At 38.3% G+C, this 72,089-nt stretch overlaps 1 pseudogene; it reads right to left on the reverse strand.

Annotated features, from left to right (window-relative positions):
* Positions 1-7,166: 7,166 nt before the first annotated feature.
* Positions 7,167-48,296, reverse strand: LOC127678090 (vomeronasal type-2 receptor 26-like; annotated as a pseudogene).
* Positions 48,297-72,089: the final 23,793 nt, after the last annotated feature.

Consider the following 72,089-nt stretch of genomic DNA (forward strand, 5'->3'; position numbering starts at 1 on the left):
CTTCGTCCTCCCAACTACAATGGGGAGCTATCCTGGGTTGACGAGGATGCTCCTTGTTTAGAAAATTGGGCGATAGAAATGCGCCATTGATCCAAATTGCCTCTTGTCAGAAGGCCCGTTTTGTAACTGTTTTATCTGGGTCAGAGGTATCCTGGGTCCGATTCAGCCAGCCTCCTCTCTGCTTGTCAAACATTCCCAAAGCTCGGCCTGTGAGCTTGATGCATTCTCCTACCCCATCAAATTCAAAACAGAGAGAACCTCGCTCTAGTAGAGAATGACTCTCCCCTAATGGTGCCCGGGTGGGATCAAACGGCAAGTATGGCAATTCTAAGGTTTTGTTAGTTGTAAAAAACTTTGGGAAAACAACTGCATCATGACGGACAGGCACTGGCTTTGGGAAGGCCGACAAGATAGCCCATCTGTATTCTCCCAATATACTAGGAACCCAAATCCAAAGAGGCAGCACAAGGGCCAGGAGTAGTTTCTGTGGGATCCGTCCAGGTGTCATAGTTCTTCGAGTCAATTGCTCTGGCAGCCAGAATGGGTTATCTTCCCCCTGTGGAAAAACACAAACAGCTCCCCTGGATCTTATTAAAATAGGATCCGGGCCTTTCCATTGACCAGACAACACATCTTTCCATTTGACCATTTCTTTTGGCCTGTCAGGTTCTGAACAGTGTCGATCAGCCGCAGTATGGCCTTGGTCATCAAGATTTAGAAAATTAAGAGTAAAGAGTGCCATGGAAACAGGTACTCTTGGTACCAGGGGTAGAGCCTCCTCGATTCACCCTTTTTGTTTAATTATGTAAGATTTAAGAGTGTGGTGGGTGCGTTCCACAATACCTTGCCCTTGGGGATTATATGGGAGGCCAGTTAAATGAGTCACATCCATTTGACTGCAAAACTGTCGAAATTTTTGAGAAGTATATGCTGGTCCATTGTCTGTCTTGAGGAGTCTGGGTTTGCCCCAAGCACTCCATGCCTCGAGGCAATGTTGAATTACATGTGAGGCCTTTTCTCCTGTTAGAGGTATAGCATACATAATGCCAGAGTATGTATCAATAGAAACATGCAAATATTGAAGTCTTCTAAAGGAAGGGATGTGAGTGACATCCATCTGCCATACTTGTAGTGGTCAAATTCCCCGTGGGTTAAATCCCATGTGAGGCACAGGCAAAAATTGACAACAATTTTGACATTGGGTAACTATTTCTCTAGCTTCTTTTCTAATCAATGAAAAACGGCGATGTAAGGTTTCAGCCGTCACATGAAAGCTCTTATGAAATTCTTTTGCAGCTTCTGTCTGGCAAAACAGTGCAACAGCCACGATCTTGGTGGCTTTATCCGCCAATTCATTTCCTAGCGACATAGGACCAGGGAGGTCCGAGTGTACTCTGACATGAGTAATATAAACATGGAATCTTTTATTCACTAATACAAATTGTATTTGTTGAAAACTGTTAGCAACTTTGCTGGAGGACTTTATTACCCCAGATTTCTCAAGAAGGTTAACTGCATTAACTACATAAGAAGAGTCAGGCACAATATTACGTGGTTCTGGGAAGGTCTCAAGAACCTCTAGTACTACTAAACATTCCACAATTTGAGGTGAGGTTTCATTATATTGTTTAGATACTACCTCGCCATTAACTACATAAGCACCTATACCAGTTTTTGATCCATCAGTATATACCACGATTCCATCTGGGAGTGAATTTCTGGCTGTCACTCGTGGAAATACTACAGCCTGACTCAGGGCAAATTGCAAAATTGGATGCTTTGGATAATAATTGTCAATCTGTCCAGCAAAGGAGGTAACTAAAATCGCCCAATCATTGGATGTAGCTGCCAAAATTTGAACTTGTGCTGCAGTATACGGCACAATGAAAGAATTAGGATCTTGTATACCTAACATAACAGCATTCACCACATAAGATGAATCTGAAAGTAAATTAAATTGAAAGGAGCATTATTTGAAAACTTTTAACATAATTTGTAATTTAACCACCTGTGAGGAGCCAGGCTGATATTGGCACAAAAAGGGCTCATTGTGCTCGATCATATAAGCTCTACAACCTGTTTTTGATCCATCTGTAAATATATTGGGGGCACCTGGCAAGGGTGCTTGTGCAGTTACTTTTGGAAACACCACAGGATGTTCCTTAAAAAATGAAATCAAAGGATGTCTGGGATAATGATTATTATTAATCCATCAAAACAGCAATGCAATATGACCCAATCATTAATTGTTCCACACAAAATCTGCACCTGAGAAGCAGTATAGGGAATAATCAGTGATGTAAGATTCTTCTCAAAAAACTGTAGGCATTGTTGTATCTCTAGAAGGGCCAATTTAGCAATTGCAGTAGAGTAATGATCAATAGATTTTGCTGGTAAGGCTCTAGGATGTACCCACAACAAGGGACCTTCTTGCCATAGAAGGCCTGTAGGCTGCAAAAAGGTAGACAAAAATGCATAAAGCAATTTTCTCTTTTTTCTTTGTAGCGAAACAACACTGTGTCTTGTAAGCCTTGTTTTACTCTGTTGAGAGCTACTCTAGCCTCTTGTGTTAATATTTGGTGTGAATCCAAGGCCGAATTTTAATGCCTTTATAATTTCTATATAGCCTTATTAATGTTTTATAGATCTAAGTTTGAAACTTTATTTTGAACCACATCTGTGTGAATCTGTTAAAAATATTCTTTTGGCCAGAACTCTCTATGTGAAGCCTGTAAGATAAGGCCAGACCTACACCCATCAATCTTGCAAGGAATAGCCTGTAACCAGACCCCATTGTATGAAGGTCAAATAACAAAAGGAGCTTGTAATATTAAAGCATAACTACAATTTTTGAAAGCAAAACCCAGTTTTAAACAATCTTTTCTCTTTAAAATAATAGTAAACACATTATTTTCATATTGCAAAGTTTGTCCATCAGCTTGTGTGTTTGATTGTATGACAGTGTAACTTATTGAAGAGACATTATTTTAAATCTTATTTTTATAAGTCTGACTTCTAGGATAAGAATCATATAAAACATTATATCAATTTAGAAATATCTTAGAAACCTGTATTTCTTGGCTTCTGTCATGCCACATGTTGCTTAAGATAGCTTTAACCCTAAATTATCAGTTTTAAACTTACCTTTTGTTACCATTGTATTTTCTTTTAAATCATGTCCAATAACTTATGAGTCAATACTCTATAATCAAGGCATGTAAAACATTTATACCTTTAAGACCAATTAGAAATAAAAATAAAGCGATTATACAAATCTCATTAATTTAAACCACATACATATATATTTTTCTAGCTGTAATTTCAGGGGAATAAAACACCTTGAACCCAACCATCACCACAGTAGAAATTTTTCCAGGAGAATTAACCATTAAGTTTGAGGCTGTTGGTCTCTTAAAAAGTAGCTTTTTTCTCCAGCTGTGTTTAACTCATAGTTAAGAATGTGAAGCTCCTTTAATCATCTTCTTCTGTGTAAATTGCAGACTGGCAGGACTGCCAGTAAATAACGCCCCCTTTTTACCATTTTATGTTTTCTTTTTAACACATAACATAAACACAACAATCATTCAGCCACTCAAACAATAGACATAAATTGACACACATATAGACAAGTTTGGTGCACCAAAGATAGGCAACAGACAGAAATGGAACTTAATGTCCCCAAAAGATCCAAATACTTTAACCAGAACTAAGAATATCTCCATTAGGATTCAGAGAGAAAATAGGACGTCTCCCATTTTCTTCTGTTTCCTGGAGAGTTTTAAAATTAGCTTTTAACCATTATTATTATTATTATTATTATTATTATTATTATTATTATTATACTTTTTAATACCATGTCCTATACATGGAAAAACTGCTTTTCAGAAACCTGCTTTTTCTCTTGTTTAAGAGTTAACTTCTTATCTTCTTTTTCTTCTTGGAGTTCTGCCAGAGAAGGGAAGAAAAACACAGTGACCTTGTAGAGGTAGGAGGGGAGGAGAGCCCAGGATTTTCTTTGTCCGGCCGTTTTAACTGTCTCTGACTTTTAAAGAATAATTTTTCTCTAGAGAATTTAGCTCGAGTAGGCTGCATAAATTCCTCAGGTGTGATCTAGCTCTCCGTGGAGCTCCTTTAAGAGGGCTATGCTTAATGCAAGCTCCTGCTCTCCCAAATAACCACGCAGGCTATCAAAAGGCTGCTTTAAAAGTAGGGTTGTGAACTTTCTTGTAGTTCTCACTTAACTGTGAAGTTTGTTTTTAGTTTATTACTATGTAAATCCTCTTTCCTTTTGCGAACTTCCCCACCCCTGGTCTGCCTTAATCTGCAGGGCAAGGCTAACTAGCCACACTCTCCTTTGTATAAGGCAGGGGACAGTGGCTATCCACCCAGGCCCATATCATTTTTCCTATTTAGCTGCTTCCTCTTTTAACTCTTCCTCCTCCCAACTCTGACAACTCCTGCTCAGAGTCACTGCTAGCCAGATCTAAGGCTATTTATTTTCTTTAAACGTATATAAAGTATTCTCTCCGGGTCACTTGTACTTCATCCCCCCGGCCACGACTGCTTTTAATGGATATAAAGTATCCTCTCCGGGTGACTTGTACTTCGTCTCCCGGGGCACAACTGCTTTTTCTTCTGTCGACATATCTTCCCCTTTTTGTATCTCTTTTACTTTTACTTTAACAACTTGTTTCTTTTTGCGCGCTTCCCTTTTTGTGTTTTTTCTTTCTCCATCATTTTCTCTCCCCCGGGGCGTCCTTTCCCTGTTCTATCACTTCCTCAGATCCAGAGTCCTTGGAAGGGCCTTTTTTCTTAGGTGCACCTCTTTTTTTTCTGACCACACCGGTCATTTTACACCGCTCTATTTCTGACAGACTGTCCTGAATCTCTTCCAAAACCTCCTGCCCTGCTTTTATGGACAAATGGCATTTCTCATCCTCAAGACGTGACTTCACAAGCTTCCACAGTGGCATCGTCCCTGCTTTTAGTTTCCCAGCCTGTTGTTCTCTAATTAGGTCCCTCTCCAGTTTCTCCCATGAAGCAAGCATTAGTGATCCAGAACATGCATACCAGGAAGCCACACGATCCACCTCTTTGACAAAACAATTTAGAGTTCTTGTTGAGACCTTCAGATTACGCTGTCTCAGAAGGGACTGCAATGCTGTGACCACCAAATGTGAAGCCCCCATACTGCTCCTTTATCTACAGGAGAGACTTATGTATTGGGGAGGCACTGCGGCTTATCTACATCCGTCTAACTGTGCCTAATGATGATGATTTAACACCACTGCCGATGGAAGCAATATGAAACCAAAAGAAAAAGGATGAGTGCCACAAAAACAATCGGGAAGGCTTCAATCGCCCCCGTTAATTGAGGAGAGAGGTGGGAGAGATCAAGGCCAAAGACAGACATGCCTCTTAGAGCCGTACCGTATCACTGCAGTTCTGAATCCACCCCGTGACCTTAACGGGGGTCTCCTCCGTGCCGGAGATGATAAGGCGTATCCCGGGTTTTGGGCACCATATGTCCCGCGCTTTCGTCTCGCCAGCAAGAACACACGCAGGACACTAGGATCCTTCTGCAGCCAAGCTTTTATTGAAGCTTTTCGTGGAGGAAGACCCTGAGCCCAAAAATGGACATCGTTATATACCCCTTGGTGTGGCGTGTACATACTTAATTGGCTGTTCACTCATTACCCCATATCTATGTCACGGGATGGGCAGAGACTAGGCATGATTTATACTCTTGCACATGCGTACCTAACTTGTTTACCAAGAATGCTGAGCTGGCACAACTGAAGCCAGCGCCATCTTGTAATGGCAAATACTGTCACAGCTTTCCACACCTATATCAAAAGAGATTCCAATGGGATCTTCTGTGCTGCTATTATGGCCAAATAAAAGCAACTCAGCCAAATATGACAAAAAATTATAGGAGTGAAAGATATTCAATAACTGAGAGACAAGGCAGATTTGAAATATGCTAAATGTTTATTGATCTTAAGATGGTATCATATCCAACATTACAGTGTGCAATCACACTCTTGATTTAAAAACTAAGGAAGACATAAATAAGTCTTGTTCTAAAACATAATGAATACTACTTTGGTCAAGTAGCCATTTCTGTGCAGGTTTTTGTCAATGGTTGAGCAATAATTCCTCCCAATGTTGCAAGATCCAACTTTATTTCGACTTGGGCCCGATCTGTCAATCATGTTTAAAACAAGTCCTTATCTAGATAAAAGAAAATACCTGAAAACTTCAAAGTCTAGGATATAAAATTCTATGATTTCTCATGTCCTGTTGAATCCCTGGCCTTATACCTCTTCACCATGCCCACATCTACCATCAGATACAGTCTTTCCTTGGGAGTACATTCCAATGGTTGTAAATGATATCAGCTTTCACTTTGTGAAGACAATGTGAAACTCCTAACTCTAGTACTGAAAGGCTCTTCCCATGGAGGCTGTTTGCTCTCTCAGGAGACTCTAGCCACTGATCTTTTGAATATCCTCAGGGTAAACCTATCTTTGTTTCCCCTGTGTCTCTTCTTAATCTTGCATCCATGTTCTTTCACATTAGCATAGAGACAAGAACAAAAGCTTCCCAAGACTGTGAAACTTACACAATAAATCTTCTGTTTTTCAGGCCCTTCAGAAGTGAGAAACAGCAACCTAGAAAGTACTGTTACAGAACTCATGATTACATTGAAATTACTTTGTATTTTATGTAAAGTCCCTGCATCTGACTAACAGAGAAGAAACACATTTTAAAACATCTGTTACTTTTGTTTCCACACAAATGATATGCTGTCAATTTTAAACTTAATCTTTACCTGTCCTGGTAATTGTTCAAAAAATGAAAAAAAAAACAAAAACAAAAACAAAACAACAACAACAACAACAAAAAAACAAAAACAAAAAAAACAAAAACAAACAAACAGTGATTTAAAGAAACATCTAGTAGATACACCTAAAGTCACTTCTAGTAGGCAACTATTTAACATTTGATGGCTGGGTTCATTGTGTCTAGTTGGCTCCAAGAATCGCAGGGACAGGTGATTAAACTGCAGATGCCATTCTTTGTTGAAATGCCTTGGCTTCACACCACCATTTTGAATATTCTGACATGATTCATTTTACACAAATCACAAAAAATACATTCTCTTAAAGAAGTAATTTAAGTAACTTCTTTCTAGAATGGTCGCCAGACCTCAGTAGGATCACATAGCATTTGGGAAGAAACATACATACCAGTAAACCAGCACTGGAGGCCAGAATTGAAAAGATTTCCACAGCCACCATGGTTTTGCCTGTGGAGCTCAGGTAAGTGGGTATAAAAGAAATCCACACACTACAGAAGACCATCATGCTGAATGTGATTGTTTTAGCCTCATTGAAGGTGTCAGGTAGCCTTCTAGCCAAAAAAGCAATAATCAAGCTGAGACTGGCCAGAAAGCCCAAGTAACCCAGAACACAATAGAAAGGGAGGGTGGACCCCTCATTACACAAGAGGATGATTTGCCCATACTCAGACTGCATGTCAATGTCAGGGAAGGGAGGATATGTTCCCAGCCAGATTGCACAGATGCACACTTGAATGATGGAACCACAGCAGACTATAGCATTTGAGAGTCGGGTCACCATCCACATGTGTAAGGTGCTTCCTGGTTTGATGGCTTTGAAGGCCACAACCACAATGAAGGTCTTTGCCAAGATAGCAGAAACAGCAACAGAAAATACAACCCCAAAAATCATTTGTCTCAAGACACAAGTGATTGTTCTAGGTTGGCCAATGAATATCAATGATCAAAAGAAACAGAGCATTAAAGAAACAAGGAGGACAAAATTGAGATTTCTGTTATTTGCTCTGACAATGGGTGTGTTCCGATAGTGGATAAATAACCCTAAAATCATAGCTGACAGTGCAGATAAACTAATGGCCACGGATATCAAAGCAGCTCCCAGAGTATCTTCATGGGACAAAAATGCCATAATTTTAGGGAGACACCGATTCCTCTGCTCATTTGGATACTGATCTTCAGGACACTTGAAACATTTATCCATACCTGAAATGAGGCAGATTTTTTTTATTACATTCAACCCATAAATCTCCAGATATACCTATGAGACCTACATCTTGCACAGAGAAACTATTTAATTCTCAAGTAAATGTCAGTGGACATATTCACTGAACCATGATACTGAAAAGCAATAAATGAATAAGTTATTTTTTCTGGGAGAAAAATATGGATACACTGTATTCATATATATTTAGAAATTGAGTAGACTTGAACAATATGAGAGAATGAGAAATGTGAAAATGATGGTGAGGGCAAATAAGACAATATGAAAATTAAACAAGACTACTTATGAAAGAAAGAGAAAGTTAATTTTGAAATTTTTACTCTTTATCATTTTGTTCCATTTGTTTATTAAATATTGTTATATGAGAACATCATATGTGAATATCATGTATTTTAATAAAGTATATCACCAATTTCTTCACCCTGTAACTCCTTTTCTCTGTCCCTCCAACAATTTTTCTCTCAACTTTATTTATTTTGTTGTGTTTTTCCCACTGAGTTCACTTCATGCTACCTGTATGCATATCAATATAAGGCAATCTACCATAACATGGGTAGAACTATATATCTGAAACAAACAAACAAACAAAAAAACAAGCAGACAGACAGACCTCACTCTTTCACTCCAGCAGCCATCCACTAGCAATAGCTTCTAGCTAGAAGTGAGAGTTTATGATCCTGTCCCCCTGACATGGTGGTATTTATCTAGCTTCATCTGACTTGATCTGGTACATGATCTTGAGTTTATGTACTCTAGGACCTTGTCATTTTTGACAAATAATGCTTCCCTACAGATCTCTTCTCTGTGGCTCTTATGACCACTCTACCTTCTCTATCATGGCACTCTAATCCCTAAGACCTATTGGTTCTTATTATGGAAGGTGCCAGAAACATCTAGGAGAAGCTACGAACTAGTAGGTGACCTTCAGAGATGTTTTCACTGTGGACTGTAAAGTCAACATGGATTTGCCCTTCTAGGCAAGGCTGAAGGAATTACATAAGAGGAAATGTCTCTGCTATAAATATGTTCTTCCTGTTATTATGCATACACACAACCACAGAGACTCAGAGACATATATTCATACATACACACAAAATCACAGAGACACAGAGATATAAACAGAAAAACACATATACACACACACACACTTCACCATAAATTAGCCCATTGGTGGAGAGTTACACAGACTAATGAAGATTTACTATCTTGCAGTGATTCTACATAGAGAAATAGATGATTTCTTAATGTATAATGATGATCTGGTAAGAATCCCTAAAATTTTACTAATTATTATGCTCCATAATATAGGACTACTATTAAGTACTCTCTGATATTAAAACTACAATGATAATTCTGCCAGTCTTCAACTGTCACCAATAGATTGATTCTGAGTTAGAAAGCAGACAGCTACAACTTAGAACACATTTTATGAAGTTGTAAAACAATTAAACAAAGTCATGAAAAGGGAACTAATAATATAATGTAGGTGCAAGGACAGGAAAGGATATTGACTGGGTTTATCTATCCAAAACTTAAATAAAAACAGTCAAAAATTATGGATTTTAGGCAGAACAGACAGTCAGCACAGGTGAGACCTGCCCTGAAGCTCAGAGGATCCTGTCCTGAACACTCCGGCAGAGCCTTCCAGTACTGTCTCTGGCTTGAGATCATCCTCTGCCACAGTGCACCATCTCCAAGTGGCACAAGAAGGTAGCTACCCACACAGTGGTGCAGAGAAGACAGTCAACACAGGTGAGACCTGCTTTGCAGCTTAGAGGATCCCATCCAGGATCCTCTGACAGAAGCCTTCAAGTTTCTGTTTCTTGCTTGGAACCATCCTCTGCCAAAGCTCACCATCACCAGGTAGCACAGGAATCTAGCTATCCACCCAGTAGTGCAGAAGGGTCTTCCTGCACAAGAAGAACCACCCTCACTAGAGGATCACACCCAAAACTCTCTGGTTACCTTCTATGAGTTGGGACCACCCTCTGTCACCATGTACCCTATCCAAGTGACACATGGAGGTAGCTAACCACTCAAGAGTGCAGAGAGACCAAGCAGCACAGGTAGGATCACCCGTGCATCTCAGAGGAAACAGCCTGAAGCCCTGAGGACACAAGAGCCTAGGGACAGCCTAGGACAGGAGTCTTCTGAGTACCACCTACACCCAGAGTTGATTGGGGCCACAGAGTTCTATACCTAAATACAACCACAATAGAGTGGGTCTCACAGGAATACTTACATACTGATGTACACAGGGAGAATGGGTCACCCAGGAACACAGATAAGCCACATTCAGAGATAGCAAGCCCAGCTACCACAAGAGATAAATAGATGACAAAACACAAATGCAAGAACATCACCAACAGAAACCAAGGCAACATGGCATCATCTAAGCCAAGTTCTACAACAACAGAAAGTCCTGAATACCCCAATACACCAGAAAAGCAAGACCTGGATTTAAAATCACATCTCATGATGCTGATAGTGTATTTTAAGAAGGACATAAAGAACTCCCTTAAAGAAGTACAGGAGAAATTGAGTCAACAGATAGAAGCCCTTAAAAAAACACAAAAATCACTTAAATAAATACAGGAAAACATGGGCCAACAGATAGAAGTCTATAAAGAGGAAGCACAAAAAATCACTTAAATAATACAGGAGAACAAGGGTAAACAGGAAGAAGTCCTGAAAGAGAAAACAGAAAAAACCCTTAAAGAATTACAGGAAAACATGGGCCAACAGATAGAAGTCTATAAAGAGGAAGCACAAAAAATCACTTAAATAATACAGGAGAACAAGGGTAAACAGGAAGAAGTCCTGAAAGAGAAAACAGAAAAAACCCTTAAAGAATTACAGGAAAACGCAAACCAACAAGTGAATAAACTGAGCAAAACCATCCAGGATCTAAAATGGGAAGCAGAACTAACTAAGAAATGAGAAAAGGAGACAATTTTGGAGGTACAAAACTTTGGAAAGAAATCAGGTGTCATAGATGCAAACGTCAACAACAGAATACAAGAGATAGAGGAAAGAATCTCAGATGCTGAAGATCACATAGAAAACATTGACTCAAGTGGCCACAGGTATGTGGGTTCATTTCTGGATCTTCAATCCTGTTCCATTAGTCCGACTGCCTGTCACTGTACCAATACCATGCAGTTCTTCGATATAATTTATTTACATTTCAAATGATTTCCCCTCTTCTAGCCCCCCCCACTCCCCGAAAGTCCCGAAAGCCCTCTTCTCTTCCCCTGTCCTCCCACCCACCCCTTCCCACTTCCCCGTTCTGGTTTTGCTGAATACTGTTTCACTGAGTCTTTCCAGAACCAGGGGCCACTCCTCCTTTCTTCTTGTACCTCATTTGATGTGTGGATTATGTTTTGGGTATTCCAGTTTTCTAGGTTAATATCCACTTATTAGTGAGTGCATACCATGATTCACCTTTTGAGTCTGGGTTACCTCACTTAGTATGATATTCTTAAACCTCCCATGCTCATGGATCGGTAGAATCAATATAGTTAAAATGGCCATTTTGCCTAAAGCACTATACAGATTCAATGCAATACCCATCAAAATCCCAACTCAATTCTTCACAGAGTTAGAAAGAGCAATTATCAAATTCATCTGGAACAACAAAAAACCCAGGATAGCTAAAACTATTCTCAGCAACAAAAGGAAATCTGGGGGAATCAGTATCCCTGACCTCAAGCAATACTACAGAGCAATAGTGCTAAAAACTGCATGGTATTGGTACAGTGACAGGCAGGAGGATCAATGGAACAGGATTGAAGATCCAGAAATGAACCCACACACCTATGGCCACTTGATCCTCGACAAAGAGGCTGAAAACATCCAATGGAAAAAAGATAGCCTTTTCAACAAATGGTGCTGGTTCAACTGGAGGTCAGCATGCAGAAGAATGCGAATTGATCCATCCTTGTCTCCTTGTACTAAGCTCAAATCCAAATGGATCAAAGACCTCCACATAAAGCCAGACACTCTGAAGCTAATAGAAAAAAAACTGGGGAAGACCCTTGAGGACATCGGTACAGGGAGAAAGTTTCTGAACAGAACACCAATAGCGTATGCTCTAAGAGCAAGAATTGACAAATGGGACCTCATAAAATTACAAAGTTTCTGTAAGGCAAAGGACACCATCAAGAGGACAAATCGGCAACCAACAAATTGGGAAAAGATCTTCACCAATCCTACATCAGACAGAGTGCTAATATCCAATATATATAAAGAACTCAAGAAGTTAGACTCCAGAAAACCAAACAACCCTACCATGCAGTTCTTAACACTATTGCTCTGTAGTATTGCTTGAGGTCAGGGATACTGATACCCCCAGAATTTCTTTTATTGTTGAGAATAGTTTTAGCTATTGGGTTTTTTGTTATTCCAGATGAATTTGAGGATTGTTCTTTCTAACTCTGTGAAGAATTGAGTTGGGATTTTGATTGGTATTGAGATGAATCTGTATATTGCTTTTGGCAAAATGGCCATTTTAACTATATTAATCCTGTCGATCCATGAGCATGGGAAGTTTTTCCATTTTTTGAGGTCGAACGCACACACCTATGGCCACTTGATCCTCAACAAAGGTGCTGAAATCCTACAATGGTAAAAAGATAGTCTTTTCAACAAATGGTGCTTTTTCAACTGGAGTTTTTCAGGTGAAAATTCTTTGTTTAACTCTGTACTCCATTTTTTAATAGGGTTATTTGGTTTTCTGGAGTCTAACTTCTTGAGTTCTTTATATATATATATTGGATATTAACCCTCTATCTGATGTAGGGTTGGTGAAGATCTTTTCCCAATTTGTTGGTTGCCGATTTGCCCTTTTGATGGTGTCCTTTGCCTTACAGAAACTTTGTAATTTTATGAGGTCCCATTTGTCAATTCTTGATCATAGAGCATAAGCTATTGGTGTTCTGTTCAGGAACTTTCCCCCTGTACTGATGTCCTCAAGGGTCTTCCCCAGTTTCTTTGCTATTAGCTTCAGAGTGTCTGGCTTTATGTGGAAGTCCTTGATCCATTTGGAGTTGAGCTTAGTACAAGGAGACAAGGATGGATCATTTCCCATTCTTCTGCATGCTGACCTCCAGTTGAACCAGCACCATTTTTTGAAAAGGCTATCTTTCTTCCACTGGATGTTTTCAGCCTCTTTGTTGAGGATCAAGAGGCCATAGGTGTGCGGGTTCATTTCTGGATCTTCAATCCTGTTCCATTGATCCGTCTGCCTGTCACTGTACAAATACCATGCAGTTTTTTTTAACACTATTTCTCTGTAGTATTGCTTGAGGTCAGGGATACTGATGCCCTCAGAATTTTTTTTTATTGTTGAAAATAGTTTTAGCTATCCTGGGTTTTTTTGTTATTCCAGATGAATTAGAGGATTGCTCTTTCTAACTCTGTGAAGAATTGAGTTGGGATTTTAATGGGTACTGCGTTGAATCTATATATTGCTTTTGGCAAAATGGCCATTTTAACGCTATTAATCCTGCAATCCATGAGCATGGGATGTTTTTCCATTTTTTGAGGTCTTCTTCCATTTCTTTCTTCAGAGTCTTGAAGTTCTTGTCATAGAGATCTTTCACATGTATGGTAAGAGTCACCCCAAGGTACTTTATACTGTTTGTGACTATTGTGAAGGGGGTCCTTTCCCTAATTTCTTTCTCAGCCTGCTTATTCTTTGAGTATAGGAAGGCTCCTGGTTTGCTTGAGTTGATTTTACAACCTGCCACTTTGCTGTAGTTGTTTATCAGCTGTAGGAATTCTCTAGTGGAGTTTTTTTTTTATATCATCTGCAAACAATGATAGTTTGATTTCTTCCTTTCCAATTTGTATCCCTTTGACCTCCTTATGTTGTCTAATTGCCCGAGCTAGTACCACAAGTACAATATTGAAAAGATAAGGAAAAAGGGGGCAGTCCTGTCAGGTCCCTGATTTTATTGGGATTGCTTCAAGTTTCTCTCCATTTAGTTCGATGCTGGTTACCGGCTTGCTGTATATTGCTTTTACTATATTTAGGTATGGGCCTTGAATTCCTGTTCTTCCCAAGACTTTAAGCATGAAAGGATGCTGAATTTTTTCATATGCTTTTTCTGCATCCAATGAAATGACCATGTGTTTTTTTTTCTTTGAGTTTGTTTATGTAGTGGATTGCATTGATGGATTTCCGTATACTGAACCAACCCTGCATCCCTGGGATAAAGCCTACTTGATCATGGTGGATGATCGTTTTGATGTGTTCTTGGATTTGGTTGGCAAGAATTTTATTGAGTATTTTTACACTGATGTACATAAGGGAAACCGGTCTGAAGTTATCTTTCTTTGTTGGATCTTTGTGTGGTTTTGGTATCAGCGTAATTGTGGCTTCGTAGAAGGAATTGGGTAGTGTTTCTTCTGTTTCTATTTTGTGGAATAGTTTGAAGAGTATTGGTGTTAAGTCTTCTTTGAAGGTTTGATAGAATTCTGCACTGAAACCATCTGGTCCTGTGGGTTTTTTGGTTGGAAGACTTTGTATGACCCCTTCTATTTCTTTAGGGGTTATAGGACTGTTTAGATGATCTATTTGGTCCTGATTTAATTTTGGTATTTGGTATCCGTCAAGGAAATTATCCATTTCCTACAGATTCTCCAGTTGTGTTGAGTATAGGATTTTGTAATAGAATGTAATGATTTTTTGGATTTCCTCAGTTTCTGTTGTTGTAACCCCCTTTTCTTTTCTAATTGTGTTAATTCGGATACTTTCTCTGTGCCCTTTGGTCAGTCTGGCTAAGGGTTTATCTAGCTTGTTGATTTTCTCAAAGAACCAGTTTCTTGATTCGTTGATTCTTTGTATGGTTCTCTTTGTTTCCACTTGATTGATTTCAGTCCTGAGTTTGATGATTTCCTGTCTTCTACTCCTCCTGGGGGAACTGGCTTCTTTTTCTTCCAGGGCTTTCAGGTGTGTTGTTAAGCTGCTAGTGTATGCTCTCTCCATTTTCTTTTTGAAGACACTCAGGGCTATGAGTTTTCCTCTTAGCACTGCTTTCATTGTGTTCCAAAGATTTGGGTATGTTGTGTCTTCATTTTCATTAAATTCTAAAAAGTCTCTGATTTCTTTATTTATTTATTCTTTGGCCAAGTTGTCATTGAGTAGAGTATTGTTCAGCCTCCAACAATAATCCAACAGGAAGAACTCTGAATTCTGAACATCTATGCTCCAACTACAAGGGCACCCTCATTCATAAAAGAAACTTTACTAAAGCTTGAAGCACACATTGCACCTAACACAATAATTGTGGGTAACTTCTACACCCCACTCTCATCAATGGACCATCAGGAAAACAGAAACTAAGCAGGGAGACAGTGAAACTAATTGATGCTTTGGACCAATTGGTTTTAACAGATATATATAGAACTTTTCATCCCAAAGTAAAAGAATATACCTTTTTCTCAGCACATCATGGTACCTTCTCAAAAATCGATCATATAGTGGGTCACAAGACAGACCTCAACAAATGTAAGCAGATTGAAATAATCCCATGCCTCCTATCAGATCACTATTGAGTAAAAGTGGTATTTAATAACAATAAAAACAACAGAAAGCCCACATACACATGGAAACTGAGCAATACTCTACTCAATGATACCTTGTTCAAGGAATAAATAAAGAAAGAAATCAAAGATTTTTTTTTAGAATTTAAAAAAAAAATGAAGGCACAACATATATAAATCTATGGAACACAATGAAAGCAGTGCTAAAAGGAAAATTCATAGCTTTGAGTGCCTCCAAAAAGAAATTTGAGAGAGCATACACTAGAAGATTAACAGAACAACTGGAAGCCATGGAACAAAAAGAAGCTAACTCCTACAACTGATTAAGTGCTTCAGCAAAGTGGCTGGCTACAAAATCAACTCAAGCATATCAGTAACCTTTATATACTCAAAGGATAAGTAGACTGAGAAAGAAACTAGGGAAATGACACCTTTCACAATAGCCACAAACAGCATAAAGTATCTTGGTGTGACTCTAACCAAACAAGTGAAAGACCTATTAGACAAGATCTTCAGATCTCTGAAGAAGGAAATCGAAGAAGATCTCAGAAAATGGAAAAATCTTCAGTGTTCATGGATTGGCAGCATTGATATAGTTAAAATGGCCATCTTGCCAAAGGCAATGTGCAGATTCAATGCAATCCACATCAAAATCCCAACCCAGTTCTTCATAGAGCTAGAAAGAGCTCAAATTCATCTGAAATAACAAAAAACCCAGGATAGCTAAAACTATTCTCAACAGTAAAAGAACTTCTGGGGGAATCACTATCCCAGACCTCAAAATTTACTACAGAGCAATAGTAATAAAAAACTGCATGGTATTGGTACATGTCAGGCAAGCAGATCAATGGAATAGGATTGAAGACCCAGAAATGAACCCTCACCTATGGTCACTTGATTTTTGACAAAGGAGTTGAAAGCATCCAGTGGAAAAAAAGATAGTCTTTTCAGAAAATGGTGCTAGTTCAATTGGAGGTCAGCATGCAGAAGAATGCATATTGATCCATTCTTATCTCCATGTACTAAACTCCACTGCAAGTGAATCAAGGACCTCCACGTAAAACCAGACACACTGAAACTAATAGAAAAGAAACTGGGGAAAACCCTTGAGGACATGGGCACAGGGGAAAAGTTCCTGAATAGAAAACCAATAGCTCATGCTCTAAGATCAAGAATTGAGAAATGGCACCTCATAAAATTACAAAGTTTCTGAGAGGCAAAGGACACTGTTAAAAGGACAAAAAGGCAACCAACAAATTGGTAAAGGATATTCACGAACCCTATATATGATAGAGGGTTAATATCCAATATATACAAGGAACTCAAGAAGTTAGACCCCAGGGAACCAAATAACCCTATTAAAAATGGGGTACAGATCTAAACAAAGAATTTTCAGCTGAAGAAATTCGGATGTCCAAGAGGCACCTTAAGAAGTGCCAAACATCATTAGTCATTCGGGAAATGCAAATCAAAACAACGCTGAGATTTCACCTTACACACCAGTCAGAATGGCTAAGGTCAAAAACTTTGGAGAGAGCAGGTGTTGGTGAGGATGTGGAGAAAGAGGAACACTCCTCCACTGCTGGTAGGGCTGTAAGATGGTACAACCACTTTGGTAATCAGTCTGGCAGTTCCTTAGAAAACTGGAAATGACACTTCTGGAGGACCCTGCTGTACCTCTCTTGGGCATATACCCAAATGACTCCCCGGCATACAATAAGGACACATGCTACATTATGTTCATAGCAGCCTTATTTATAATAGCCAGAAGCTGGAAAGAAACTAGATGTGCCTCAAAGGAGAAATGGATACAGAAAATGTGGTATATTTACACAATGGAATACTACTCAGCAATTAGAAACAATTAATTCACAAAATTTTTAGGCAAATGTTTTGATCTGGAAAATATCATCCTAAGAGAGGTAACCCAATCACAAAAGAATACACATGGAATGCAGTCTCTGATAAGTGGATATTCATTACCCCAGAAGCTCTGAATACTGAAGGCACAAATCGCATAGCAAATGACTCCCATTAAGAAGTAAGGAGAGGGTGATGATCCTGGAAAGGATTGATCCAGCATTGGAAGGGAATATAAGGACAGAGGAAAAGGATGGAGGTGATTGGAGAATGGGTGGAGAGAAGAAGGTTTATGGGACATATGGGGAGGGAATCTGGGAAAGGGGAAATCATTTGGAATGTAAATAAACAATATAGAAAATAAAAATATTAAAATGACCAAAAAAAAAAAAAAGAAACTGGGGAAGACCCTTGAGGACATGGGCACAGGGGAAAAGTTCCTGAATAGAATACCAATAGCTTATGCTATAAGATCAAGAATTGACAAATGGGACCTCATAAAACTACAAAGTTTCTGTAAGGCAAAGGACATTGTCAAAAGGACAAAATGTCAACCAAAAGATTGGGAAAGGATCTTTACCAACCCTAAATCTGAAAGAGGACTAATATCTAATATATACAAAGAACTCAAGAAGGTAGAACCGAGAGAACCCCATTAAAAAGTGGGGTACTAGCTAAACAAAGTATTTTCACATGAAGAACTTCGAAGGGCTGAGAAACAACTTAAGAAATGTTCAACATCATTAATCATTAGGGAAATGTAAATCAAAAGAACACTGAGATTTCACCTCACACCAGTCAGAATGGCTAAGGTCAAAAACTCAGGAGACAGCAGGTGCTGGCAAGGATGTGGAGAAATAGGAACACTCATCCACTGCTGGTGGGATTGTAAGATGGTGCAACCACTTTGGAAATCAATCTGGAGATTTCTCAGAAAACTGGGCATGGCACTTCTGGAGGACCCTGCTATACCACTCCTGGTCATATTCCTGGAGGATTCCCCAGCATGTAATAAGGACACATGCTCCACTATGTTCATAGCAGCCATATTTGTAGTAGCCAGAAGCTGGAAAGAACCCAGGTATCCCTCAGCAGAGGAATGGATACAAAAAAAGTGGTATATTTACGCAATGGAGTACTATTCCGCCATTAGAAACAATGAATTCATGAAATTCGTAGGCAAATGGATGGAGCTGGAGAACATCATATTAAGTGCGGTAACCCACTCTCAAAAGATCAATAATGGTATGCACTCACTGATAATTGGATATTAACCTAGAAACTTGGAATGCCCAAGAAATAATCCACATATTAAACGATGTCCAATAAGAACAGAGGAGTGGCCCCTGGTTCTGGAAAGACTCAGTGCAACAGTAGAGGAGAATACCAGAACAGGGAAGTGGGAAGGAGCAGATGGAGGAACAGGGGGAGGGAAGAGGGCTTATGGGACTTGCAGGGAGTGGGGACCCAGAAAAGGGGAAATAATTTAAAATGTAAATAAAGAATACATCGAATAAAAAACAAACAAACAAACAAACAAAACAACAACAACAACAAAAAATTTCTCACGAAAACGTATTAAAACCCAGGGGGTATAAGAAACTTCAAACTCTTTGAAGGTTTGCTGTCAACTATAAGTGACTCTGTATTCTAATCAAGAAGATTGATGACATCTCTAAGTTGATACTCTGAATCTATTACATGAGAAACATTGTACCTGATTGATTTTTTCATTTCCTTGTGCCAAATTGTTATGATAATTGTGCCTGCCTCACTGACTACATCTTTGAAAAGGTAATGCCAACTCTTCATGTATAAAAATCCTTACTTTAGAGCTCCTAAATACATTCAGATCCAAACTGCCTCTGTGTGTGGTTGTTTCTGTTTTTCACCACTGAACCTGTTCCTCTCCTGAAATCCAAAGTTCCCTCTCCAATCTGAATCTTCCTAGCTGGGACTATCCATGGCAGATCTAACAGACATTTATAGAATATTTCACCCTAAAAGAAAATAATATAACTTCTTCTCAGCACCTCATGATACCTTCTCCAAAATTGACCATATAATTGGTTACAAAACAAGCCTCCACAGATACAGAATTTTTGAAATTATTCCACGCATCTTATCAGATAACCATGGTCTAAGGCTAGTCTTAAGATCAAACAAAAACAATGGAAAACACATATACATGTGGACTGTGAACAATGCTTTCCTCAGTGATAACTTGATCAAGAATGAAATAAAGAAAGAAATTAAAGACTTTTTAAAATTTAATGAAAATGAAGACATATCATACCGAAACGTAAGGGACACACTGAAAGTAGTGCTAAGAGGAAAGCTCATAAATCTGAGTGCTTCCAAAAAGAGAATGGAGAACCACTAACAGCTTGACAGACCACTTGAGCTCTAGAACACAAAGAAGCAAATACACTCACAAGGAGTAGATTGCAGGAAATAAACCCAGGGCTGAAATCAACCAAATAGAAACAAAAAGAACTATATAAAGAATCAACAAAACCAAGAGCTGCTTCTTTGAGAAAATCAACAAGATAGATAAACTGTTAGCTATACTAACCAGGGGCCCAGAGGCATTATGCATATTAATAAAGTCATTAATGAAAAGGGAGAGATAACAACAGAAACTTTGGAAATTCAAAAAATTATCAGATCCTAATACATGAACTTATATTCAACAGAGTTTGAAAATCTGGATGAAATGGACAACTTACTACATATATATAACCAGATAATCAATCTAAAAAGTCCCCTAAGTCCCAAGGAAGTAGAAGCAGCTGTTAAGAGTCTCCCATCAAAAAAGAACCCAGGACAAGGTAAGTTTAGTAGGGAATTCTATCAGATCTACAAAGAAGAGCTGATACCAATACTTTTCAAAATACTCAACAAAATAGAAATTCAGGGAACACTATACACCTGAAAAAGGATAATATATGAAAAATTCCAATATAAGGAGGGCAACTACACCCTACAAAAGGCAAGATAGTAATCTACTTTTAACACACTCAAAGGAAGATAACCACTCAAACATAAAAATAACATAAAAAACAACAGGAAGCAACAATCACTATTCCTTAATATCTCTTAACACCAATGGGCTCAATTCACCAATTAAAAGAAATAGACTAACAGAATGGATATGTAAATAAGATCCACCATTTTTCTGCATAAAGGAAAAGCACCTCAGTGACAAAGACAAACACTACCTAAGGGTTGAAGGCTGAAAAACAATTTTCCAAGAAAATGGTCCCAAGAAACAAGGTGCAGTAGCCATCCTAATATCAGATAAAATCAACTTTCAACCTAAGGTTATCAAAAATGACACGGAAGGACATTTCCTACTCAACAAAGAAAGAAATCTACCAAGCAGAACTCTCAATTTGGAACATCTATGCTCCAAATGCAGGGGCAACCTCATTCATAAAAGAAACTTTACTGAAGCTCAAAGAACACATTGCACTTCACACAATAATTGTATGTAATTTCAACACTCCACTCTCCTCAATGGACTGATCATGGAAACAGAATCTAAACAGAGACACAGTGAAACTAATTGAAGTTTTTGACAAAATGGATTTAAGAGACAGATATAGAACATTTCATCCTAAATCAAAAGAATATACGTTGTTCTCAGCACCTCATGGTACCTTCTCCAATATCGACAATATAATTGGTCACAAAAAGACCCAAACATATATAAGAGTGAAATAATCCCTTGCCTTTTATCAGATCACTATGGAGTAAGGGTAGTTTTCAAGAGCAACAAAATAGAAAACCCACATACATATGGAAGCTGAACAATGCTCTACTCAATGATACCTTGGCCAAAGAAAACATAAAGACAGAAATCAAAGACTTTTTAGAATTTAATGAAAATTAAGGCACGACATACCCAAACTTATGGCACACAATGAAAGCAGTTCTAAGAGGAAAACTCATAGCCTTGAGTGCCTCCAAAATGAAAATGGAGAGAGCATATACTAACAGCTTAATGGCACATCTGAAAGCTCTGGAACAGAAAGAAGCTAATACACCCAAGGGGAGTAGAAGGCAGAATATCATCAATCTCATGGCTGAAATCAACCAAGTAGAAACAAAAAGAAGCATACAAAGAAACAACACAATGAGGAATTTGTTCTTTGATAAAATCAACAAGATAAATAAACCCTTAGCCATACTAACCAGAGGGCACAGAGACAGTATGCAAATTAACAAAATCAGAAATGAAAAGGGAGATATAACAACAGAAACTGGGGAAACTCAAAAAACCACCAGATCCTACTACAAAAGCCTATATTAAACACAAGTGGTGAATCTGGAGGAAATGGACAATTTCCCATACAAATACCAAATACCAAAATTAAATGAGGATGAAATAGATCATCTAAACAGTACAATAACCCCTAAAGAAATAGAAGTAGTCATTGAAAAATTTCCAACCAAAAAAAAAAAAAAAAAAAAAAAAAAAAAAAAAAAAAAAAGCACACACCCTGATGGTTTTAGAGCAGAATTATTTCAGACCTTGAAAGAATACCTAACACCATTTGTCCTCAAACTATTCCACAAAATAGAAACAGAAGGAACACTAACCAACACATTCTATGAATTCACAATTACGCTGATACCAAAACCACACAAAGATCCAAAAAATAAAGAGAACTTCAGACCAATTTTCCTTATGAATATCAATGCCAAAATACTCAATAAAAATTCTTGCCAACAGAATCCAAGAACACATCAAAATGATCATTCACCATGATCAAATAGTGTTCATCCCGGGGAATTGTTCAATATACAGAAATCCATCAATGTAATTCACTACATAAACAAATTCAAAGAAGAAAACCACATGGTCATTTCAATAAATGCTGGAAAAGTATTTGACAAAATTCAGCATCCTTTCATGCTAAAAGTCTTGGAAAGATCGGGAATCCAAGGCCCATATCTAAACATAGTAAAAACGGTATATTGCAAACCATTAGCCAACATCAACTTAAATGGAGAGATACTTGAAGCTATCCCACTAAAATGAGGGAATAGACAACGCTGCCCTCTTTCTCTATATCTATTCAATATAGTACTGTTCTAATTAGAGAAATTAGACAACAGAAGGGGGTCAAAAGGATACAAATTAGAAAGGAAGAAGTCAAATTATCATTATTTGTAGATATGATAGTGTATTATTAAGTGACTCCACCAGGCTCCAGCAAAAAACTCCACCAGAGAAGTCCTATAGCTGATAAACAATTTCAGCAAAGTGGCCGTACATAAAATTAACTCAAATAAGTCACTAGTCTTCCAATACTCAAAGGATAAACAGGCTGAGAAAGAAATTAGGTAAAGAACACTCTTCAAAATAGTCACAAACAATATAAAATATCTTTGTGTGACTATAACAAAATAAGTGAAGATCTATATGACAAGAACTTCATGTCTCTTAAGAAACAAATCAAAGACCTCAGAAGAAGGAAAGATCTCACATGCTCGGGGATTGGCAGGATTAATATTGTAAAAATGGCCATCTTGCCAAAAGCAATCTACAAATTCAATGCAATCCTCATCAAAATCTCAACTCAATTCTTCATAGAGTTAGAAAGAGCATTTCATGAAGTCATCTGGAATAACAAAAAATCGAGGATACTGAAAACTACTCTCAATAGTAAAGAAACTTCCGAGGAAATTAATATCCCAAACCTCAAACCATAATACAGAGCAATACTGTTAAAAACTGCATGGTATTGGTACAGTGACAAGTATGTAAATTAATAGAATACAATTGAAGACCCAGAAATGAACCCACACACCTATGGTCACTTGACTTTTGACAAAGGAGCTAAATCCATGCAGTGGAAAAAATCTTTATGAACAAATGGTGCTGACTCAACTCGTGATTAACATGCAGAAGAATTCAAATCAATACATTCTTATCTCCTTGTACTAAGGTGAAGTCCAACTGGATCAAGGGTTGCTCCAAGTAAAACCAGATAAGTTAAAACTAATAAAAAAGAAACTTGGGAAGAGCCTTGAACATATAGTCACAGGGGAAATTTTCCTAAACAGAACACCAATACCCTATGCCCTTAGATAAAGAATTGACAGATGGGACCTCATAAAATTACAAAGTTTCTGTAAGGCAAAGGAAATTATCAATAGGACAGAATTGCAAGCAACAAATTGGGGAAAGATCTTTACCAACCCTACATCCAACAGAGGGCTAATATCTAATATATACAAAGAACTCAAGAAGTTTGTCTCCAGAGAACCAAATAACCCTATTTAAAATGGGGTGCAGAACTAAGCAAATATTTCACATGAAGAATATCAAATGGCTGAGAAGCACCTAAAGAGATGTTCAACATCCTGAGTCATCCTGGAAAGGCAAATCAAAACAAACCTGAGATTTCACCTCACACTGGTCAGAATGGCTAAGAAAAAAAGCTCAGGAGACAGCAGGTGCTGGAAGGTTGTGGAGAAAAAGAAACACTCCTCTACTGCTGGTGGGATTTCAAGGTGGTATACTCACTCTGGAAATCAGTTTAACGGTTCCTCAGAAAACTGGGCATAATAGTCCAGGAGGACCCTGCAATGCCACAACTGGGCATATACCCAGAGGATTCTCCAATGGAATAAGGATACATGCTCCACTATGTTCATAGCAGTGCTATTTATAATAGCCAGAATCTGCAAAGAACCAGATGTCCCTCAACAGAGAAATGGATATAGAAAATGTAGTATATATGCACAATGGAGTACTATTCAGCAGTGGAGGAGAGTTCCTGTTTCTCCACATTCTGTCCAGAAACTGCTGTCTCCTGAGTTTTTGATCTTAGCCATTCTGACTGGTGTGAGGTGAAATCTCAGGGTTGTTTTGATTTGCATTTTCCTGATGACTGAGGATGTAGAACATTTCTTTTGGTGGTTCTCAGCCATTCTATACTCCTCAGTTGAAAATTCTTTGTTTAGCTCTGCCCCCCCCCCGTTTTTAAGAGGGTTATTTGGTTCTCTGTAGTCTAACTTCTTGAGTTCTTTGTATATATTAGATATTAGCCCTCTGTCAGATGTAAGGTTGGTAAAGAGCTTTTATCAATTTGTTGGTTGCTATTTTGTCTCATTGGCAGTATCCTTTGTCTTAGAGAAACTTTGTAATTTTATGAGGCCCCATTTATCAATTCTTTATCTTAGAGCCTAAACTATTGCTGTTCTGTTAAGGAAAATTTCCCCTGTGCCCATGTGTTCAAGGTTCGGCTGCAGTTTCTTTTCTGTTAGTTTCAGTGTGTCTGGTTTTATGTGGAGGTCCTTGATCCACTTGGGCTTGAACATTGTACAAGGTGATTAGAATGGATCGATTTGCATTCTTTTGCATGCTAGCCTCCAGCTGAGCTAGCACCATTTGTTGAAAAAGCAATATTTTTCAATTCGATGGTTTTAGCTCATTTTTCAAAGATCAAGAAAACATGTGCATGTGGTATTTTAATTTCTGGGTCTTCAATTCTATTCCATTGATCTACTTGCCTGTCACTGTACCAATACCATGCAGTTTTTATATGCTTGAATACTATTTTTCTGTAGTACTGCTTGAGCTCTGGGATACTGATTCCCCCAGAAGTTCTTTTACTGTTGAGAATGGTTTTTGCTCTCCTGGTTTTTTCTTATTCAAGATGTATTTGAGAATTGCTCTTTCTAACTCTGTGAAGAATTGAGTTGGGATTTTGATGGGGATTGCATTGAATCTGTATATTGCTTTTGGCAAGATGGCCATTTTTACTTATTAAATCTGCCAGTTCACAATCATGAGGGATCTTTGCATTTTCTAAGGTCTTCTTTGATTTCTTTCTTTAGAGACTTGAAGTTCTTGTCATATAGATCTTTCACTTGTTTGGTTAGAGTCACCCCTAGATATTTTATATTGTTTGTGACTATTTTAAAGGGAGTCATTTCCCCAATTTCTTTCTCACCCCATTTATCCTTTAAGTATAGGAAGGCTACTAATTTGCTTGAGTTGATTTTATATCCAGCCACTTTGCTGAAATTGTTATCAGCTGTAGGATTTCTCTGATGGAGTTTTCTGGGTCACTTAAGTATACTATATCAGCTTCAAATAGTGAAAACTTGCTTTTCTCCTTTCCTACTTGTAACCCTTTGACCTCCCTTTGTTGTCTAATTGCTCTAGCTAGACCTTCAAGTACTATATTGAATAGATACGGAAAGAGAGGGCTGCCTTGTCTATTCCCTGATTTTAGTGGGATTGCTTCAAATTTCTCTCCATTTAAGTTGGCTATTGGTTAGCTGAATTTTGTTTTTACTCTGTGTAGATATAGGCTTTGGAATCTGGATCTTTTCAAAACTCTTAGCATGAAAGGATGCTGAATTTTGTCAAATGATTTTTCAGCATCTAATTAAATGACCTTGGTTTTTTTCACTGAATTTGCTTATGTAGTGGATTACATTGATGGATTTCCTTAAATTGAACCATCCCTGCATCCCTGGTATAAAGCCTACTTGATCATGGTGATTGTGATGTGTTCTTGGAATCCATTGGCAAGGATTTTATTGTGTATTTTTGCATTGATATTCATAAGGGAAATTTGACTGAAGTTCTCTTTCTTTGTTGGATCTTTGTGTGGATTTGGTATCATCATAATTCATCTTCTGGGCTCTCTGAGTACTCGGTTATACAGTGACCTGATATTGGCTTACCACACCAGGGAATGCATAATGAGAGCTCCCAGAGGAATCATATTATTTCAAAAGGAAACTTTTAATTCATACAGGAAATACTTATTTAATCATCAACAAATATTTATGGAGTTTCTACAATTTACCATAGGAAGTGGTCCCTGGGTCCCAGTATCCCAGTGTCCCAGGGTTCCAGAAAAGGACTGCTGTATCTGCCATCAATGTCACTCTGATACAATATTTTTGGCAGTTGCTCTCACTTGACAAGTCTGTATTTTGTCTCAGCTGCCTCTAGGTTTTATGACCTGAGCAATTTATATGGTCTGTTGGAAGTCAAATTTCTGTGTAAAAACCATTGCTAATATTAATATTTATTGTAATCATGACATAAGGTTATGCTCTATAATGCATTTCAAAGTTTAGGGTATACAGAGAACAATAAATGTATACAGTATACAGAGAGCACTAACCTTACTCATTAATACTGCTCTAGCTATTATACAATCAATAGTGAAAAGCAGGGATAAAAAGAAAAGAAACTTAAACACAAAGCAGAAGTGCAGAAGACAAAGCTAGACCAGATACAGGAGAACACTCCTGTGGTCATAGTCACCCAGAAGGCTCAGCCTGGAGAATTGCTGGATCCAAGGAGTTTGAGATCAATACACACAGCATAGCAAATAAAACTAACAGATAAACATCAGTAACAAAAATGACTGGGTTGAGATCAAAGTTTTTATTTGTTTTTGGGTTGTTCCAAGACAGGGTTTCTCTGTTTATCCCTGGCTGTCCTGGAACTCACTGTGTGAATCAGGATTGCTTTGAACTCAGAGATCCACATACTGAGAGTTGGCATTAAGAAATTCACAACCACCACCCAGAATTAACTTGTTTTAAAGTACTGAGAGTCAGCAACATAAATATAACTGTGTCTTCAGGTGTTGTGTTATCACCCCTATATTGTGGTGCATCATTTCCACATTCAGAACCATTTTATAAATACCTGTTTCATTTGTAATCTCTCCAGCTGGACATGGGACACAATCATAACAACAGAATTTATTCCAATCACTTTGTATTTTCCTAAATCCAAGTAGACAACTTCGGTTGCAATGACCAAAAGAAGTCTGAATAGGAGACATGAGAGGAGATCAGGCTATCAGCTCATGACATTCAATATTAGCTTCGAGATGGTAAATTTCAGCAGGACATCTGTGTACTGTAATAAAGAAGAACTACCACAATTTTAGAGAATGTGAAGCCAAATTGCTTGTTTATCTATTCCTCTAATTCTCTTTTTGAACTGTTGCTTTATTTTATTTCATTGTTTGATTGATTTTCTTGCTTTCATTTATTTCATTTTATTTAATTGATATATTTTGATCCTTTCCCCATTTCTCTCCAGGTTCTCTCCCTCTCTAAACCTGTCCAAATTTGAGTTCTTTCTCAAAAGAACAGACTGAAGTCCCCAAAACTCAACTAAGCATCAAAATCTTGAAAATAAAATACAACATCACATAAAGCAAAAGAAATAAAAACAAACCTGTAACCAAATAAAAGTATGCATGTATTGTGGATTCCCTTCTTGTGCTGACGAACTACTCCTGGATATGAGACCTGCCTTGGCGTGGTTGATGTACACAGTGTTTTGCATTAGCTAAAACTTATCAGGTCTCTTGATGATCATAATGTTCCACATTACTACATATCACCTATTTTTATCACATCACAGAGATGATCATTGTGAACAGTTACAGCAATAAGGCTATGAGTGTGCCTATAATTTTACATTGAAGTACAGAAATATCTGTCACAGGATATTGATTCACACTGTGAAACCTAAGATCATGATATTTACTGAATAATCTATTTCTAGTTGTGGCATGGCTCAATCCCAGAATATATCCTTAATCCCAACAAAGAAGGGAGAGTTAGTTTGTAGAATAAAGCACCCATGATTAAAATTATCTTCCAGTTGATGGACAGGTACAGTGACAAATCAGAGAAAGATTTGACAGAATGAGTCAGAGATAGGAAACACCAAACTCTCTTTAGAATAGACAGGAAAGAATAGCAATTGACTAGGGTGCTAGCTTCTACAATCAGGTACTGAGGTAGGACACAGTGACAGATGAAGGACAAAGGATGGAGACCTTTGACCATTAACACTCTCTTACTGTTCTGGGGCCCAGAAACTGATGGCTTCTGGATATTTAATTCTCTCTATTCTGGTGGTAGAAGCTGATGGCTTTGGACAATTAACTTGATATTGCTTATTCTGGTACAAAAGCTGATGTCTTCTTGCAATTGACTCCTGCTGCAGCACGATTTGATTATGAAAAGAAACTTAGTTATTTGGACTCATTAGACATTGACTCAGGGACCTCTTGTTAAGCAAGCAAGAGGCTCAAATTTGTATAACTCTTCCATAGCCAAAAGGAAGGAAAGAAGGAAAGAAAGAAAGGAAGAAAGAAAGAAAGAAAGAAAGAAAGAAAGAAAGAAAGAAAGAAAGAAAGAAAGAAAAAAGAAAGAACAGGCAGAGAGGGGAAGAGGGGTGAGGTAAGGAAGAAAGGAATAAGAATGAAGGAAGGAAGGAAGGAAGGAAGGAAAGAAAGAAGCAAGGAAGGAAGTAGGGAGGGAAAAGGAAAATGAAAATGGATGAAGAAAGGAATAAAGAAAGGTAGGAAGAAAAGAAAAGAAAGAAGGAATGGAAGAAAAGAAAAGAGATTAAGAAAGTCAAAGTAAGGGGCACAGACAAACAAACAGTGGACAAAGCGGAAAGAGGCTGCTCCTAGTCTTTATTATTGCTTCCAGTTTTTTATAGCTTTTTTGATACAAAAACCTATGTAAAAAATATTACTTCATACACACAATATTAAAAAGGGGGAATTAAAGCAAAAAGGATATTATAAATTCAAAGCAGTGTTTGATTGTATCAGTTCATTATAAGTTTAAAGCAACAGTTTCATATGGCCTTGCTTTTCCACAGTAAACACTTGTAGGGTACTTCTTAGACTTATCATTGAATAAATATTTTCTCATTGCTCATTACATTTTCCAATCTGTTTTTTCCCTAGCACAATTAATCCAAGAAACATGAAGTTATAAAGAGCTCTATTTGCAACTTTTATTTTATAGGGCCCTTGATAATACTTGTATCAATATAGGAGCTATTTAAAATCATGATCAGCAATTAGAAAATCATCAATTCATCAAAACAGCCTTATTACATGAAAGTATATCTTCATATTGATTCTGAAGTAAATGTACCCAACAGAATGAATAAATACATAGTAATTTAAGTTACACAATACAGAGTGGAAAGAGGAGCAATATCTCAGTCAAAGTCTCTGGGGTCTTTGCCTCTCAGAGTGAGTCCATTACAACTCCTCAAAAATGTGGACTATCTCCAGAAATTTTACTCACTTGTCATAGCATTTCCTAGATGACTTCTGTTAGAAACATAAAGGAATAGTGCATGAGGGTTGGGGGTCAATGAGTTTTACCTGCACAGTTGTACAGAGAGGGGTTGTAGAGAGTACAAGCTAGACACAGATAATGAGAGATCCAGGAGAACTTGAGAAGGAGCCAAAAGATTAGAATATATTGACAAACTTAGTATGAAGCAAAGCAAAGCAAATTCAATCAGAAACTGAGAGAAGTCAGCTTGAAACAATCAGCTTGAAGAAGACATTGAGCCAGAATACCTGAATTGAACCAGCCAGCCAGAACTCAGAAAGAGGTAGAGATGAGGAGCTTCTTCAGCATTAAGTCTCAAAAACTGTAAATATTCTAGAACTAGAATAGACTATAGGAGTCTAGAAGCATCCTGAAGTAGGATTAGGATAGCAGTAAGCCTCAGAGATGATAATTAACTTCATAAAAATCAAAGTTACATTTGTAAATCCTTATTTGGGGAGACTTCTTTCATCCATATGTGTTTATTTTATTTGTTTAGTGAAGGCAGTTACTTCCACTAAAGTCTTGACCACTATGATCCATCCAAATAGCTGTCCAAGATGTTTCTTTTTTCTTTTTTCTTTTTATTTTCTAGGTAAGCCATGGATGTATCTGATCATTGCAAGAATGAAACCATCAGAAGAATTAATCCAAAATGAATCAGTAATTCTTACAGTGATTCTTGGGCAGGAAGTTCTGGTATTCAGCATTAGAAAGGACAAAATAAGGGAACTCTCAGACTGATGGCACTCAACATTCCCTTAACCCTGTTCTCTGAGGACTTCCACAATGAGCACTGTACATAGTGCTTGTGGGACCGTGGTGTGTGTGGCTTGGTTCAGCAAGGCCACTCTGGGGACTCAACTCCATAATCCTGTGGCCATCCATCACATGTGGCATGCCCCATTCCCGTGTGCTGGACTCCACCTCTGCAGTTACCTGGCTACAGCCAGGATTTCCCTGCCCCTCGGTTACCTAGCAAATTCCAGGTTAACTCAGTTTATTATAAGTGCATACTTCCTGCCTCTCCTAGTTGTCTTTTATAGTGCTCCCTTCTAACTCTGTCTTTGTCTCTGTCTCTCTGTCTCTCTCTCGTCTCTTTCACTCTTATTTTCTCTTTCATATGGTCATGGAGATCAATCATCTCTCTATCTTCTCTTTCTTCTTTTCTCCTTTTATTATTTTTTAATAGTAAAACAAAAAACTATGAACTTTCTCTTTTATTAAACCTGCCTTGTAAAAGCACAGAGCAAGCCTCAGCATTCCCAGCTGCCATGGGAAAGGATCAAAGCCAGCCTCCTCTCAGTCTGCCTAGCCACCTCACAGCTAAGCAGCTTCACCCATAACAGGTACTCAGAGCAGTGTGAAAAGCCATGAGCACTAGCCCTGCAGCTCCTGTCCTGGGGGCCTTCAGTGTGTTTGGTCCTGCTGGTTTTCCTATCCACTCAGGATCTGAATGGCAGAGCTCTCCTATGAAAGACCTGCTATGACCATCTACTGCACACTCCACTCTTTTTTTTTCCCCACAAGTGCTGGCTTTAATGATACTCACCTGTACATCATAATTTATAAGTTTCTCATTTATGTAAAAATGCTGAACACTGTGAGATTCAAACACAAACTCACCAACTTTCACTTGAGCTTTTGTACCACTCTGCAGAGACTGGTAATTAAAGATGTCAAGCTTGGTTGCTGAAACTTCCTGGTTCACATTGTCCTCCTCATTGACGCTTCTCCAAAGGTGGCCTTTTTGTAAAAATGGATGGAGCTAAAAGAGAAAATAACTGTAAGAAATTCCAGTATAACTCACTAGGTTGCAAATAAACCTGGGTACTATAACTGCCCTCTCTTTTACTCACTGTATGTTCCAGTTGCTTTGGTTTTTGTTTCATTTATCACTCATTTATCATAACGCTAGTATATATAGGGCTATACGAACACATTACTATTGTTATATGCTTTTCACTAGCTCTATCACCACTATTCAGACATGAAAAACTATGAAAAATAAAAACAGTTTGAATGAGGTGCCTTAAACGTTTGCATAAGGGTTTTCAGAAAAACCACATTTTTTCACCACTCTACATAACTCAAGAAAGTTCAAATAAAATACCATTTTCAGATTTTAAAATATGAAATTTGTAAATAAGGAATGAAGCAAAAGAAGAACATCTGTGGTACAGAAATGTATAGGAACATGTGATGGAGTGTTGCAACGGTGGATGGGAGTCATAGCGAATAGTGTAGGGTAAGTTAACAAAACTTGAAGATTATGAAAAAGTCATATATAGCTACAACTTAAACTAGTTACAAAGAAAAGGGCAATTTAAAAAGAACTTAGAGAGGTATTATAGTTTATTATATATAAAATATCCTTGTGGCAGTTAAGAAGCACCCAAAAGATACCAAGGCAATGCAGGTTATGATCATTTCCTTTGGTTTCATATAAGAACCAGATGGTAAGATCCTACTGCTAAAGACACCACAAACCTTTGCTGCAGGACACAGCAGTGAGGCTAGAATTAATGTGAAAAAATTCTCCCTGTTGTCTATTCTGCTTCTCTGTCTTTTTGGCACGTTTCACTCTGGCAGAAGCAAATCAAAACAAACCTGAGATTTCACCTCACACCAGTTAGAATAACTAAGATCAAAAACTCAGGAGAAAACAGTTGCTGGTGAGGATGTGGAGAAAGAGAGACAGTCCTCCACTGCTAGTGGGGTTGCAAGCTGGTACTACCACACTGGAAATCAGTCTGGCGGCTCCTCAGAAAACTGGGAATGATACTTCAGAAGGACCATGGTATACCACTTCTGGGTATATACCCAGAGGATTCCTTAGCGTATAATAAGAATACATGCTCCACTATGTTCATAGCAGTCTTATTTATAATAGCCAGAAGCTGGAAAGAACCAAGATGTCCCTCAACAGAGGAATAAATACAGAAAATGTGTGTGTGTGTGTGTGTGTGTGTGTGTGTGAGTGTGTGTGTGTGTGTGTGTGTGTGTGTGTGTGTGTGTGTGTGTGTATTACTGGGTTACTGAGGTAACCCAGTCTCAAAAGAACACTCATGGTATGCTCTCACTGATAAACAGATATTAACCTAGAAGCTTGGAGTACCCAAGACACAATTCACATATCAAACGATGAGCAAGAAAAAGAAAGGACTGGCCCCCTGTCCTGGAAAGGCTCAGTGCAGTAGTATAGGGGAATATCAGGACAGGGAAGGGGTGGATTGAGGAACAGGGGGAGGGAAGAGGGCCTATTGGTCTTTTGTAGAAGGGGGATCCAGGAAAGGGAAAATCACTTGAAATATAAATAAATATATCCAATTTAAAAAAAAGAAAAAGAAAATTCTGACATGATACACATTATTAAAAAGATTAATAGTGAATTTAAGGTGAGTTCACTAAATTCATGAATTTAAAACAGAAACAAATTAGCATAAAACACTACCCTCAACCAGACAAATAAAAATCTGTCCCGACTTGACTGTGTGCTAGTTGACATGAAATCCACAGGGAGAGTCAGTGTCCCTGACACAAAACATGCAGGAAATATGGGACACTGAGAAAGAACAAATATAAAAGAAATACAAATCAATATAATGGGTATAGAACAAGCAGAATATCCTAGTTCAAAGGACCATATTTAACACACTCTAAAATGGAAAAATTACCTAAGTCCTTTAAAAATGCCTATAAAGGTACAAGATGTATTTAGAGCACAAAATAGATTGGATCAGAAAATAAACTCACTTTGCTATACAACAATCAGAACACTGAACCTATAGAACATAGAAAGAAAAATAAATGCTTCAAGGAGAAAAGGCCGAGTAACATATACAGGTAGACGTATTCAAATTACACAATTATCTCAGTGGAGACACTAAAGGCCAGAAAGGTCTAGACAATTACATAGTAGTCTCTAAGATACCACAGCAAAACTTTCAATCACCATTGATGGAGAAAACAAGATATTCTGTGATAATTACAAATTTAAACAATATCTGTCCACAAATTGATTTCTACAGATTGTGCTAAAATGAAAACTCCAACCCTAGGATGTAAAATACACCAATGAAAACATAAGAAATACATAACCTCACAGCAGAAAAACCAAAAGAGGGAAGAATGCAGAAAAGCAAACACACATACACTCATATTCACACATTCCACCACTTCTGGCCAGATAAACACAAAAAGCTTCATTGATATTTCTCAATATCAACGGACTCAATTCCTCAATAGAAAGACACACGCTAACAGAATGGATCTGAAAACAAGATCCAATCTTTCAAAGCACATATGAAACACATCTCAAAATCAAGATAGTTGTTACCTGTGAGTAAAGGGTTGGGGAAAAGTTTTCTAAGCAAATAGACCTAAAAGTCAAGGTAGAATAGATATTATAACACCCGACAAAATAGACTTGAAATTAAAATTACTCAAAAGTGATGGGATAGAACATTCATACTCATGAAATGACAAATCCACCAATATGACATCCCAATTCTCAACAACTATACCACAAACATCTTAACCCATATCTGTTAAAAAAAAAAAAACACCAGGAAATCTCAAATCACAATGAATTCATGAAATTTTTAGGCAAATGGTTGGATCTGGAAAATATCATCCTATGTGAGGTAAGCCAACCACAAAAGAACACACATAGAACACAGTCACTGATAAGTGGATATTAGTTCAGAAACTCAGAATACCCAAGACACAATTCACACATCAAATGACTCCCAAGAAAAAGGAAGGAGATGTCTTAGATCCTGAAAATGCTCATTCCAGCATTGTAGGGGAGTACCAGTACAGAGAAGTAGGAGGGGGTTTATAGGAGAATGGGCAGAGGGAATAGGGCTTAAGGAACTTATGGGGTTGGGGAAAATGGAAAAGGGAAAATCATTTGGAAAGTAAACAGAGAATACAGAAAATTAAAATTAAAATAGTAAAAAAATCTCACATCACACATTGATCTCACATATTGATAGTGGGAGACTATAATATACCACTATCATTAATGCATGAGTCAGTGAGACAAAAGCTCAATAAATACTGGAGCTAAGAGATGTTATTAATAAATTGGACCTTACACAGTAAATTAGCCTAAGGAGATCAAAGGATGCAAACAAGAACATAAAAACTCGAAATGATACCCTTCAAAATAGCCACAAACTATTTAAAGTATCTTGGTGTGAGTCTAACCAAACAAGTGAAAGATCTGTATGACAAGAACTTCCTGTCTCTGAAGAAGGAAATTAAAGAAGACCTCAGAAAATGGAAAAAATCTCCCATGGTCATGGATTGGCAGGATTAATATAGTTAAAATGGCCATCTTGCCAAAAGCAAAATACAGACTCAATGCAATCCCCATCAAAATCCTAACTCAGTTCTTCATAGAGTTAGAAAGAGTAATTCTCAAACTCATCTGGAATAATAAAAACCCAGGATGGCTAAAACTGTTCTCAACAGTAAAAGAACTTCTGGGGGAAATCAGTATCCTGGACTTCAAACAATACTACAGAACAGTAGTGTTAAAAAACTGCATGGTATTGGTACAATGAAAGGCACCTGTCTCAATTGAAAGGATTGGAGACCCAGAAATGAACCCACACACCTATGGTCACTTGATCTTCAACAAAGGAGCTGAAAATGTCCAGTGGAAAAAAGATAGCCTTTTTACAATTGGCTGTTTCAATTGGAGGTCGGCATGCCAAAGAATGCGAATTGATCCATCCTTATCTCCTTGTACTAAGCTCAACTCCAAGTCGATCAAGGACCTACACATAAATCCAGACACACTGAAACTAATAGAAAAGAAACAGTGGAAGACCCTTGAGGACATGGTCACAGGGGAAATTTTCCTCAACAGAACACCAATAGCTTGTGCCCTAAGATCATGAATTGACAAATGGGACTTCATAAAACTACACAGTTTCTGTAAGGTAAAGGATACTGTCAAAAGGATAAAACAGCAAAAACAAATTGGCATAAGATCTTTACCAACACTACATCTGACAGAGGGCTGATATCCAAGATATACAAAGAACTGAAGAAGGTAGACTCTAGAGAGCCAAATATCCCCCTTTAAAAATGGGGTACAGAGCTAAACAAAGAATTTTCACCAAAGAAATATCGAGTGGCTAAGCACCTAAAGAAATGTTCAATATCTTTAATCATCAGGAAAATGCAAATCAAAACAACCCTTAGATTTCATGTCACACCTGTCAGAAGGGCTAAGATCAAAAACTCAGGAGAAACAGGTGCTAGAGAGGATGTGGAGAAAGAGGAACACTCATCCACTACTGGTGGGATTGCAAGATGGTACAACCATTCTCGAAATCAGTCAGCCGGCTCCTCAGAAAACTGGGCATGACAATTCCTGAGGACCCTGCAATACCACTCCTAGTCATACACTCATAGGATTCCCCAGCATGCAATAAGGACACATGCTCCAATATGTTCATAGCAGCCTTAATTATAATAGCCAGAAGCAGCAAAGAACCCAGATGTCCCTCAATGGAGCAATGGATACAGAAAATATGGTATATTTATACAAGGGAATACTACTCAGCAATCAAAAACAATGAATTCATGAAATTCTTAGGCAAATGGTTGAACTGGAAAATACCATACTAAGTGAGGTAACTCATTCACAAAAGAACACACATGGAATGCAGTCACTGATAAGTGGATATTAGTCCAGAAGCTCTGAACACCCAATACAATACTCGCATATCAAAACATTCCCAAGAAGAAGGAAGGAGATGGCCTGTTCCTAGAAAGACTTGATGCAGCATTGTAGAGGATTGCCAAGACAGAGAAGGGAAAGGGGATTGATTGTTCAACTGGTAGAGAGAAGATGGCTTTGAAACTTAGTGGGAGGGGGAAACAAGAAAAGGGAGAATCATTTGGAAAGTAAACAAAGAATATAAAAAGAAAGAATGAAAGAAAGAAAGAATTAACGATAGAAAGAAAGAGGGAGAGAGAGAAAGAAAAGAAAGGAAAAGAAAAGAAAAGAAAAGAAAGGAAAAGAAAAGAAAAGAAAAAACAATTCAGGACCAAAAAAATAGTAAATATTTCAAGAAATCATTATTACAGATAATGTGATAGTATACATAAGCAACCCCCACAATTCTACCAGGAAACTTGTATGGCTGAGATCACTTTCAGCAGTGTGCCTGGATAAAAGAGTAACTCAAAGAAATAATTAGTAGCCTTCCTACATACAAATGACAGACTGAGAAAAAAATCAGGGAAACAACACTCTTCACCATAACCACAAAATATAAAGTACTTTGGAGTAGCCAAATCAAGGAAGCAAAATACTAATATGAAAAAAGTTCAAGTCTTTGAAAGAAATCGAGGAATATATCAGAAGACAGAAATATATCACATGCTCATGGATCAGTAGAATAATATAATAAATGGTAAAAGAAATTCCAGAAGTAACACCATCCCTAATTTTAAAGTGTACCACAGCGCTATAGTAATGAATACCACAAAGTATTCTCTAAGAAACAGACATGGTGAGCAATGGAATCAAATTTTAAACCCAGACATAAATCCATACATGAATGGACACCTTATTTTTTATAAAGAATCCATAAACACACAAATGAAAAAGGATAGCATATTCAAAAATGGTGCTGATCTAACTGGCTATCTAAATGTTGAAGGATAGTACTAGATCCATATTAGCCCTTTTCAAAAATTAAGGCTAGATGATGATCACAACATTAAAACACACTTGGTGGAACACTGAATTTTATGGAAGATAAATAAGGATTAGCATTGAAAATATTTATATATTCTTATAATATGAATGGTAATTGTGTTCCCGAAAAAAAACTCTTTAAATGAGAAAATTTACATGCATTTAGCTGCTGGAAACCAATCCTTGATGGAAGAAAAAGTAGTGAACATAATAACTCTGGATTATCAGAAGGAGGTATATTAGCCAAATGGAAGTTAGGAAGTGGCCCAAAGATTGAGATGTTTTAAGCATATTAAATTATAAAGGCTTTGTGTGTGTCTTTCATTTGAGAACCTAGAGCTTTAGGGAAAGTAGTGTGGAATGTGCTGTGAAAAATTACTTAATTATTTAATTACACACATCCTAGCACAGGAGAAACTTTCTAAATCAAACACAGATAAGACCTCATGACAGCAAAAAGCTTCTGAGAGGCAAAGGACAACATCAATAGGACAAAATGGCAGTCAACAGAATGGAAAAGCATTTTTTTTTAACAACTCTAAATCTGACAGAGATATAATACACAAAATATATAAAGAATTGAAAACCCAAGGCCTCAACAAAGCACCAACCTAATTTTTAAGATTAGGTATGGAGTTAAACAGAGAATTCTCAATAGAGAAATCTCAATGGGGTAAGAAACATATAAAATAATATTAAGCATCCTTATTCATTAGGGAAATGCAGATCAAAACTACTTTGAGCTTCTCTTGTACACATGTTAATATGTCTAAAATCAATGACAAAAATTAAAGCTCATGATGGCAAAAATTTGGAGAAAGTGGAACACAATTACATTGATGCCGGGAGTCCAAATTTGTACAGCATCTATAGAGATAATTTTGACGGATCCTCAGAAAATTGGGAATCTATCTACCTCATGTCCCATCTATACTGCTCTTGAGCATATACAAAAATGACACTACATCTTACCACAAGGACACTTGCTCAATTAGTTCTTAGTGTCTTGTTTAAAATATCAGGAAACTAGAAGCAAAGTAGATGTTTCTCAATGGAAGAATGGATAAAGAGAATGTGGTATATTTACGTAATGGAATACTAACTTGAAGAGGGTAAGAAACAAGGTGGGTTCTTGGGGATGGGGCTAGACCGGTCAAATGAATATACCTGGGAATACAAAAGATTTGTTGGGCAGATGAGAGGGTATATGGAGATGGGAGCAAGAAGGAAAAATTTGGGAAGGGCGGTACACAGGGAAAAGGTATGGACAGAGAGATACAGAGAGAGATGAAATACTGGGGCATTTACAGTCAATGTCAAACCTAGTGAAATGGAGCTTCCTGAAACCTATGAGGGTCACCTTAGTGAGAACTTAGTAATGGAGGATATGGAACCTGAACTGGCCATCTTCTGTAACCAAGCAATGTTTCCACTGGTGCATGTGGGACAGCAAACCGTTCAACAAACCTTAAACTCACAATCTGTCCTGAGAAGATGTACTGTGGCAATTGTGGCTCAGAATGTGTGGGAATGGCCAACCAACGACTGGTTTAACTTGAGGCTCAGGACATGAGAGGCAACCCATGAAGGACACAGCCTAGATTCTCAGGAATCTGAGGCTGTGTGGCTCAGAGACCTAAGGTAGAACAAAGTACAATAGACCACAACAGCAACAAGTCAAAGAACAGAATTCTCTCAATATTCAGCTATAGTCAAAGAGCAGTGCCTATTCGAGTTTCCATCAGATAGACTTCATCTTACCACCAAGGGGTGCCTGTACAGCCCAGACTGGCTTCAAACTCATGATCCTTCTGGCTCAGCCTCCTTTAGGCTGGAGAACAGTCATGTATGATATTGTCTAGTCTCATAAAAGCTATGTCTTTTTCTAGGGTCTGTTTATCAAAACAAAACAAACTTTAGGCATCAAATGTTCCTAAAATCCTTAAAATATGCCACAATTATATTTGTACAAATCTCCTCTGTTGTGTATTATCATTAATTCACAGAATATTAAAAGCAGTAATAAAGGATATTGTTTGTATTTGCTTAAACTATGAATATCATTTTCTCAACAGCATGCACATATTGTTTTCTGATAGAAATATTAGCTCAACTTTAAACCCTATGACATGTTTTGTCAAACTAATTCTTTATGCTACCTTATGCTACTGAATAAACATGAAAACTCTGAGAAGGAGATAGTAGCATAAAGAAGCATGCTAGCATAAGAAATGTTTTTTTCTAACACTAACTATGTCAGATCATGAATTAAAATGCAGAAATTAAAAGCCAGGGCCTAATACTCGAGGAAAGCATAAACATAGCTATTTTACCTTCCATGGGAGAGGAGCCTGGAGTCCACCTTTATTGAATGAGTCTCCATTCACACTGAGTGACAGCTCCTCATGAAGTGCCTGGGCAATGGCATGCACAGCTGCATGGATTTTGTAGCTCAAGGGTGAGGTATCCATATCCCAAACATTAAGAGATCGTGTGCTCAGGCTGCTATTTTGCTCACATTGACTTAGTTTCCTGACTCCATGCTCATAGAAATGTGGACATTCAAATAAACTTGACCACACATGCTGGATAAAGATATCATGAGGATATTTTCTAGGATGAACACTTCTTTGAAAATCCTTGAATCCCAGAATTTCATCCTTGTGAACAGAAAATGATAAAGCTCCACCAAAGTATGAATAAATTAGGTTTTGTTTAAAGGATAATATGGTAGTATACCAATCATAAGTTGTGATCCAGATATTACCAAAAAAAGCACCATAAATGATGAGAGACACAAGTGTCAGAAAATCATGAGTGTCACCAAATGCAACAACAACACATGTCAATGTGAGACTTACTATTAATTGGTACCAGCCTATTTCACCAGCAGAAGGAAATACTGGAGCCTTTTTTGCAAATGCAACACAAATTCCATGGTTGATCATCTCCTCTGTGATTTCCTTAATGAAGTGTTCCCCCCTCATATCATCCGGAACCACCAAAGCAACCCAGACCCAAGTGAAGTATAGCAGCAGTTGAATAATTCCCTGGTACAGAGCTGCAGTGTGAACAGGAAACTGGTAAGGAGACTGGAGCCGCACTCTGGTCCCAAGACTATCATCAAAAGGAGCATAGCTGATCTGAACAAAAAGAAAATTACCTCAGGAGTCAGGACAATTAGATTTATTCTCAAATGATTTTGTTTACCTTTTCTACTTATGCACCCTAGGAGAAATTGAACAGTTAAATAACTTTACTAAGTAATAACAATTTGTTACCTATGCCATTTTCTCTGCACTGCATGTACAAAATATACTTTTTCCTTTGTCCTTTTATAGAACATATGAAAAAAGGCCACCGATTGTCCATCTCCTGATCTCCACTCAACTAATACCAGTCAAACACAACCATTTACAAATCTGTCACTTCAAAACTTTCATCTTCCTGATAATAGAAGTGGAGAAACATTAACACTAAAGGCCTGTTTACTTGATGTCACAAATCCAAAAAAAAAAATTTCAAAAAACAAAAACAAACAAACAAACAAACAAACAAACGGAATCCGTGGAGCATTGTAAAATCCATTATTGAAATTTCTAAGTCTTTTGTCTCTTTAATCCATAGTCAACTATCTTAAAATAAGCTTGCTTAGGTTAGGAAGATGGCTTTCTACCCCAGTGATTGTTATAAAATTTCTTCTAAAAGGACGTCTGGTCACCCAATCATGTTGCTATCCTTCTTACCAGAAAATGTCAGTTGAGTTGTCTATACTGTCATTCCTATGGACTATCACCTTTGGGATAGGGAGCAGGCTAGAGCATTAATTACCTAATCTGCTATATGAAATTACTCACTTGCCTTAATCTAATGATGGAAAAAAATACAAAACAAAACAAAACAGAACAAAAAACACACAAAAAAACAGTCCTTTCCTAAATAAGTGCTCTTTTATGAGTTCCAGGATTCTTTCTTTGGTCTGGGAATATATTTCCAAGGATTGGCCAATTCTATCACTCAAACTTACTGAATCTTCTATCTCTCTCTCCACTGGTATCATTGTAGAGAGAGATCCTGGTATCTATGGCTCAGACTGGAACTTGGTCTCCTTTCCACACAAATTTCCTAAGATATAATCTCCTAAAATCAGATGCCCACTAGGTCATGCCCTAAAACCACAGTTCATGACCTCGTCCTACGAACTGATTTCTCCCCAGGCATCTGAGTTTAGATGTTTAGTAAACATTTCACTTATGGGCTCCATCATGATAATTAATTACAGACTCTCAATAGATATGTTAATTAACTGGGAGAAAGGGGTGGATGGGGAGAAGAAAAAGTAATACTGTATCCTTATCACATGCTGGGAAATCCTCTAGGTATTTGCCTAGGAGTGGTATAGCAGGGTACTCTGGAAATGACATGCCCAGTTTTCTGAGGAACAGCCAGACTGACTTCCAGAGTGGTTGTACCAATTTGCAACACCACCAGCAGTGGAAGAGTGTTCCTCTTTCTCTGCATCCTGGCCAACACCTGCTGTCTCCTGAATTTTTAATCATAACCATTCTGATTGGTATAAGGTGAAATCTCAGGGTTGTTTTGTTTTGCATTTCCCTAATGACTAATGAAGTTGAGCATTTTTTAAGATACTTCTCAACCATCCGAAGTTCTTCAGGTGAAAATTCTTTGTTTAAATCTGTACTCCATTTTTATAGGGTTATTTGGTTTTCTGGGGTCTAACTTCTTGAGTTCTTTGTATATATTGGATATTAGCCCTGTATCTGCTGTAGGGTTGGTGAAGATTTTTTCCCAATTTGTTGGTTGCCGATTTGTCCTTTTGATGGTGTTCTTTGCCTTACATAAACTTTGTAATTTTATGAGGTCCCATTTGTCAATTCTCAATCTTAGAGCATACACTATTGGTGTTCTGTTCAGTAACTTTCCCCCCATACCGATGTTATCAAGGGTCTTCCCCAGTATCTTTTCTATTAGCTTCAGAGTGTCTGGCTTTATGTGGAGGTCCTTGATCCATTTGGAGTTGAGCTTAGTACAAGGAGATAAGGATGGATCAATTCACATTCTTCTGCATGCTGACTTCCAGTTGAACCAGCACCATTTGTTGAAAAGGCTATCTTTTTTCCATTGGATGTTTTCAGCGCCTTTGTTGAGGTTCAAGTGGCCATAGGTGTGTGGGTTCATTTCTGGATCTTCAATTCTGTTCCATTCATCTGCCAGCCTGTCACTGTATCAATACTATGCAGTTTTTGACACTATTGCTTTGTAGTATTACATGAGGTCAAGGATAATGATTCCCCCAGAATTTCTTTTGTTGTTGAGAATAGTTTTAGCTATTCTGGGTTTTTTGTTATTCCAGAAGAATTTGAGAATTGCTCTTTCTAACTCTATGAAGAACTGAGTTGGGATTTTGAAGGGTATTGCATTGAATCTGTATATTGCTCTTGGCAAAATGGCCATTTTAACTATATTAATCTTGCCAATCCATGAGCATGGGAGATTTTCCCATTTTTTAGGTCTTCTTCGATTTCCTTTTTCAAAGTCTTGAAGTTATTCTCATACAGATCTTTCACATGTTTGTTAAGAGTCACCCCAAAGTACTTTATACTATTTGTGGCTATTGTGAAGGGTGTCATTTCCCTAATTTCTTTATCAGTCTGCTTATCCTTTGAGTATACAGAGGCTACTGATTTGCTTGAGTTGTTTTATAACCTGCCACTTTGCTGAAGCTGTTTATCAGCTGTAGGAATTCTCTAGTGGAGTTTTTTTGATCACTTAGGTAGACTATCATATCATCTACAAATAATATTATCTTGACTTCTTCCTTTCCAATTTCTATCCCTTTGACCTCCTATGTTGTCTAATTGCCTGAGCTAGCACCTCGAGTACAATATTGAAAAGATAAAAAGAAAGGGGGCAGCCCTATCTAGTCCCTGATTTTAGTGAGATTGCTTCAACTTTCTCTCCATTTAGTTTGATGCTTGCTACAGGTTTGCTGTATATTGCTTTAACTATGTTTATGTATGGGCCTTGCATTCCTGTTCTTCCCAAGACTTTAAGCATGAAAGGATGCTGAATTTTTATTGAATGCTTTTTCAGCATCCAAAGAAATGACCATGTGGATTTTTTCTTTGAGTTTTTTTTTTTTATGTAGTGGATTGCATTGATGGATTTCTGTATATTGAACCATCCCTGAATCCCTGGAATAAAGCCTACTTGATCATGGTGGATCATCATTTTTATGTGTTCTTCGTTTCAGTTGGCAAGAATTTTCTTGAGTATTTTTGCACCGATGTTCAAAGGGGAAATTTTGTTATTTATTTTATGGAGGGAAGGTTTAGTTCACTGTTTTGGTGTCTAGGAGCTAACCTCAACATCAAATTATAACTATAGAATCCAGTAGGCCAAATCAGAGCTGAGGAGACTAAAGAACTATGTATAAAGCTATACATGCATGAAGAGCTTATGAAAAATCCATTATATTGTATGTATTGTATGATATATATATATATATATATATATATATATATACTCATGATGCTGAAAGGTGGCTCCCTGGGTTTGAAGTGCTTGCTCTCCAAGCAGAAGGGCCTGCAGTAGAAATTTCAACATCCCCATAAAAAGTCAGAGATGGCTGTGTGTGCTTATATACTAACATAACAGGATGGAGACAGGTTAATCCTTAGAGCTTTCTGATTAACCATCTCAATATCAAGCTTCTGATTCAGTACTCTGATTTAAAACAACAGTGGATAAAATGATGAAGGAAGAATGTCAGGTGTCCTGACATGCCTACCTACACAGTCCTGACATACATCACATGTTCCACACATACCAGATAAACACACATACACTCGTGCACACTCACATGAGCATGCACACACAAACACACACACACACACACACACACACACACACACACACACACGGTCAATCACAAGCACACACTAATGCACACGTACAAAAACACACTGAAAAGGAGAGACAGGGACAGAGACTGAGATAGAGACAGAAAGGGGGAGAAGGAGACTCAGGGAGACAAAACAAACAACTATGGAACCTCCTTGAGGCCATGATTCCTCAGTATTAGTAATTAAAAAGAGGAAGAAAATGGTATGAGTTACATATGTTGTATAGAGTAACCAATATTCACAATAAATCATAAACAAGGCTCACATAAGCAGATACACACAATAAAAGAATCAATTCTGAATCTAAATAGAACTTAACCGACAGGCAGTTGATGGAGAAATTCTAAAATATGGAGAAAAAAATGAAAGAAAAAACCGATAACTAATTAAACTTGCTGAAAATTACTATACAAATAAGTTTAAAGAAAACCCACCACAGACCAAAATTTGTAAATTATCTTCAACCCAAGAATGTGCTCTGAAACTGTAAAAATTAATCAAAAGAGAAAGATGTAAGCCTCAACATACAGAGGACTTAACACAGAGAACTAGTTGAGATCAGACATACAGCACTTAGGCTGCAGAAGACAAGAAATTGAAAGAAAGGATTATCTGTCACAGGTAAAGTTGGAATGATTTGCATATACTTGGTATTAATTACAATACACTAGAGATGGTGCACTTATTTTACACAGAAAACATCTAACAAAAATGTCAACCTGATAAAAGAATAGAAGCATGAATAGAATCTGTTCTACAATACAGCACTGCCAGACCCACAGTTCATACTTAAGAAGCATGTGGGGGATTACTAAAAGAAATGATAAAAATGTATCATGACATTGTGAGTATATTGAAGTTTGTTAGGTTCTGTGCATAAATTTCAGTAGCCACAGGCAGCCAGCTAGCCATAGGTGAAAGAGAACATTTTGAATCTCAACTATTAAAAAGGAGGATATCATGAATTTTACAAGAAGATGGATAGAACTGGAAAACAGCACCCTGATTAAGGTAACCCAGACCCAAGAGGACAGACTCAAAAGGTATATACTCAGTGATAAGTAGATATTTGCCAAAAAGTGCAGAATTACTTTGAATTAGAATCAGCCAAAGAGACGGGAGCCCCAAGTAGATGGATGGCATCACTGAAAAAGCTTCAAAATTTTTGACTAAGAATTGCTCTTGCCTAAAACAAAGGCAGGGACAAAAATGCAGCAGAGAGTGAAGGAAAGGTCATTCAGGGATTGGATAACTTGGGATCCATCCCATGTTTGGCCACCAAACCATAACACTATTAGCGATGTTTTTTGTACTTGCAGATTTGAATATAGCATGGCTGTCCACTGAGAGGTTCTATCAGTAGCTAACTGAGGCAGACTCAGATACTTACAGCCACCCATTGTACTGAGGTTGGGTAACCCTATTGAGGACATAGGGATAGGACTAAAAGAGCTGAAGGGACTGACAATTCTATAGCAACAATGTAAAGTAACACAGATCCCTGGGACCTCCCAGAGACTAGTCTGCCAACCCGAGAGCACACATGGTTGGTCTGAGGACCCACATCCAACATGTAGCAGAAAACGGCTTACTCTGGCCTCAGGGGGGCAGGATGTGCCTAGTCCTGTAGAGACTGGATGCTGGAGGGAAGGGAGATGAAGAGGCACATATTGTGGGTGGTAGGAATCGAGAAGTACAATCGCAGAGGCCAAAGGTGGGGGAATGGGGTTAAAAACTCTGGGAGGGATACAAGTACAGTCATAAACACATCTCTTATAAATAATTGCATACATTAGAAATGTTATAATAAGAATATGTGCAAAATAACATATTTAAAAGAAAATATAAAATTCATGAAGAAACAGCTATAGTGCTATTAGGAAGGACAATCTCCATTATGTTCATAGTAGCCATATATATAATAGCCATGAATCATGAATATGTTCATAGTAGTTACTGAGTACATATGTGCATAGAATTATTATAGCTCATGCTTTGTGATGCTCTAAAACTACATACAAAATAAAGACAGTATTAAAAAAATGGTAAATAGCAAAAGACATTTTCTTGGAGTGGTAAGAATAGAGGTTGTCAATATTTTGACTTATACTTTTTTAATTTTAAAGGCTTTAAATTAAATTATTTTACAAACATCATTTCATGTTAAGAATAAACTATTTTTCAGAGTTAAATGATAATAAAATAGTGAATTATTAAGCAGTCCCATACCTTATCAACAATCAATAACTGGATTAATTAGCATTTATTACTCTCTTACTATCTTTAATGTAAGAAGCAGCATGCTTTGTGTACCTGTGGTATGTTGTAGAGACTTAGAACTCGGGAGATCTGAGTTGATATTCTTGTTGAAATGCCTCCTATGACTGCAACCAGCTTATCAGTCTTCCAAGGCCTGCAGCTGTAGTTAGGAAGTGGAGGGCTTGCTCCTGAGAGCAAAGCCATAGAACTTTCCATGGCCTTTGTTTCAAAAAAGTCAACATTGAAGAGATAGAATCCCAGGGACATATTGAACAGAATATTTGGGTTCTTATTGATTTCTTCTATAGCAAAAACTATTGCCAAAATGTGCTGATAATGTTTGGTGAGATTCCTGGAAGGAAAAATTGGAAAGAACATTTTTTGTGTTCTTTTTATATTAATTAATTAATTATATTAATTCTTTCTCTTAATTATTTTGTGTTTTTATATTAATGTATATAATATAATTATTTATATCAATTTATATAATTTAATATTATAATCAAAATGCAATTACATTCTTTACCTCCCTCTCTTTTCTCTATGTAGCTCCTCCCATTCTACCATTCAAATTGTCCATTTTTATTCATAACAACCTAATTCATAGAAAAATTGACATGATATTTGAAGAAACAGGCAGTCTATTCAATATTGAAAATATGGAGAAAATTGTGCTAAAAAAAGATTCATAGTACAACCTGTTATTAAATCCATTATTTTTGTTTTTGAATTTTGTGAGGCATTGTCTTGCTTATTCAACCAAGATTTAACTTAAACTCCTTATGTAATCTAGGTTAAACTCAGGCTCACAATGATCCACCTGCCTCTGCTTCTCCAGCTTTGGGATTAAAGTTTTGTTCCACCATATACTATCAAATATACATTTTTCAATATTTTCTGTATGATTTGTGTCTGAGAAATAAAATGGAAGAGTAAAGCATGTGGGAAATAGCAAACATTAAATCTTAGTTTTTCATGCAGTCTTCAAAGAATAAGATAAACCTCAGGAAAATACAAAGTGCTTGATCACCAATAGCAACTGAAAAAAATAGTGTCAACTATACATTTAAACAGGAAAACTAAAATCTTATCAATACAATATATTAAATAACTAAAAAGAAAAATTGTTTTTGACAGCAAAATGCTTTTTAAAATTTCTTACATATTTAAGAGAATTCAGCATGTGTAGGGGAGAGGCACACAGTCATGGCTGAGTAGCTATTGGCATTTGGTGGCTACCATGGAAGGGACAGCCAGTTTCATGAGGAGGTTTGTTTTAGTAGCTTGCCTAGACTCTAGATAATGCCCTATACTCATGCAGTGCTGGCATGCCTAAATGAACTCAGTACATTAAAATTTGAGAGAGACTGAGAGAAAGACACACAGACAGAGAGCCACCATTAAGTTGAAGGCAGGAGACATTGCAAGGGAACCAGTAGAGTAGGGTGAGATCAACATATATTGTTTACATGTATGAAATCTTGAAAGAATATATTTTTAAAGCGAGAAGCCAAACACTTATATAATTACAGCTTCTGGTATATTCATTGTATCATTAAAGCCAAATTTAATTCTACTGTCTTTAGCAGTCACTCTGAGGGAAAAGATTCCTCCAATAACAAAATGCCCATCTTGATAGTAGCCAGGAGAAGCAGGTATACTTAAGGAGAAACAAGAAATTTCTTCCTGGAATACAATGACAAAAATCAGGAGAGAGAAGGCATTGAGTAATTCCATAACATTGATGAATAATTGATAAAACCCAGATATCTGTTCAGTTGAGAATCTTGGACTAATCATCCGTTAGAGTACATCAACAAACTAGTAAAAGATGTCTGGTTGAACCATGTGGATCAAGGTTATAAAGTACTGTTTTGTCCTGGTTCAGGCCCAGCAGTATCTAAACACTCCCTCAGTTCCCTGGAGTCCAATCTGCTTTATACCTTCTTAGCCCTATATTATGTCCCCTTCACAGAGTCACTGTGAGTCTCCAAGGACTCATGAATCTCTCACTTGGCACCTGGGATACCTTATTCTCAGCAGGAAAACACACAATTAAGAAAAAGTGTGAAGTCCACTAAAACACCTGTGGGGTGTGTTCACTCACTGAGCTGAGACTTGTCCAATTCTCAAGATAAAGAGAGACTAACCAGTGGAAACAAAATTAAGTCATGAAGAGTCATCTGAAGGAGGCATCACAGGGCTCAGTGTTTGTTAGGCAACAACTAGACTCCTAATTATTTAACATCAGTATCATTTTAGAGTATTTCTGTAAGGAAAACAAATAGTGTTACATTATAAACATTCTTTCTGATTTCTATATTGGGTCAAATATCAACTTGTACTTTTTATTGGATATTTTATGTATTTACATTTCAAATGTTATGCCCTTTCCTAGATTCCTCTCCAGATCTTTCCTATCACATTCCCTCACTCCATAGTTCTATTATAAGTGTGCTTACCTACCCATTCCCACCTCACTGACCTCTCATTCTCCTACCTTGGGGAACCAAGCCTTCAGTGGACCAAGGGCCTTTTCTCCCATTAGTGCCAGACAATGTTATCATCTGCTACATATGCAACTGGAACAATTGGTCCCTCCATGTGTACTCTTTTCTGGATAGTGAGAGGTCTGGGGAGTCTGCTTGGTTTTTATTGTTGTTCGTCCTAAGCAGTTGCAAACCGCTTGAGCTCCATCAGTCCTTCCTCTAACTCCTTCATTAAAGACCCCCTGATCAGTTCAATGGATGGCTCTGAGTATCCATTTCTGTACATGCCAGGCTCTGGGAGAGACTATCAGGAAACAGCTATATCAGGATCCTGTCAGCATGAAATTAATGGCGTCCACAATAGTGTCTGCAGTTGGTGAGTGATTGTTAATACTTGTTTTCATGTATGTGGTGATAGGGTGTGGGTTTGTATATAGGGGTGTGTTTGTGATATGTGTGTGTGTGTGTGTGTGTGTTTCTGTGTGTGTGTGTGTGTGTGCACTTTCATAATTTTTTTGGCTTTGCTAGCATGCAATTATTTATTTCCTGCATTTTCATGCCTGTATTTAATGCCCTTGGATTAGAGTTTTTGTTCTTGTATACTGGGTTTGGATGGATTTTTGGATGGATGTTTAGTTTTAGATTTCTCATGAAACATTTTCTTTTCTCCATCTATGGTGATTGAAACTTTTGCGTGGTATAGGAGCCTAGACTACCATCTGTGGTCTCTTAGACATTTGTCTCAATGACATTTGTGCAGGCCATTCTATCTTTTAGAGACTCTGTAACGATGAAACATATAATTCTAATAGGTTGGATATTTATGTTACATGACGATTTTTATTTGCAGCTTTTAATATTCTTTGGTTCTGTATATTTACTATATTGATAATTAAATGATAGAGAGATTTTAATTTCTCGCTCAAAATATTTGGTGTTCTGTGAACTTCTTTTACCTTTTTAGACAGCTGTTTCTTTAGGTGTGGGGAATTTTCTTTCACGATTTTATTGTAAATATTTTCTGGGAATTTTATCTCAGAATCTTTCCATCTTCTTTTCGTAATATGCTTAGGTTTTGTCTTTTCATTCAGTCCCAGATTTCCTGGAAATCTGAATATAAAGTAGAAACTGAGGGAATGGCCAACCATTAACTGACACAACTTGATGTCCATCTCATGGACAAGAACAAATCAATGACAATATTAATGACAGTCTTATGTTTGCAGATAGGGTCCAGCATGGGTGATCTATGAGAGGACCTGCCCACCACCTGACTCAGATAGAGGCAGACACCCACAACCAAACAATAGATGGAGCTCTGGGACTCTCATGGAAGAATAGAATGAAAAATTGCCCACCCACCTAAAGGGATAGGAACTCCACAGGAAGACAATCAGAATCACCTGACCTTGACCTTTGGTTGCTCTCAGAGTCTGAATCACAATCAAAGAACATACAGTGTCTAGTCCTAGGCTTCCCCATACATATTTAACAGATGTGCTGATTTGGCTTTGTGTAGGTCCCAAACAAATGGAGTGGGACCTATCCCAAAGCTCTTGCCTGTCTCCTGAATATGATCTTCTAGGTGGGCTGCCTCATTTGGCCTCAGTGGAAGAGGATATGCCTAGCTACTCAGGGACTTGAAGTACCATGAGGGCCTACTCTTTCCAAAAAGAAGGGGAGATGGAATAGAGGAAGGATTGTGGGTTGACGTGACCACGATGAGGTCAATGAACAGGATATAAAGTGAATAAGCAAAGATGAAAATTAAAAATTACAAATGTAGCACATTGGAAAATCAGAAAGTAGCAAAAGCAGGGTCGTCATGCCTGCCTTCTACTTGCCTTTCTTCCCTAAAGAAATCCATAACCCTAAGGCCTGCCCCCCTTATTCCATCAAGACTCCCAGGTTTCAAGTGCTCATGAAGGAAAATTACACAGACCTTATAAGTTCCCCCTTACTTTCTTAGCAGTAGGTTGCACTTTATTTCCTAAATTGCACATTTTTGATCTGTTCCCCCAATCTACCTCTTTTTCAACTTAGAAAAACATAGATTATCATTTCTTTATTTCTGAATAAACTTGTGTCTTACGAAACTAAATGTATTTGTGTATGTCTTTCTCTTGCATCTATCCCCCTTTTTATATACGTATTCAACTTGTCCTCAGATAACCAATCACTTCCTACATGGAAGTAATTAAATGAAAATTAGTACATCAATGAGAAAAACACCAAACTAAGGCATTTTAAATGCATTAGTAGGAAAACCATGTAACCTGTTACAGCAAAGCAGGGAAAATCCTGGGACAGGTTTCAGGTGTTATCTGATGAAACTCCCAGCTTCACAAGACAGCAGTCTGTCCTCAAGGATACATGGGATTTACATCTAGTGGTGAAAATTCAGTTTCCCTTACCGAAAACTTGAAGCATTAAATACAAATGATTGAAAACAACAACTCTAAGGAGTTTGCCTAGGTCCAGATGTGTGAACACAAACCTAGAACAGAGCCTATATCTGGAAATTCTACATAGTTTTGCCTGTAGCCCTTTGTAAGTTTCAAGTGTTAAGATGAGGTCTGTGATCCATTTGGAACTAATTTTACAGATTGAAAGCTTTGTATATAGCTTAAATTTTTTACACATGGGTATTCACTTTTCTTTTTTTTTTTATTTTCTATATTCTTTGTTTACATTCCAAACGATTTTCCTTTCCTGGTTCCACCTCCCAATAATTCCCATAAGCCCTCTTCCCTCTGCCCATTCCCCAATCAAGATATTCACTTTTCTTAAGACCAGTTGATGGACAACTGCATTTTCTCCAGTAAGTACTGATTATATATCTGGCAAATATTATATAGCTGTAGTTCTCTCTGATCATATAGGGATCTTCTATTATGTTCTATTGATTTCCACATCTAGTTTTAGGCCAGTTCCCTCCTGTTTTTTTTTTTTTTTGAACAATGGCTCTATAATATATATTTTTATTAGAAAATTTCTTTATTTATATTTCAAATGTGGTGCCACTTCACTGTTCACCCCCTAAAAGAAATCCCCTACCCAATCCTCCTCTCCTGAACACCAATCCACCCACACCTGCTTCCCTGTCCTGGCACTCCCCTATACTCTGTCATCTAGCCTTCTCAGTACCAAGGGTCTCTCCTCCATTTGTGGTCCAACAAAGCCATACTCTTCTGCATATGCATCTGGAACCACAGGTCCCTCCATGTATACGCTTTGGTTGGTAGTTTAGTCCCAGGGAGCATGTGTCCTTATTGCATGCTGGCGAGTATTTTGGATATATGCCCAGGAGTAGTATTGCTGGGTCCTCTGGTAGCATTATCCCCAATTTTTGAGGAAATGCCAAACTGATTTCCAGAATGGTTGTACCAATTTGCAATCCCACCAGAAGTGGAGGAGTGTTTCTCTTTCTTCACATCCTTGCAAGACCCTGTAGTCTTCTGTGTATTTGCTCATAGCCACTCTAAAAGGTATGAGGTGAAATCTCAGCGTTGTTTGGATTTGCAGTTCCCTGATGACTAAGGATGTTGAACATTTCTTTAGGTGCTTCTCAGCCATTCAATCTTCCTCAGCTAAAAATTCATTGTTTATCTCTGTACCCAATTATTTTTTGTTTTTCTGAATAAATCTTCAATTTTATTGAAAACACTATGTAATCCTCAATTTTATCATGCATATGTTGTATGAAAATCTGCAGTTTTTTCAGAGAATACCTCCACTTCATTTTTCAATTATATTCTATTTTTCCCCCACTCTCCAAAAGTCCCATAAGCCCCCTTCCCTCCCCCTGTTCTCCCACCCACCCCTTCCCACTTCCCCGTTCTGGTATTGCCCTATACTGTTTCACTGAGTCTTTCCAGAAAAAGGGGCCACTCCTCCATTCCTCTTGTACCTCATTTGATGTGTGGATTATGGTTTTGGTATTCCAGTTTTCTAGGTTAATATCCACTTATTAGTGAGTGCATAACATGATTCATCTTTTGAGTCTGGGTTACCTCACTTAGTATGATGTCCTCCAGCTCCATCCATTTGCCTAATAATTTCACGAATTCATTGTTTCTAATGGCTGAAGAGTAAGTACTCCATTGTATATATATATACCACATTTTTTGCATCCACTCTTCTGTTGAGGGATACCTGGGTTCTTTCCAGCTTCTGGCAATTATAAATAGGGCTGCTATGAACATAGTAGAGCGTGTATCCTTATTACATGCTGGGGAATCCTCTGGGTATATGCCCAGAAGTTGTACCCAATTTTTTAATAGTGTTATTTTGGTTCTCTGCAATCTACCTTCTTGAGTCCTTTGTATATATTGAATATTAGCCCTCTGTTGGATATAGGATTGGAAAAGATCTTTTCACAATTTGTAGGTTGCTGTTTTGTCCTATTGACAGTGTCCTTTGCTTTACAGAATCTTTGTAATTTCATGAGGTCCCATTTGTCAATTCTTGATCTTAGAGCATAAGCTATTTGTTCAGCTGTTACCCTGTGTCATGTCCTCAAGGCTCTTCCCCACTTTCTTTTCTATAAGTTTCAGTGTATCTATTTTAATGTTGCGATCCTTCATCCAATTGGACTTTAGCATTGTACAAGGAGATGAGATTGGATTAATTTGTATTGTGCACGCTAATCAACAGTTGATCCAGAACCATTTATTGAAAAGGCTATCTTTTTTCCACTGGATGGATTTAGCTCCTTTGTCAAAGATCACATGACCATAAATGTGTGTGCTTATTCTTGGAACTTCAATTCTATTCCATTGATCTACCTGACTGTCACTGTATTGATAACACAGTTTTTCTCACTATTGCTGTGAGGTACTACTTGATGTGAGGTATCCTGATTCCACCAGAAATTCTTTTATTGTTGACAATAGCTTTAACTATCTTGGGTTTTTTGTTGTTCCAGATATATTTGAGAATTGCTCTTTCTATTTTTATGAAGAATTGAGTTGGAATTTTCATGGGCATTGCATTAAATAGATTGCTTTTGGCAAGATGGCCAGTTTTACTATATTAATCCTGCCAGTCATTGAGCATGGGTGATCTTCCTATCTTCTGAGATCTTCTCTGATTTCTTTCTTAACAGACTTGAAGTTCTTGCCATACAGATTTTTCACTTGTTTGGTTAGAGTCACACCACAATACTTTATATTGTTTTTGAGTATTGTGAAGGCTCTTGCTTCCCTAATTTCTACCCCAGCCTGTTTATCCTTTGAGTGTAGGAAGGCAACTGATTTGTTTCAGTTAATTTAATATCTGGCCACTTTGCTGAAGTAGTTTTTCAGTTGATGGTGTTCTCTGCTGGACATTTTGGGGTTGCTTAAGTATACTATCTTTCCATCTGCATACAGTGAATATTTACTTTCCAATTTTTATCACTTTGACCTCCTTTTGTTGCCTATTTACTGTAGCTAAAACATCAAGTACTATATTGAATAGATATGGAGAGAGAGGGCAGCTTTGCCAAGTCCCTGATTTGAGAGGGATTGCTTCAAATCGCTCTCTATTTAGTTTGATGTTGGGTACTGGTTGGCTGTATATTGCTTTTACTCTTTCTTTGTATGGAGCTTGAATTCCTGATCTTTCCAAGATTTTTAACATGAAAGGATGCTGAATTTTGTCAAATGCTTTTTCAGCATCTAATGAAATGACCATGTTGTTTTCTCCTTTGAGTTTATATATATATATATATATATATATATATATATATATATATATATATATGATTACAATGATGGATTTCCATATAGATAACCATCCCTGCATCCCTGGCATGAAGCTTACTTGACTCTGATGAATAATCATTTTGATGTGTTCTTGGATTTGCTTGGCTAGAATTATATTGAGTATTTTTACATAAATATTCATAAGAGAAATTGATCTGAACATTTCTTTTCTTATTGGATATTTGTGTGGTTTTTGTATCAGCATATTTGTGTCTTGATAGAGTGGGTTGGGTAGTGTTCCTTCTGTTTTTATTTTGTGGAATATTTTGAAGAGTATTGGTGATAGGTCTTTTATGAAGGTCTGATAGATTTCTGCACTAAAACCATCTGATCCTGGGTTGTGTTTTGCTTGGGAGTTTTTCAGTGACTGTTTTTATTTCTTTAGGGGTTATGACATAATTTAGATGGTCTATCTGATCCTGATTTAACGTTCCTATTTGCTATCTGTCTAAAAAATTATCCAATTAATACAGATATCGTTGTTGAGTTGAGTATAGGCTTTTGTAGTAGATCTGATGATTTCTTGAATTTCCTCAATTTCTGTTCTTACATCTCCCTTTTCATTTCTAATTTTGCTAATTTGAATACTGTCTCTATGGCCTCTGGATTGTCTGGCTAAGGCTTTAATTGTCTTGGTGGTTTTCTCAATGAACCAACTCCTGGTTCTGTTGATTCTTTATATAGTTCTTTTTGTTTCCAATTCGTTGATTTCAGGCCTGATTTTCATGATTTCCTGCAGTCTATTCATCTTGGTTGTATTAGCTTCTTTCTGTTCAAAAGCTTACAGATGTGCTGCTAAACTGCACCCTATACTATAAATATGAAAAGTTCTGTAACAAACACGCCAGAAATATTCCTTAACAGCTTTGTAAAATATTAACTGCCTGGTCTTGCCTCTGTAAGCAGACTTACATGAATGAATCTCCCACCTTGTGGTTTTGCCCAATATAAAGGGAGTAGAAAATGTCTCAAGGTTAGTCTCATGAATCGTTCCTTGGGGAAAAGAGCTCTGATGTCTACAGAAATAAATATTCTTTTTTATTATTTATTTCATTTATTTACATTACATATGTTGTCCCCCTTCCAGTTCCCCCCATTCATGAGCTCTCCAACCATCGTCCTTGTAGTTTTTGTCTCTAGGAGGGTATTCCCCTACCCTCCCAATCCTATGTAATCCCTCTAGCTTTCAACTACTCTGGGGCATCAAGCCTCCACAGGACTATGTTTATCCCCTCCCACTGAGGTCTTACAAGTCAGTCCTCTGTTACATATGTAATGGGTACCATGAACCTGACCAGGTATACCCCTCGGTTGGTGGGTTAGTCCCTGCTAGCTCTCAGTGGTCCAATTAGTTGATACTTTTATTCTTTCCATATGGTTGCAATCCCATGTAGCCCTTTCAGTCCTTCCCTTAACTCATCTATTGGGATGACTGGTGTCAGTCCAAAGGTTAGCTGTAAGTATCTGCTTGTGTCTCAGGCATCTGCTGTTACATCCCCTCACAGGACAGCCATGCTTGGCTAAGTGTGCAAGCACATCTTGGCATCAGCAATAGTGTCTGGGTTTGGTGTCTGTGCTGGGATGGATCTCAGGGTAGAGTGGTGTCTGGTTGGCCTTTCCTCATTCTCTACTCTATTTTTTGTCCCTGCAGTTCCTTTAGAAAAGAAAAATTCTGGGGTAAAAATCTTGAAGATGGTTGGGTAGCCCCATCCCTCAACTGGTAGCCATATCTATTTCCTGGATGTAGTCTCTCCAGGTACTATCCTTATGCTGTTGAGCATTTTGGCTACAGAAATCTTTATTGGGTCATGGGAACCTCCCTAATTCCTGGTGTCTGGTATGTTCTAGAGGTATCTATCTTTCCCCAGCCCACAATCCTGCATATTTCTATTCAATCTCTTGGTGATCTGTGATTCTCTCCTGTCCCCTCTCCCAACCCATACCTGATCTGTCCTGTTTTTTGTTAACTCCTTTCCATCCCACTAAGGTCCTTCCCTCCCTCTGCTTCTTGAGATTACTTTGTTCCCCCTTGTAAATGGCATTGAAGCTTCCAGACTTGTTTCTTCCTTCATGTCAAGCTTTGTGTGGTCTTTGATTTGTATCATGGGTATTCTGTACTTTTTGGCTAATATCCACTTATCATTAAGTCCATACCATGTATGTCCTATTAGCTATGGGTTACCTCAGTCAGGACTAATTTTTATAGCTCCACATATTGGCCTGCAACATTTGTGATGTTCTCATTTTTAATAGCCGATTTGTATTTCATTCTGTCAATATACCATTTTCTCTGTATCCAATCATCTTTTGAGGAACATCTGGGTTCTGTCCACCTTCTGCCTATTATAAATACTGATTCTAGGAATCTAGAGGGGCATGTGTCCTTGGCATTTTTTTTTTTTTTTTGGTATATGCCCAGGTGTTACATACCTAGGTCTTCTGATAGGACTATTTCCAACTTTTCTGAGAAACTTACAGATTGATTTGAAAAAAAAATGGTTGTACCAGTTTTCAAACCTACCTGCAAAACAAGAATGTTCCTCTTGCTCAAATTACTCACTAGCATCTGTTGACAGCTGACTTTTTTATCTTAGCAATTCTTATTGGTGTAAAGCAGAATCCCAGTCTTGTTTTGATTTGAATTTATCTGATGACTAAAGGTTGTTGAACATTTCTTTAGTTATTACTCAGCCATTTCCATCAGTTCAGTTTTCTCTGTTCAGCTCTATACCCCATTGTTAATTGGGTTATTTCGTTTTCTGAAGTCTAACATCTTGAGCTCTTATATATTTTGTATATTACCCCTCTATCAGATGTAGGGCTAGTAAAGATTTTGCAAATCTGTAGTTTGCTTTTTGACCTATTGACACGTCCTTTGTCTTAAAGATGCTTTTCAGCTTCAAGAGGTCTCCGTTGTCATGTTGATCTTAATGACTGAGCCATTGGTGTTCTGTTCAGGAAAATTTTACCTGTGGCTGTGTGTTTGAGTCTCTTACCCATTTATTTCTTCTATTAGATTTAGTATATTTGTTTTTATTTGGAGGTCCTTGATCCACTTAGACTTGAGCTTTATGCAAGGGTATAAAACTGGATCAATTTCCATTCTTCTATATGCGCACTGCCTGTTAGAAGAACACTATACACAGAAGACGCAAAGGTTAGCAGTAGAGGAGGGAGGGGGGAACGAGGGAGGGAAGAAGGGAGAGAGGGAGGGAGGGAGAGAAGGAGCAAGTGAGAAGGAGGGAAGTAGGGGGAAGAGACAAAGAAACAGACAGAATTTTCTTAGTCACTGATGACCCACAATATAGGATGTCATGTCTATCAGGATGATAGCCTTGTTAGACTCTAGCCTGCAAGAACAAAATTGTATCAAGAGGGTTTATGGGACTTATGGGGAGGGGGGACCCAGGAAAAGGGAAATCATTTGGAATGTAAACAAAGAATGTAGAAAAAAAGAAAAAAAAAGAAATTTAAATCAATGTCATTTTTTAGCTAATGGAGCCCTGAAGAATTTATCTTCAGAAAACTGGAATTCTCACACAATGGAAATACCTCCAATAAAGTTAATTCTAAAAATAAAAAAATTAAAAATTAAACAAACAAACAAACAAACAAACAAACAAAACCAATGTCAGGGATGAGTTTTTGCCTATAGGATGGATCGCAATTTGTGCTGATTAATGTTTGGCCATTCCCTCAGTCTTTGCTTCATCCCTCATGCCTGCATTTTATGTAGACAGGCTAAATTAGGGGTTGAAAGTTTTGTGTGTGGGTTGATGTCTCTATTCTTCCACTGGAATTCCTGCCGGGCTACAAAAGTTAGCCTCTTCAATTAAGCTGAGCTGAATATCCTCAGTATTGTTAATCACAGTCAACTTCCCTACCATTGATTCTTGGGCACATTTCTTATACCAGGTGTCTGTCTCCACCTGGAAATTCCCCTGCCCCCCCCCCCCCCCACACACACACACCTCATCCATGTCAGTCACAGGTTTTCATTCATTTTTGTGGCAATTAAACTTTCTCTCCTGTCATTCCCCATACCTGTTCATGAACTCCCCCATTACCTAACACATCCTGCTCCTTTCCATACCCCTAGTTGATCTGCCTCTTATGATTATATTATTCACCTTTGTAAATGAGACTCAAGAATTTTTTCTTGTGCCTTCCTTCCATTTTAGCTTCTTCAGGTCGATAAAATATTTTTGTTTGGAACACCAGGCCAAGACAGTTCCCATTCCTTATTAAAAAGGAGAGAAGCAAGGATGAATAAAAAGAGAACAAGGGGTCGGGGTCTCTGGGCTGTACCATAAGATGCCAGGTAATGATGCATACTACCATGCACAAGTCATGTGGGTGAGTAATGTCCAGGGAATGTGTGGCAGGTGCCATGGCAATAGACACAAGAGGGTCATTGATACCTGATTCTGAGACTAACTGAAAACAGCTTCTGATGCTAAAAGTATAGCATGATACGTATATTTTATGGATAATATCTACTTATAAGTGAATACAAACTGTGCATGTCTCATCCCATGGATATTTTGTTCCCCCTTCTAAGAAGGACCAAAGTATCCATACTTTGTTCGTTTTTCTTGAGCTTTGTTTGGTCTGTGAATTGTATCTTGGGTATTCGGAGCTTCTGAGCTAATGTCCACTTATCAGTAAGGGCATAGCATGTGTTTTCTTTTGATTATGTTACCTCATTCAGTATGATATTTTCTAGTTCCATATATTTGCCTAAGATTTCCATGAATTCATTATTTTTTAATATTTTTATTTTCTATATTCCTTGTTTTCATTCCAAATTTTTCCCCTTTCCCGGATCCCCATTCCCCCATGTCCCATAAACCTTCTCTCTATCCATTCTCCAATCACCTCCCTCCTTTTTCTCTGTCCTTATATTCCCCTTCAATGCTAGATCAATACTTTCCAGGATCAGGACCCTCTCCTTACTTCTTTATGGGAGTCATTTGTTATGCGATTTGTGCCTTGGGTATTCAGGGCTTCTGGGCTAATTAATATCCACTTATCAGAGATTGCATTCCATGTGTATTCTTTTGTGATTGGGTTACCTCACATAGGATGATATTTTCCAGATCAAACCATTTGCCTAAAAATTTTGTGAATTCATTGTTTCTAATTGCTGACTAGTATTCCATTGTGTAAATATACCACATTTTCTGTATCCATTCCTCTGTTAAGGGACATCTGGGTTCTTTCCAGATTCTGGCTATTATAAATAAGGCTGCTATGAACATAATGGAGCATGTGTCTTTATTGCATGCCGGGGAATCCTTTGGGTATATAACCAGGAGAGGTATAGCAGGGTCCTCTGGAAGTGTCATGTCCAGTTTTTTAAGGAACTGCCAGACTGATTTCCAAAGTGGTTGTACCATCTTACAGCCCCACCAGCAGTGGAGGAGTGTTCCTCCTTCTCCACATCCTCGCCAATACCTGCTGTCTCCTGATTTTTTGACCTTAGCCTTTCTGACTGGTGTAAGGTGAAATCTCAGGGTTGTTTTGATCTGCATTTTCCTAAAGACTAATAGTGTTGAGCACTTCTTAATGTGCCTCTCGGCCATCCGAATTTCTTCAGGTGAAAATTCTTTGTTTAGATCTGTACCCTAATTTTTAATAGGCTTATTTGGTTCCCTGGGGTCTAACTTCTTGAGTTCTTTGTATATATTTGATATTAGCCCTCTATCAGATGTAGGGTTGGTGACTATCCTTTCCCAATTTGATGGTTGCCATTTTGTCCTTTTAACAGTGTCCTTTGCCTTACAGAAACTTTGTAATTTTATCAGGTCCCATTTGTCAATTCTTGATCTTAGAGCATAAGCTATTGGTGATCTGTTCAGGAACTTTTGCCCTGTGCCCATGTCCTCAAGTGTCTTCCCCAGTTTCTTTTCTATTATTTTTAGTGTATCTGGTTTTACATGGAGGTCCTTAATCCACTTGGAGTGAAGTTTAATACATGGAGATAAGAATGGATCAATTCCCATTCTTCTGCATGCTGACCTCCAATTGAGCCAGCATTATTTGTTGAAAAGGCTATCTTTTTTCCACTGGATGTTTTTGCTCTGTTGTCGAAGATCAAGTGACCGTAGGTGTGTGGGTTCATTTCTGGATCTTCAATTCTATTCCATTGGTCCACTTGTCTGTCACTACGCCAATACCAAGCAGTTTTTAACACTATTGCTCTGTAGTATTGCTTGAAGTCAGGGATACTGATTCCCCCAGAATTTCTTTTGTTGTTGAGAATAGTTGTAGCTATCCTGGGTTTTTTGTTATTCCAGATGAATTTAAGAATTTCTTTTTCTAACTCTGTGAAGAACTGAGTTGGGATTTTGATGGGGATTTCATTGAATCTGGAGATCGCTTTTGGCAAGATGGCCATTTTAACTATATTAATCCTGCCTATCTACGAGCATGGCAAAATTTTCCATTTTCTGAAGTGTTATTCGATTTCCTTCTTCAGAGACCTGAAGTTCTTATCATATAGATCTTTCACTTGTTTGGTTAGAGTCACACCAAGATACTTTATATTGTTTGGGGCTATTGTGAAGGGTTTCATTTTCCTAAACTTCTTTCTCAGCATGCTTATCCTTTGAGTATAGCAAGGCAACTGATTTGCTTGAGTTGACTTTATAACCAGCCACTTCGCTGAAGTTGTTTAACAGCTGTAGGAGTTCTCCGGTGGAGGTTTTCGGGTCACTTAAGTAGAATATCATGTCACCTGCAAATAGTGATAATTTGACTTCTTCCTTTCCAATTTGTATCCCGTTGACCTCCTTATGTTGTCTAATTGCTCTAGCTAGAACTTCAAGCACTATATTGAAAAGATATGGAGAGAGAGAGGGCTGCCTTGTCTAGTCCCTGATGTTAGTGGGATTGCTTCAAATTTCTCTCAGTTTAGTTTGATGCTGGTTACCAGTTTGCTGTATATTGCTTTAATGATGTTTAAGTATGGGCCTTGAATTCCTGTTCTTTCCAAGACTTTTAGAATGAAAGGATGCTGAATTTTGTCAAATGCTTTTTCTGCATCTAATGAGATGATCATATGTTTTTTTTCTTTGAGTTTGTTTATGTATTGGATAGCATTCATGGATTTCCTTATAGTGAACCATCCCTGCATCCCTGGGATGAAGCCTACTTGATCATGGTGGATGATTGTTTTGATGTGTTCTTGGATTCAGTTGGCAATAAATTTATTAAGTATTTTTGCATCAATATTCATAAGAGAATTTGGCCTGAAATTCCCTTTCTATGTTGGATCTTTGTGTGGTTTTGGGATTAGCGTAATTGTGGCTTCATAGAACGAGTTGTGTAGAGTTCCTTCTGTTTCTATTTTGTGGAATAGTTTGAAGAGTATTGGTGTTAGGTCTTCTATGAAGGTCTGATAGAATTCTGCACTGAAGCCATCTGGTCCCGTGTTTTTTTTTGGTTGGGAGACTTTCTATGACCCTTTTTATTTCTTCGGGTGTTATGGGACTCTTTAGATGATCTACTTGATCCTGATTTAGTTTTGGTGTCGGATATCTGTCTAGGAAACTTTCCATTTCCTCCAGATTCTCCAGTTGTGTTGAGTATAGGCTTTTGTAGTAGGATCTAATGATTTTTTGAATTTCCTTAGTATCTGTTGTTATATCTCTCTTTTCATTTCTAAATTTGTTAATCGGGATACTGTCTCTGTGCCATTTCGTTAGTCGGGCTAAGGGTTTATCTATCTTGTTGATTTTCTCAAAGAACCAGCTCCTGGTCTGCCGCAGACCGCTCAGGGGAGATCGTCAGATTGTGGGAGCTCAGGGGTGAAGGTATCAGGAGAAGTCAGGATACGGCACAGGAATGACAGGTAGACACTAAGTTGCTTAGTGAACTGCTGCAATTTTACTTAGCATGATTCTTTCTTATATAATATTACAGACAAGGAACTTGGCATCAGACAGTACACAAAGGCTAATTTTACAATTTCTAAGAATCAGCAATAAATCTGCAGAATAACTATCTCTATCTGGGTATACAATGATCTCATATCAGGACAGGGACTGTGGTTCCTGCGGTTGGTCATGAACTTCCTGTTCTCAGAATTTTGTCTCTCACATAGCAGAGATAGGTACCAATTTCCTCTTGTTATCAAGGAGCTAAATTATATTCTCCCTCAAGAAATTTCTTAATATATTCTTCCAAAGTTGGAGGTCTCCGATGAAGGTATCTATCATGTTCACACCTTAATTTATGCCAGTATATTAAAGCAGGCTTCATATTATCTAATATCTTCTGTTTCTCTTTCCTATTATAAAGACACCAAGGCTTTCTGCTTCTAGCTAATCTTTCCATAAAAGGGAGTGAATGCCATAATAGCCTTTTTCCTTTATAATTCACCCACCTATTACCGAATTCATCATACTTTCCTGTATATGGGAGAGGCTCAAGGTACTTTCCACTACTTCGGGACCACCGGGGGGCTGTCCATTAATCAGATATTGAGATAGAGAGAAATGCACAAAGAACAAACACACAGGCTCGGCATTGCAGGCGTCTCGAGAGCATTCTTTGTGGTCGTAAGATCAAGTCATCTTGCCAAGGAACTGCCTGAGACTCAGCTCTGTGAATTTCCGACCTCAACCCTTCAGCTGCCGGGCCCCAGTAGAGTGGCATCTTGCTATAGCTACACAGGCGTTACAGCGGCTGTGGGCGTAGCCGTTCCTCCCTTTTTGTTTTTAAAATGAAGCTCAAAAACGTCCTGCTGCACAGCCTTAAGAGAGTTGAACAAACATTTAATGAGTGACGGGAATAAGAAAATGACTAAAATGAGAATAAGCCCAAGTACTCCTATGAGAATGAAGTACTGAACCCAGTCCAAAGGATTCATAGTCTTCAATCCTTGTTCCAAATCAGTAGCCAGCTCTTGTAAGTTGCCCAACTGTAAATGAGATTGACTCATGGCTGAAATGTCCTTTTGTAAAGACTGTATATCATGTGTGATATCGCTATTCTGCCATACTCCCTGCAAATGAGCCTTCACTTTCTCCCAAGGTTCTGAAGTGTTATAGACCAATGGAGTTACACAAATAGACTTAAAGTTCCCATGGCAACGAACTGCGAGAGTGTTTTTCAAATTAGCCATATCCTGACCAAGTGCAAGAACCACTTCCTCTAGAGCATTTATCTTTGCCTCTAATTTTTTATCTATAGCTTCCTATTCTAAAAGAGCTAAAGAAACATTCTTATTCAAATCATTAACAAAATGAGCTGTATTAATCTCTTCTACTAAGGCCATTGTAGCCACAGCAAAAGTGGTCAAAATTGCTATTAATGGAGTAATTCCCAAAATAAGTGCAGCAACAAATCTTTTTTTTATTCGATATAATTTATTTACATTTCAAATGGTTTCCCCTTTTCTAGCCCCCCCACTCCCCGAAAGTCCCGTAAGCCCCCTTCTCTTCCCCTTTCCTCCCTCCCACCCCTTCCCACTTCCCCGTTCTGGTTTTGCCGAATACTGTTTCACTGAGTCTTTCCAGAACCGGGGGCCACTCCTCCTTTCTTCTTGTATCTCATTTGATGTGTGGATTATGTTTTGGGTATTCCAGTTTTCTAGGTTAATAACCACTTATTAGTGGATGCATACCATGATTCACCTTTTGAGTCTGGGTTACCTCACTTAGTATGATGTTCTCTAGCTCCATCCATTTGCCTAAGAATTTCATGAATTCATTGTTTCTAATCGCTGAATAGTACTCCATTGTGTAGATATACCACATTTTTTGCATCCACTCTTCTGTTGAGGGATACCTGGGTTCTTACCAGCATCTGGCAATTATAAATAGGGCTGCTATGAACATAGTAGAGCATGTATCCTTATTACATGGTGGGGAATCCTCTTGATATATGCCCAGGAGTGGTATAGCAGGATCTTCTGGAAGTGAGGTGCCCAGTTTTCGGAGGAACCGCCAGACTGCTTTCCAGAGTGGTTGTACCAATTTGCAACCCCACTAGCAGTGGAGGAATGTTCCTCTTTCTCCACATCCTCTCCAACACCTGCAGCAACAAATCTTTTTGGCCTAATTAAAGCTTTTCGATCTTCTAATACCTGTAATGCAGCATTATCATACCAAGGTTCACTTCCTAACTCTACAGGCAACATAACATAAGATGGACGCCTGACTATAATAATGGTGCCGAGCTCCTTAGATTCAGAAGAAGAAATACAATTGGTAAGCTTACATGAATGACAATAGATTTTGAATGAATTTCCACTTTCTTGCGAAATATTAACAAAAGCTTCTTGAGCTAAAAGCATAGCATATGGATAGAAAACACAAGCCTTAATTCCCAAGGCATTAGATTTGGCATCTGTTGGCTTCTTTTCAAGCACCATGTTAGCTGCTGCCACTAGTCTGAACAGGTCTGGCTGCCTCCTGGTTTCATTTCCTTGTTCTATAAACCAAATTGGCTCCACATATCCTGGTGAGAACCATCTCCTAAGGGGCTCTCCTTCACCATTGAATGTATAATTGTGAAATGTTTCCTTATTCTGTTTAAGATAATTCTCATAGACTGACCCATTATTAGAATTAGAATAGTCCCAGATTTTTAATCCTGTATCTCACATATTATTAGGAGTATACCACGTAGCTGTATGTGGAAAAGCACATTGTAACCAAGTAGGAGTTTTAGTCAAAGAAGAATTCCAATATTGATCCTTGTCTCTATATGTTTGAATGCATTGTTCTATAGGACTAAAACTACGATCAAGGAATTCCTCTTTGTATAAAGGATCACCCAAGGTTTGTAACTGAAGTTCCCACATCCATCTTTTACCTTCCTTTTCTCTGTCAGGAGAGTCAGTCAAGAAAGTCCTATACCCAGTGGTGAAGCAGCCTCGAGGAGCTTTCCCTTGCAGCGTCAGGCAGATCGGTAAAGAATCAGCCCTACCTTCAAAGGTTATATAAGAGGAGGTTATAGGCCATGCGTCAGAGCCTTGTGCACCGCCTACTATAAGTGAATCATTTGTTAACACCTTAATGGGTTCCCTGTTAAGCCAGCCCACAGGCTGAATAATAGGTGGATTAGGAACATACGGTTTCTGGGGCAGCAGAAAGAATAGACAGAAAGGCCAAGAAATAACATGCAGGGGTTAGGGGTTTCCCCGTACTTAGTAAAAGTTCTTTAGCTTCATGAGTCAAATGACGAATCTGCGTCCACGTCGGCTTCTTTCCACGGTCTACTTTCATTTTCTTCATCTGAATGACGAGCCGCTTCTGCTGTTTCCTCCAACGCCGCTTTTGTCTCTTTTTGTTCTCCAGCGGGTCGAATGAGCCGGTCCGGGATCCAGATGGGGGAGTCGGCATCCTGAGGAAACACACAAGCATACCCTCGTCCCGTGGTTATCAAAACATCTGGACCTTTCCAGGTTCCAGAAAGCAGATCCTTCCATATTACTTTAGGCAAGGGAGATTTGTAAATCTCTTTGTCCCAATGAAGTAGGGCAGACGTATGCCCTTGATCAGATATATTCAGATGATTAATGACAAATAATGAATGAGATAATATATGATGTGGAGAAAAATATACATTACTTGACTTCTGCAATTTCTCTATTTGTGATTTTAAAATCTGATGTGTTCTTTCTATTATAGCCTGTCCCTGTGGATTATAGGGAATTCCTGTAACATGAACAATTTTCCATTGCTGACAAAAGGATTCAAAGGCCTTGGAAACATAAGCAGGCCCATTGTCTGTTTTGACTTGAGAGGGGATACCCATTATTTGAAAACATTGTAGTAAATGCTGAATTACATCTTTATCTGCTTCTCCAGTCCTAGCTGAAGCATGTACAAAATGAGAAAATGTATCTACTGTGACATGCAAGTAGGCTAATTTTCCAAGGGATGAAATATGTGTAACATCCATCTGCCAAATTACATTAGGCTTGAGTCCCCGAGGGTTCACCCCCATCTTAGGAGCAGAGATTGCCACTGGGCACTGCTCACAATTTTTGACTATTTTCCTTGCTTGTTCTCTAGTGATGGAAAACATTCTTCTTAATGCATTAGCATTCTGGTGATGAACAAGGTGACTCTCTTGAGCTTCTGTCACAGGATGAATATAGGCTGATGTTTGCGTTAGTAAGTCTGCCATATTATTTCCATAGGATAAAGGGCCTGGTAATTTACTATGGCCCCTTATATGACCTACATAAAATTTTTCTGTTCTTTGATGAATCAAAGTTTGTAATTCTTTTAGAAGATGCATAATAGGAGACTTCCCTGATAAAACAGCTGTTTCTATGGCTGGAAATAAGTTCACTACATATCTTGAGTCTGTATAAAGGTTAAGGCTTTGGGGAAACTTCTACAGGGCAAGAATAACCGCTCTTATATCCGTCTGCTGAGCAGACGTCTGTGGCCTGTCCTCTACCCAACAGCCGTGGTCGACAGTATAGACCGCAGCTCTTCCTGTAGAAGAGCAATCAGTAAAAACTGTGAGAGCCTGTTTTAAAGGCTCATGAGAAAAGCATACAGGAAAGATAAGTTCCACACACCTTGCAAATTCTATTAGAGGATGTCGTCGGTAATGATATTTAATTTGACCTGTATAGTTTAATAATGCTAATACCCAATCTTCATTATTTTGTAGCAATTATTCCACTTGACCTTTGTTATAAGGAGTCACAATTTCAGCTGGTTCCTTCCCAAATAATTCTTTAGATCTATTTCTAACTTTGATTATCAACAAGGAGCACAGATCGGGGTATTCAGCAACCATTTTTGTCTGAGTATGGGGTAAATGTAACCATTTTAATACTCCTTCCTGCCAAAAGCAGGCTGTAGGGGTATATGAAGTGGAAAAAATTAACAATGTCCAAGGGAAATCATATTTGATTTGCTTGACTCTAGCTGAAGTGAGAGCAGTCTCAACAAGCTGCAAGGCTTTGACAGCTTCTGGAGTTAACTCTCTTAATGATTTAGGGTCGGAATCCCCATGCAGGATAGTATATAAAGGGCTTAAGGCTCCTGTTGTAATTTTTAAATAGGGTCTTAGCCAATTAATATCTCCCAATAATTTTTGGAAATCATTCAATGTCTTTAACTTATCTCTCCTTATTGCTACCTTCTGAGAGGTGATAAAGTCTTCTTAAATTACTTGACCTAGATAGTTCAAAGGTTTGTTTTTCTGAATCTTTTCAGGAGCTATCACTAGTCCATTGGCTGTGAGAGCCCTTATCATATCTGTTAATAATTTTTCCATTACTACTTCATGTTGATGGGCTACAAGGATGTCATCCATGTAATGAACAATATAAGTATCTTTATATTGAACTCTTATTTGCTCTATAGCATTCGCAACAAATTTCTGACGCAAAGTTGGAGAGTTCTTCATACCCTGAGGCAGGGTCACCCACTGATACCTTTTAAAAGGTTTCTTGAAATTGACAGAGGGTACGCTAAAGGCAAAATACTCACTGTCCTCTGGGTGAAGTTTTATTGTAAAGAAACAATCTTGTAAGTCTATCACATAGGTTTTCCAATTCCGAGGCACCGCCATTGGAGATGGCAGGCCAGGTTGCAAGGCTCCCATGTCTTTCATAACAGCATTTACAGCTCTGAGATCCTGTAACAACCTCCATTTTCCTGACTTCTTTTTTATTACAAAAGCTGGAGTATTCCAGGGACTGTTGGACTCTTTTAAATGCCCCTTTTCTAATTGTTCCTGTACTAGCTGCTTAAGAGCCTGTATTTTGTCTTCTGTCAGGGGCCACTGACTCACCCACAGGGGGTCTTGAGTCAGCCATTGTATTTTATCTGCATAAAGGTGTTCTGCAGTGGCCCCTATAAAAAATGCTGCGAGTCTAGCTCATCAGCGGACACCAATTTAAGATTCATAGAATCCAGTAAGTCTCTTCCCCATAATGTGAATGGTAAGGTAGGCAACACATATGGTTGTATTAATCCCTCCTTACCTTCAAATTTCCATTTAAGTAACCCTGTACTTTGCATGACTCCAGAGGCTGATCCTAGATCCAATCAAGAGGAACCTGTCCTGTGAACGGGCCACGTTCTAGGCCATTCTGTAGCACTAATACATGTTCTATCTGCCCCAGTATCCAACAGCCCCTTGAAGCTTTTTCCATTCAAGATTATTTCTTTAAAGGGTCTTTCATCGAGGTCTTGTACCAGATAAGCCCCTTCGGTGGAGCCAAACTGACCTTGACCCCTTTCTCTTGTCATGATCTTATTAGGTAGATGTATGTATGGTAAGAGCAGGAGTTGAGCTATTCTTTGTCCTTTATGTAGCTGTATGGTTTCAGACAATGGCCTCACCATCACCTTAATAGTGTTTTCTGTGTCTGAATCCAATACTCCAGGTATTACTTCAAAATTCTTCTTAATATTAGAACTTCTTCCAATAATGAGCCCCACTCTTTGTGGTAGCAAAATTCCTTTTATGTTGGTGGGGACTATTGCCACCCCATCTCATCTAGACAGTATCAAGTCTTCCGAGCAGGCAAGATCCAACCCAGCACTGCCTGGGGTAGCTCTGGGTAAGTCATGAATTGTAAATTCTGGTGCTTCAGGGTTAAGAGAGTTCTTTACGAACTCCTCCTCTCCCTTGGATGCGGGGCTAAGAGACGGCCCCTTTCCTAGTTTTTTGTCTCTTCCTTGTCCGCATTTGACAAAGGAGTCCCATCCTTGTGGAACTTGGACTTGCATTCGTTCTTCCAGTCCTTTCCTTTTTACATCTAGGGCAAAGACCTGGAGTTCCTTTTTGATTAGTCTTACTCTTGTTGTTTTGAGGACATGCCTTCTGCATGTGCCCTTCCATCCCACAAGAAAAACATGTGGGCTGAGAAGGGGTCCTTTTCCCTCCTCCATACGTCTGCTTGACATAGGCACTAAACTTTTGTCCTTTCATTGCTGCAGCATAAGCCATTCCTTGTACTACTGCTGGTGAGGCATCCTGACATGCTTTTATGTAATCTTGTAATGTTCCTGTCTTTCTTATTGGCCTAATCAAGTCTTGACATAAGGCATTGGCATTTTCCCATGCTAGTTGTTTTATCAGAATATCTGTTCCTTCTGAGGGATGCATCATTCTGCCCACAGCTTCCTCTAAACGTGCAATGAAGCTATGATAAGTCTCCTCCGTCCCCTGCCTAATACTAGCCAATGCCCCGCCCTTGGCCTCTGGAGGAGGTATTTTACGCCATGACTGGATGGCGTTAGTAGTTATCAATTGTAGAATATCCCGGGGTATCTTTGTCTGAGACTGGGGGGAAGCATAGTCCTCTGTTCCCATAAGCATAGACATAGTTGGTTTAGGTCCCCTCTTTTTAAAAGATTGCACTACAGCCTCCTTACATCTATCCTCATATTCCGTCCTCCAGAGAATATAATCCCCAGGTGACAGAGTTGCTTTGGCAGTCTGCATCCAATCATAGGGGGTAAGCCAGGAGCTTGCCACCATGTCTACAATCTGCAATGTAAATGGAGCAGAAGGCCCAGAGATCTGTACTGCTTGTTGTAATTCCTTTACTGTTTTTAACGGAAGGGGTTCCCACACAGGCTCCTCATCCCAAACTTCTGTAACCGGGAAGATACCAAAGGTAGTATCTCCGTTTTTTCTAGCCTCAGCCATAGCACCCTGAAAGCCCACCGGGGGTAGTGGCGGGTTCTTTCTAGGCTTCGGCACGGGTTTTGTAGCTACGGCCATAGTGGCATAGGGAAGATGATCAGTATGATCTCTATAATCATCCTCCCAGTCCTCCTCCTCCATTTGATCATCCAAATAGTCTTGATCAGTATCATTCTTGGGAGGAGGTTTCTTGTGTTTATGTTTTTTCTGGAGCGGTTTGAGTTCTTCAGAGGTGCCCTCTTCTATGGCTACCTCGTCATAAATAGGGGTGTCATTAGTTTCAGAAGCTGTCTCCCTGCACAACCCTTGAAAGGGAGTTGACTCAGTAAGAATCTCTCGGATATGTAACCACAAGGGAAATGCTTGTACTGGTAAGGTCTTTTCCCCATTTTCTTGCACATACCTACGCATTTCTTTGCCTACCCTCTTCCAATCCTCCAGTGTCAGAGTACCTCCTTCCAGGAACCAAGGGCTAGTCTTTTGAACAAACAATGCAAAGTGCTCTAGGTCTTTTCTTGATATATGAAACCCAGAATTAGACAACATTCTATGCAACATAACCACCAACATGTTCTCGTTTTTAGTCAGTGCGTGCCCCATGGTTTTTATTCCTGGTCCTTTTATTACTCACGCTTAACCGGTCAGCCTTTACCAGCGGGACTGCAGCTCCCTGGTGAGATCCGTTCCTGACCAATAGAAATGAAGAAGAGGAAGAATTACCTGTCCTTCAAGTCCCTGTTCGGGCACCAGCTGCTGCAGACCGCTCGGGGGAGATCGTCAGACTGCGGGAGCTCAGGGGTGAAGGTATCAGGAGAAGTCAGGATACGGCGCAGGAATGACAGACAGACACCAAGTTGCTTAGTGAACTGCTGCAATTTTACTTAGCATGATTCTTTCTTATATAGTATTACAGACAAGGAACTTGGCATCAGACAGTACACAAAGGCTAATTTTACAATTTCTAAGAATCAGCAATAAATCTGCAGAATAACTATCTCTATCTGGGTATACAATGATCTCATATCAGGACAGGGACTGTGGTTCCTGCGGATGGTCATGAACTTCCTGTTCTCAGAATTTTGTCTCTCACATAGCAGAGATAGGTACCAATTTCCTCTTGTTATCAAGGAGCTAAATTATATTCTCCCTCAAGAAATTTCTTAATATATTCTTCCAAAGTTGGTTGGAGGTCTCCGATGAAGGTATCTATCATGTTCACACCTTAATTTATGCCAGTATATTAAAGCAGGCTTCATATTATCTAATATCTTCTGTTTCTCTTTCCTATTATAAAGACACCAAGGCTTTCTGCTTCTAGCTAATCTTTCCATAAAAGGGAGTGAATGCCATAATAGCCGTTTTCCTTTATAATTCACCCACCTATTACTGAATTCGTCATACTTTCCTGTATATGGGAGAGGCTCAAGGTACTTTCCACTACTTCGGGACCACCAGGGGGCTGTCCACCATTGCCCATTAATCAGATATTGAGATACAGAGAAATGCACAAAAAACAGACACACAGGCTCGGCAGTGCAGGTGTCTCGAGATCATTCTTTGTGGTCGTAAGATCGGGTCATCTTGCCAAGGAACTGCCTGAGGCTCCGCTCCCTGAAGCTCCGACCTCAACCCTTCAGCTGCCGGGCCCCAGTAGAGCG

Source organism: Apodemus sylvaticus, chromosome 2 (assembly GCF_947179515.1).
Source record: "Apodemus sylvaticus chromosome 2, mApoSyl1.1, whole genome shotgun sequence".
Classification (NCBI taxonomy): Eukaryota; Metazoa; Chordata; class Mammalia; order Rodentia; family Muridae; genus Apodemus; species Apodemus sylvaticus.